Raw genomic sequence first — 72089 nt, forward strand, 5'->3', positions numbered from 1 at the left:
TCTTTATTGCATCGTTAATTTCATATTTTTAATTGCTTTCAAGAATTTTAAATTTATCTTATTAAAATTAATAATTTTTATTATTTCAAAGCTCTTAGCCTTAATGATTAAATAATCATAATTATACGTTAAAGCCTACTATAATGAGATTTGTTGTTTGATGGACTTATTGTGTCACGAACTATCGTGAGATGTGTTTTTTGTTGGGGTTATGGGGGTTGTTTGAGATCTCAAATCAAGATACTATGTTATATATAATACAAACCTTAATGCAAATGGTAAAACTACTTTATATTGTGTTTGGATGAGACAATTTAAGAGAGTAATTAATTTATTTGAAGATTTTTAAATTTTTTGTAGTAAAATGACATGTTTGGATAAAAAAAAATTAAACGAAAAATGAAATTAAGAAATTTTAAGAAGGTGTTTCAAATAATTAAACTATTAGAATTTGAAATTCACTCAAAACTGAAAGTCGAGCTAAGTCGGTCATGACCGAAGGCTTTGTTAAGTATGTCATGGCTAAAGTTCGAGCATAGTCGGTCCGGATTGAATATCAAACTGAGTCGGACTTGAATGAAGGTCGAAATGAGTCTATCTAGATTGAAGACGTCTCAAATCGAAAGTCAAACTAACTTAACTCAAGCTCAAGAATAGAATTGATTTTATCTTAAAAAAGAATTTAAATTACTTTATCCAAACATAAAAATTGAAATCTTAAATATTTTAATTGCTTCACTATTTCAAAAATAAAAAGAATTTAATTTCATGCAATTCAATTATTATATAATTCAATTTCTTATAAAAATATTACTATCATATATGAGAATGGTATTGATAATCATAATGTTGATGGTGATTTTATGATAATTTTACTAATAATAGTAATAATTATAATAATAAACAATAATTATTTATATTCAAAATAATGATTTTAATTATTAAATAATGTTGTTTTAATGTATCACAAAGTGACCTATAATTCTACTCTTTATCAACCTCTCTCGCGCACAACACATATACATTTTTTGCATGCTAATAGCTTTGCATAGTACAAGGATTGCAATAAATTATTTTCTCTAATTTCAACCTAGTAGCATTGGATTTTCATATGCTTTGGTACAATGAGTAGATGGTATATTTATCTTATTTTCTTTTATTGAGTTTTGACACCATTTAAACAAGTTCTATGTAACTAGGTTAAAAAAAAATAAAAGAAATAAAAAAAATAAAACTCCTGTATTATACCTTAATTAAATGCTATGCTTTTTTTGTTAAGAAATCTTTTTATAAACAAGTTTTTGACCTAATTTTTTTTTCTTTAAAACAACTCAATAATTTAATCATATTGTTTTTATGGTTATGAGGTCGAGTCATTTTCAAAATCTTCACAATTTTGTCTTTATGGTCGTTCGTTTACATTTCTTCATTCTCTCTATGCTCTCCGCCCGGAGAGGTACCTGTCAAAAGTACTCAAATGCTTAAGTCAATAATAAATGAATAGTAATTAGTAATATTTTACTCTCAACTCAATCACACTCTATTACCATTAATCACGACTTACCTTAACCTTCATGAGATGAGGTTTCGTACCGCTCAATTGAGCCAGGCGTCATTTTTTTCATCTGCAAGGTAATTAGGACAAGAAATATACCTAACATACCTAATCTCATTCCCTGACAAGAAATATACCTAACATTATTATGATGTAATGTTTTTCCCTTGGAAACATCGTGTACTATTAAGATCTTTTTTGAACCTAAAGCAAATAAGAAACTAACACTTTGTAATTTATATTATAATGTTCTATTGCATACTGCACAATAGTTAGTTGAGGTTGAGCTACCTTAACCAAAAATAATTGTAGTTATTGTGGGAAGAATTGACACGCAAACAATTTTGGAGAAGCATAATAATAACATGAGATATTGGAAAAAAAATGGAGTAAAAAATGTGAGTAAGCAAATTTATTTATACATTACTGTATATCACCTAGCACTATAATCATTTTTCAGAAGAGTATTTGTTACATTACTACATAGATATGTATTTGGTTATCTCTATTTCATCAATATGACATCAATGTATATAGTTAATGTAATTCATAAGTAATTATAATAATCTAAAAATCAACAAATATTTGGATTAATGTACTTAAATTTATTTAAGTAAAAGCTCATAAATAACATATTTTATGAAATATGTTAATTACATTTAATTAATTAAATATATTAATTATGTTTCATTCATACCGTATTTATTTATTATCGTGAGAAGTTAATTTGAGTGTAAAAAATGTCTTTAAGACACAATTTATTTTATCTTAGTGAAAACTAACACTTAGAAAAATTGAAAGTATTTAAAGACTTTTTAAAATTTTTTATAAAATATATTCTCGACAGAACAATGTATATTTGTTTCATTTCTTTTGGTTTTTTATTTTTATTTTTTTGCGTTGGAACTTATCAATTTTTTACGCACTCCTTCTAATAAATCAAAAGTTTCTTTTTTTTTTTTATCAACCATTTAATAAATCGATATTTGTGTTGATATTGGATTAGCGTCAGTTAATAAAGTATGTTTTATGTTGAACGTTAATAGAAACTAAGCCAATTTTACTGGAATGTAAAAGGTTAAATTATAAAGAAGTTAAAGAAATATAAAATTATATTTCAATTTTTTAATAAATAATTATTTTAGTAACAGTGAAAGGTTAATATCTACTTAACATACGTTATTAAAATTAATAAGTTAGTTTTAACTTAATTGATATTAATTAAATAAATATTCAAATAAATAATTTAATGTTGATTTAGCATACATTAACTAAAAAGAGTTAAAAATAAATATCGTTAATCTTAACTTAGGAGACATTAATTTTATTTACGCTTAATATTATTATTGGTCCCTAATTTTATTAACTTTATTTTAGTCTTTTGGCTAACCACGTTTGAATTGTTAACGATTCAATGTTCAGATGAGCAATTAGTGAATAACATGCCACTTATTGGTTGACGTGGACACTTTAAGGCATAGTGAGGTGAATTTATGTTTTTTTGAAACTTATTTTCTGATATTTAATTCCTCCACTTAATATTAGGATTTTTATCAAATTGATGGCCACCGTGACATCCATACCCACCTCCATCTGCACTTCTCTTGCCATCACTCGTGCAATCAGAAAAAAAAAAACAATAATCAGATATAGAACATAACTCTCAGTCCCAGAGACAATCCCAAAATGTAGTTGTCACAACTGGAATCGCGACGGGACGACGATCCAAAAAAGAAAAAAACGGTTTTGGAAAAGAGATTTGGAGTCGTCACCTTAGTTTATTATGGAAAACTATGGAAAAACCATAAAATGACAAGGCATGGTCTGTGAAAACCAGATTTTAGGTTTGGGAGTCGGTTATGTGTAGGGAAGGTATTAGTACCCTACATCGTTTGCCCGAAGGCAATACCTTTAATTAAACACGCGAATGTGACATGGTTTTCAAAATGTTTAACTATCCTCAAAAAAGACATTATAAAGAAACAAAATATATTTTTTAGTTTTTTAGGAAATTGTTGAGAGAATTTGTTTAAAAAAGATTTGGATTTTTGGGAAGTGAGTCTGACAAGGACTAGTTTTGCTCCTACGTATCTCCACTTTGAATGGAGAATCAAGGATCACGTAGTTCTGGCTAAAAGATTGTTTGTTGTTTGAAAATATGGATGTTTTATATTTTTGGTATTTTTATGTAAGAAAGAGAAAAAAAATTTTAGCACAAGGACGATGCGAGCGACCACACATGTGCTTAACCTCAAACATTTTTTGATAGTTTTTATAAAAGAAAGGGAAAAGGTTTTTAGCACAACGACGATGCGAGCGATCACACATGTATTTATACGCTTTTGTCACTCTAACCTCTCTTTTGTCACACAAGCTAAGATAAGTACGGGCTTCTACGGTGAGGTTTGCATGCACTTATATATTATAAATTGGTTCTGATACCATATTATAAAACCGGCTTTTAAGGTAAGGTTTGCACCCACTTATATATTATAAATTAGCCTTATCTCTAGTCAATGTGAGACTTTCAACACACTCCCTTCATGTCGAGGTATAGACATCTCGAGCGTGAGATTAAAACTAATGGGTTGTCCAATAACGATCCAATAACGGATGAAACAGAATGACACATAGATCTCACTAGGATAGCCGTGATATTATAATCCACCAATACACTTTAATTATTTAATTCACTACATTTTTACATTGAAAAAATAACATTGGTGGAATTCAGTGAAAGTAACATTGAAAAAACCTTTAGAAAGAGATACAACAGGAGTTTCTAGGAGATCGTTCATCCTACACTTTGATAGAATCCAATGCATTACTAATGGTATGATCACACTTGGATACAACAAGAGATTGAAATCCATGTTGAAGTGTTGAATGCCAAACTTTATCAATGTCATTCATTGTGTAGTTGCACTCATGTTCACTCCATCCTTCTAAATAATGTACTATTCCTGCTATGCGCCATGCGCTCATTACCCTTCTTGGTAACCAATCCTGCAATATATGTAAGATGTTTGAAATTTTATCATTTGAGATTCTAACCAAAACATTCAGCCCCCATGTACAACTTGAAGAATGAAAATGTTATGTGAACAAACCTCACAAGAATGGACATTTTCAAGGGAACTAGGAATTAGCATTGCTGGGGTGAAATGGTAGGAGCAATCCTTGCGATATCTCTTTGGTGGGAATTGTGAGTATGGAATAAACAATGTTCCTTTGGGTGCATGCAATTGTTCCTTTTCACTCAATTCATCTCCAACTAACCATATCTATATAAATAAAACAAATATCAGAGACTAAACAAAATTTTGTTTATCACAGTTCAATCATCATCTTTACACCTTATTCATTTTCACTCATTTTATTACTTTCTTTGTTGTTAGGCTATTAAGTTTATTTATCATTACTCATATGATTGATATTGTTAAACTTATTCTATTATGTGCGAGACTTTATAGAATGCACTCCAACAATAACAAATGAAGAATGAGTAGAATTGATTTCATTCCTAGCTAATGCCTCAACCTTATAAAATCGTTTTTAGTAAAATATATTATGACAATGAAAATTGGAAAAATTTATAACACATTAATACCTTTTGGGTGCAGCTTTGCTCAANGATCAAATTAGTCAAATTAGTTTCAGACCTATTGAACAAATTCTTTAGCCTCACATAGTCATCCTTATGCATTGTAGCAACCTGAAATATAGTAATCATGCANGTGAGATCAAAATTAAGAGAGTTTAAAGTTAAATAAATTAACATATATATAAATTAAATCTANACAATTAATTACAAATGTGAACCTTGATTCCTTGNTGACACAATTTGANAGCAAGAGTACAAGCAACCTTGGTGAGTTTACCCCTAAGCAATACTTGTGTTGTTCCTTTAGGAATACTGTTAAGAACAACAGCAACTGCAAGACTGCTTCCATCAACAACCTTAACTTTTAGCTTAGGATGTTTGCTAACATATAACCCTCCATAGATGTTAAGGTCCTCTCCTTGATTCATCAGACCTAGGCTCAACACTTTCACACCCTTTTTGTCTGCATCTAATATTGCTTTCTCTATCATTCTGTTGATACTCAACTTTTGCGATTGTAAAGAGTACTACAAAGAAATAACAGTCATATAATGTTATTTTACACATTACTATATAACTATCTTAAATATTCTGACATATTTACCTGAAAATTGTACTTGGGTATAGCCCAAGTTTGCAACTTGAGTTTGTCCAAACGATTTTCCTCGAGAATGAATGTTCGAGCACATATCCATGTTAGGATCATGGAGAAAGCTGTGAGAGGCCAGATGAAGAAAAGGTACCATTTGGGTTGGTAGGGTTTGGAGGCTAAGGAAGAAAATCCAAGTCTTAGATGATAGATCGATTTAGGTGTTGTGAGGTGTGTTAAGTGCACAACATCTGGGGTTTCTTCTTCTCTTTTCAATGCTGAATCATGTAATTCATCAGAATTTTTGTCTATGGTGCCATAGATGTAGTCATAAAATGGCATAAAAAGAGAGTAATTTGTCCTAAATTGAGTATGGTGCAAGGAGTGAAACCTGTCAGATATATACAATATAAAGTAAATTCAGTTACTTAGAAAATTTATGTATAGTTTTGATTAAAAGTAATAAATACTTACGATGGGGTGTAGATGAAGTACTTGAGAGGAGGGAAGATACTAAAGAGCCACTTTGGAACAATCTCAAAGTTGCAGTGACCCATATTATTCATAAAATCAATGTAAGTCACGTATCCAAATAAGGTGATCATAGACAGTGTGTTAGTGAAGACTGAGGTTAACATTGGAATTGCAAAGAGAACGAAATATGATACGTGTTCAGCAAATGGATGANTCACAGCTGCACCAAGACAACACAAAGATTAGATATCAAGAAAATAAAATATATAAAGAGGAATACGTAATGTAAATTATTTAATTTCTATGGAATAAAAGTTATATACCAATAATGTTTAATTTCTATGGAATAAAATTACTAAAAGAAGAAAATGGAAAACGTACAAGTAATAGGTTCTGTGACAATGGAAGAATGGTGATGAGAATGGTATCTAGAATACAGAAAATGGTGATGAAGTGCTCTGTGCAACCAATAATAAAGAAACTCGACTGGTCCTGCATGAAGCAGCATTGCCATAATCACTCCATCTGTTCTCCATAATGGAAGACGTGATGCACCAGAGAACATACAGTTTGCCAAGTAGTAAAGTAGCCCATTGAACAGAATTTGGTCATCCCTACAACATGAAAATAAAGGTGGGATGTGTGAGGTTGTTTTCATTTAACATAAACTTTTTCTACTATTGTGTGATGATGTAAATGAGGTGAAGGACAAAAAAAACTTATAATATAATATTGTATTAGATGGAAGAAACTAACCAATTGGCCTCTCTGTCAACTTGATCAAATTCAATTCCTTTATGAACAATTCTTGAATTGCCTTTGGCAGTTCGATGTCGAGAGAGAGTAATCCAAATTTGATTATGAAGCATACGCCATAACAAAAATGGTAGTATGAGAAAGGCTGTTAAGTCCCTTTCACTTTCATCCTTCACCAACATACCATACCAACTTCTGATCACAAAAGGAGCCAATACCAGGTACTGCAAAATCATACACATCATGTAATTATGGTAGACAAAGCAAATATATAGTAAAGATAAGAATACCTTAATGTTAAATTATGTCAACATTAAAAAATAAATTAATTATATTTAAATTTTCTAAAGATGGTATGCATTTTTTGACTTAATTATAATTTTAAAAGTGGCACGAGATATACTTTAGATAAATATGATTAGAAAAATAACTTAAAACCCTATACAAAGAATATTATTTTGAAAGAAAAAAGAAAAACAAAAATGACGATTGTTTTGGAGTGGAGGTAATATTGATAATAAAGAAATTCATTGAAATCTACAAATCCATGAAAAAGAGTGTAAGAGAAATTATAGCTATAGTATCATAAATAGTTTTGTTGTCATTTCTCTCCCATATTTAAATCTAGATGTTGACTTGACATCCACACACTTTCCTTTATGGCAAATTGTCAAATAAAATAGATCATTAGAAACACCTACTAAATGAAGGATAATTCCAATAAACCCTTTGAAGAAGCGAAAAGTTGTTTTAAGAACTTCTTTTTATAAGGTATATTAAATACTTTTAAATATAAATTTAAATAGATTAATAAAATTATGATATATTTTCTTTTATAAAAAAATTATTAAAAATAATTGTTAAAATATTAATATTATTGAAAAAGCTAAGTTGAAAAAAAAAATAATAATAAAGATGATTGTTATTAATGGATTGCTATATATCGTGTGTGGCATACAAAATATAAAAAATAATTCTATTAGTTTTAGAAATACAAAGACTGATAGGAAACAAACTTTTTGGATTAAAATAAATAAAGGGTGATTCGCAACAATGTAAAATCTTTAGTCTAGAATATGTATATTAATATTTTCTTTTTACTACATATCAGTTGATAATTATTTTGTTGAAAACGTAAAAATAATATTAATTCTGAAATAAAAAGTGTGATATATATATATATATATATATATATATATATATATATATATATATATATATATAAACACATATCACGTTCTTTTTTATTATAGATAGTTTTTATTTATTTTATAGATTTTCTTTACTTATTTAATTTAAATTTTTAAATTTAAAAGGAAAACTATTAAATAAAAAATGATTTAAATTTAAAAATATATTACTTGAACTGTAAAATTAGTGAAAAGTTGAACACAAAAAAAAAATTCTCGTTATATAATAGTATATATATATATATATAATATTAATGTAAAATGATTGAAGTAATCTAAGTGAGTATTTATTTATTTAATTTTTATTGTCGATAAAAAGCTAAGTTTAATAGTTTTTTATGTTTCAAATTTTGTCAAATAGTATTTAATATATTCTCTCAATTGCTTTTCGTAGTTTTTATTTAATTTAAAAGAGTTAATGAGACTCTTTCGGTTAAATATAAACCAGTACTATATTGTTTATCGTAATTCTTATTTACATGGTCATTTATATTATCAAGTTATTATATTTTAAATAGTATCAACATCAATTTAATATAAAATATTATATACGATAATTAAGAAACCTAAAATTAGGATTATTAAATGAAAAAATGATATATGAATACTTACCTTGTAATTATTATCAGTTCAAAATTTTATCTTATTTTCTGAGGATTGGAGCATCCTATTGTTCTATGTATATTACTATTTTATGGTGATAAAAAAACAGTATATATTAAGTTTGCTGAAAATAAGGGAAAGACAGAGAATTAACCTTGAAATTTCCGAGAGGTTTCCATGGCCACTCTGAGAGGATTCCAGGTGTTGAAGCCATAGTTGTTGGAAACAGAAACTATGATGTTTGAGAAGAAGAAGAATGTTTTGTTGACACCAAACGGTGGATTGAAGAATGGTGGATGGGTTGCTATTTATTGGCATCACTTAGACAAAGCATCAGGTTTTGCATTTAACACCTGACAGTGTGTACTCGCATCACATGGGCAACTGCAAACTCACTGTTTAAATTCTTAATATATAAAAATAAATAAATAAATTTATTGTTCATGTTAGATTTTAGGAGTACGTATATAAAGATTGATTTTATATGGGTTAAATATGTTTTTAGTTCCTATATTTGGATGGTTTTAGTTCATTTTTAAATTATGGTATAATTTAGTTTTTTAACTTTAGAAAATTCTGGTTTTAATTTTTTTTTACCAAATTTTTTTAATTTTATTTGTTGTTTCAAACACGTTTTATTATAGCATTTGGATTGTTTACATTGTTTGACACATTTTTACTTCAATGTTAACTGAGAAATGTGCTTGAAACAACAAATAAAGTTAAAAAATTTGATAAAAATGATTAAAACCAGAGTTTTCTAAAATTGAAGGACTAAATTATACCATAATTTGAAAATGGACTAAAACCAAAAGTCTTATGTTTAAATAATTGTAATGAAACTTTATGTTTTCCACTTGTTCACTGTTTACCTTATTGGAAATGTGATATTTCTTAAGTAGTATTTTAAATTATTTAATTCACATGTTATAAATATTATCCAAAATTTGATAGATGACAAATCTTTAAAAATATTAACGTTAATTTAATGAAAATAACCACATTAATTATTTTTAAATCCTTTTAAAAAGTAAAAACTCAATTAGTAAAAAAGTATATAAAAACTACAACAAATCAAAGATTTAAATATTAAAATTAAATAACTGACTAAGTAGTCTAATTAATAAAGTTTTTTTTATACTTAAATTTTGTTCACAATTTCTAACTTGAGTATATATAATATGATATAATATATTCTCTAATGTCAATATACTTTCAATTATTTTCTATTATTGAACCAAATTTGACTACTTATTTGATAGAATTTTTTCTTGATTTTATAGTTTTTTTTTTTTATAAATATTCATGCTACTACTCGCCTTGGATATATTTATTAAGAAATATTGAAAAGATAATAAAAATTAGATATAAAAATACAGTAAATTATACAAGGGCATTTTTAATTAGAATTAATGATTCCTTTAATTCTTTAATCAATATCATGTTAAAAGTATGTATTAAAACAGTATATTAAAAAGTCGTTTGTTACCACTATTCAAATTTTGTAAATCTTTTAAGAGAACTTAATTTTTATACGTAACCAAATGTGATGGTTAGTTGAATTCAGTCAATGCATAAATAAGTTTGCAGTTTTCATTTATTGGCCTCACCAAACTTTGGTATGGATGGAAAAGAGATGAATACAGTAATTTAATTAGAGGTATTTTTGTATGTTATTTTTTTTATATAATATTTTAAGTATGGGGAGGTTGGTTAATGGAATTAAAGTAGATCACTTTTTGTTCTTTAAATAATTTAATGATTCTGACGTTTCTGATTTACAATTTAATTCCATTTCTCTCTAAATTTCAAATTGTATATAGTTCATTTCAATATAAAATATAGTTTGAATTAGATTCAGTTGGTACTGCGTTAAGATATAAAACAATCAGAACTGAAAAAATATTAAGTATCTTATATAAGTTATTACATAATTAACTGTAATAAAATTCTTTAAATATAAATTATAAACAATAAACACAATGGACTTGATAAATATATTTATTTTCGCTTAATACATATTTGAGTTTTTATATTTCTTACTTTAAATAAAGTTTTTTTCGGTGTTTAAAGTGGTCTTTTAATTTGTAAAATGTTTATTTTAGTTTTTTTCCTGCGTTTAAATCATCAAGGATGTAATGTTCATCTCAGTCAATATTGAATGAGAAGACAATTTTAAATATAGATGGTAAGTTAAGGACAACTAACATAACAATAATAAGTTAAAAATTACAATTAGGGTTCGAAAGGGTTTTGCAATTACGATTCAATTTAGGTTGAAGAATCTAACGATTTGGGGGTTTTTCGGGTTTTCGTCTTCCCCTTGATTCGACTTTGCAAAGGATCATTCTTCTTCTCCTTTGCTTTGGTCCTAGTTTGGGTTTTACATAGAGAAGGAGAGACGTGTTCTGAAAGTATAAGGCGACCTTCTTCTTTGCGATGGCGGGGCTTGTGGTGGTGTGTCGTGACTTGGGGAAGAGTTTTCTGATTCTTCTCTATAGGTTGATGGCGTGAAGCTTGGAGTTTTTGTTTCTTGCATTTTTGTCTTGCGACATTGGGGTTTTTCGTTTGCGAATTGAGTTCTTGTTTGTTCTCTGTAGCATCTTGGGATTTTTCTACTTTTCCTTATGGCTCGCGATTTGGGAATTACAGTCCTGATTTGTAATTTTTTTGGGATTTATATTCTTCGCGTTTCTAGACTCTTGTTGGTTGTTGGTGATGGTTGTGAGAATCAGGGCTATGAAGGTGTTGATGCGTTGCAGCCAGGGGAGGCTCGCGATGACCATCGACGACATTGGACTTTAGTAGGTTTGGACTGTGCTAATTAGGCCTACAAGGTTAAATTGTTGTTAAATTGCAATTAGGGTTCAAAGGGGATTTGCAATTAGGTTTCAATTTACCATTGTCATGTTAGTGATCCTTAACATACTAGTTATACCCAAAACTGACAACTCATTCAATATTGGCTGAGAGAGGCATTATGTCGTTAGCGATTTAAATGTCGTGAGGGAAAATTATCAAAATGAACAAATTTTATGAGTTAGAAGACCACTTTGAATACCGACAAAACTTGAAGACCTCTTTGAACAAAAGTAACAAACATATGAACCAAAATAGGTACTGAACTATTATATTTTTAAGTAATATTTTTAGTTTAGAAAATAATAAAAGTTTTAAAAATAGATAAATTAAAAAATCGTTAAATTTAAAAAGATATGGATAAAAAAATATTTTAACTTAAAAATACAATTACTTTAAAAAAATAAAATTAAGAAATGAATGTTTAGATAAAAAAATGGCTACATATAATAATATAGAATATTATAATAATACTAATACTAATAATAATAATAATAATATTATTATTATTATTATTATTAATTATTATTATTATTATTATTATTATTATTATTATTATTATTATTATTATTGTTGTTGTTGTTGGTTAATAAAAGAACATCATTTATTGCTTTTTCATATTTTTCTCTCAATTGCATATAAAGTTTGTCATACGATTTTTTCTCGGGTGCATGTAGCACAAACCCAAATATAATCTTTTACAAAATATGTATAAGTGAGAAAAGAGATCAAGATTATTTTTGTGAAAATAATTCCGCCACACTCACTCATATTTTGCCTATCTGGATGTGATAATAAATTAATTGGAGTGTAATGAAAATAAAAAATAGTAAACAGTGAAGTTGATGGAATTGAAAAACAAGTATATTTAAGTAAAAAGTTCAGTGTTATTTATAATTTGATTTAATCAAATTGAAAGATTAATTTTGTAACATCCAATCTTATTTTATTTTTATAATATTTATATGCCTCGGTTTTATTGAAACCGAAGCATATAAAAGTGCAGTGGCATTTTCGTAGTTTTAAAGCACCCGAAGTGGAATACGTCTACCACCTCAGTTCGCTCAGAAGCCGAAGCATATAGTATGCCACGTATCCTCCTGCTATCCTACAAACAAGCTCAAATTCAGATTGACAGAGATACTACCTCGGGTATCTGCAGAACCGAGGCAGAAAGATCAGGCTATCGCCTCGGGCTGGCGCCAACCGAGTCCAATAGATTCAAAATTGCCTCTGTATTTTTAATTTTTTACTTTTTTAATAGTATAGGCATCGGTCATTCTTTGAACCGAGGCAGCATAGCCTCATATCAGCACTAACCCTTCCAAAGCTTTCCATTTCTCTTCTCGCAAACTCTCGTCTCTCACTATGTTCTCCAACCCTTTCGAAACAGGGCCGTCACCATCACCACTACTCTGTCGTTCAGTCGCCACCACGCCTCTGGTGTTCTCGCGCAAGAAGAAACCTCCCATTCCCGCAACAGCGTCGCTGCCTCCCGCAACAGTATCATTGCCTCGTCGCCAAGCCTCGCCTTTTTTCACTTTTTTCACTTCAAGATTCAGACGCGCTTTCGTTACGTCACTCTCTCTTTTCCTCCTCGTGGGTTCATCTCTCTATGCTCAAATGGTAACCCTAGGGTTCTTCCAATCTTTGGTGGGTTTTGCACAAAATTCGATTTTTTTTATTCTCTACCAAGTGGGCATGATGGGGAACAACGACGCAGTTCACCTCTTCGCCTCCCGGAAAATGTTCTGGCGGTCGACGTCGTGGTCATCTTCCCGGACTGTCGAAGGTCCTCACAGAGAGAATCGGTTAAGGGTTTAGCAGATTTGGGCAGCGCAGAAGGTCCTCACAAAGAGAACCGGCGATTCCCTTCGCCACCACTTACGCCTCGGTCGCAGCAGAATTGTAAGGCGCGGTCTTGCTTGCCACCGCTGCAGCCACTGTCTATCGCTCGGCGGAGTCTTGATGAGTGGTCGAAGGCGGGCTCCGACGACATCGGCGAGTGGCCGCAACCGCCCACCATCTTGGGAGGGAGAGGTAATGGTAGCAATGGTGAAAGGTTGAAACTTGATTTGTCTTCCATAATTGTTTCACTGTGTTGAATCGTGTGAGGTTTGTGTGTCCTGTATAATTTATGGTTTATTTTGTGTACAGGACTTTGTGGTTGCAGGATAGTCCCTCCGAGGACATTACTAGTATCTTGTATGATGTGATTGACTACTTTGAGGATGTTTAGGAAAAAGGTGGGAGGGTGTTTGTGCACTGTTGTCAAGGGGTGTCTGGGTCTACATCTCTGGTGATTGCTTACCTTATGTGGAGGGAGGGACAAAGTTTTGATGATGAAGGTTGCAAGAGGGATTGGTGATCCGAATATGGGGTTCACTTGCTTGTTGATGATGCATTTCAGTTTATTGTACACATTCCTTTGGCAATATATGTTTGGATTGGTAAGACCTGTGAGGCCATCATGGAGAGGGACGCCAGAGGGCGGTTGGCCAGATTGAAAAAATTTTTTAAAAAAAGAAGTTACTGCCTCGGTTACCTAAAAACCGAGGCATAATCGTCTCCTTTTTGACTTGGTTCGTAACCAAGGCATAAAACCTACCTCTTTTACCTCGTCTATATATGCCTCGGTTGTAGAACCAGTGCTTATAAGCCAAAGCAACTGGTGTCATTTCCTCTTTCTGCACTAGTGGTTGTAAGTCATTTATAATTCTAATTCATTTTCTATGTTATTGAATGATCTAAATGTTTAACTATTTAGTTTGTCATTTTAGTGTAATAAGCAGCTAGATTCATAGGAATGTGACTACTATGTGATGTCTTGGATTAAGACCGTCATTTGAGTTGTCATTACAGATGACTGGATTGAGGAAATGATTCTTACCTCCAATACATTACAAATCAAATTCATCTTTGAACATATGCAAACATAATGAATCTTTCTTCATTTTGCAGAGCTTGGAGAATACATCTCCTATACCAGAGGATGTAATTAAGAAGATAAGACAAGAGTAGGTAGCTTATCTTCTCCAAAGATGGACCTAGGAAGATTTGCTATTGTTGTTGAACATTTACATTTAGTTTAACTTTAACTTTTGATAGTTTAGGTTTTTATTGTTTTCTAGTACTTTATTAAATTCAAACGCATAACATATATTATATTATGCTAGTCTTCGTTTTTAAAAATGTAAATCTTTGGTCCCTAAGTTATAAAAAATATATCAAATGAGTCATTTTTTGACTTAAAATATTGTTTTTGGTTGTTTCTTAACAACTGCTACGTCTTTAGATTGCTCTGATTTGTTTCTTAATAATAACAGCACTCTAGATTGCTCTTTGTACTTTGACCATGAACATCAAAAAATGACTCATTTGATACATTTTTTAAAACTTAGGAACCAAAGGTTTACATTTTTAAAAGCGGGGACTAAACTGAACATCCGCTCATAACTTAGGGCCAAAAAGAGGTTTAAACCTAAATTAATTTTAAAAAAATATCCAGTAAACGTCTGTTATGGTACTGTCTGATTTTTATTGACGTCTGTCAGTACACAAACAGACGTCTAATTGATTATAGTGGTTAAATTCATTCCAGGGACTTAGACGTCGGTTGTCTCACAGTCATACATTTATATAAACGTCTCACCTATACTGCTTGACATCTATATAAACGTTAGTCTGACATCTGACTCTGATACCCGATATTTCATTGATTTCATCCAATAAGACGTTAATGAGTGGTCAGACATTAAAAACCCTTAATAACATACTTTAAAAATATTTTCTACACTAATAAATCTTAAAAATCAATTCATCAATCTTTCTAAATGATAAAATTACCCTACCCAAGTGCATTAATAATCTAATCAAGCATTAATATATCACTTTAGTATCACAGTCAATATTTATAAGATATGTATGGTTCTTTAGCTGCACATTTTACAAAAAGCACATCTTTGTCAAAAAAGATATAAAATAAAACACAAAATATCTTTGTCTTATTGAAGTGATGTCAAACTTTAGAAGATTGTGGGATCAATTGAGTGGTTGATTGATGGGGGGCATTAAATTTTCCATTGTGAAAAACAGATGGAGTGATTATGACGAGTGCTTTTCATCATCATTTTCTATGCACTGTGCTACTTCTCTTCTGACTCGTGTTAATTTCACTTCAAGTATTTTTATTATTCACCTCTCACTTCTCATTACTATATTTACTCTTTTTGATCTCTAATTCAATTCAAACTAGTTAATTTGGATCCTAGCAGTCACATTATAGAATTAATAAGTTAAAAAAATCTATAAATATCTTCGTTTAGTGACTAATTTTAGGAGAGAGAGCTTTCACCTTCAAACTTTGTAGTCATGCAAAGTTTTCAATGCTTTTTAGTATTAATAATGACTAAGAAAGACGTAATTGTTGTCTAACATCTATTCACACATAGTGAAGGTGATATATTATGACTCAGAAAAAAAAACTCGTTCACGAATTCTGATCTTTGAAAGTGTTAAAATAATAAACATAAAATTTATATATTTTATCAAAAAGTCTAACAACAATAAGAATATTTAATATAATTATAATTATAAAAGAAATTGTATATATTTAATAAATTATTCTTTATTATTTCGAATTCTTGAACTCGTTAAGAAGGGAGTCAAAGTTAAAATTTTTAGCTATTTATTTTTTAATGAAATAATTATATTTTCTATAAGAAACTTATCTTGTATTTTTTTTAATGTTGTTTTGGTAATCATTAGTAAAAAAGAAATCTTTCTATTCAAGTAAAATGAATTTCTTACTCTTTTACAAAATATTGACATAATTTAAAGATGGTTGATAAATTCTTCAAAGATGATTAAGAGCATCAACAAACAAAAATTTTAAACTAATTTTCTCTTGGATATATGATATTTGCAACTTAGTAACAAAATTTTCTCTTTTGCTCAATTATATTTTGAATACGCAATAGAGAAGTAACTTCATCGATGATATTATTTATTTTGAAGCATGTAACATTTTAAATAAGTACTTTAAAATACTATTTAGGAATTATCATAAGTCCAATAAGATAGAAAAGTTAACCAAACAGAAAACATAAAGTATTATTAAGATATTTAAACATAACTATAAAAATTCAATTTTATATACAAAAAATCTTAATCTAAAATTATATACAAAATATCTTCTAATACGACCAAAATAAAAACATATATGGATTATAATATTTATACATCAACGTCATTTTCACCTAAGATTTGCTTCACAAACACATCATCTTCCTTCACTCACACCCATTAGATGATCATCGCACAAGAACAACCAAACTAAGAACACACAAATATGGTAAGCTAGTGATAAAAGAATCAATCATAGTATATTAACATCTCATGCATACATCATAATTCACACAAAGTAATTCAAACATTTTAATTATGCTAAAGAACTAGATTGAACTATCCGGATATAGTATGAATGTCGAGCTATGGTCGGTTATGCACTTGCGGTGGTCTCTACTGCTCTGTGGAGTCCTTGCCTATGGATTTCACCCTATCACATACACAAGGTTAGTTTGTATTGCATCTTAGGCCATATTGGAAACACTTAAACTAAGACCTCCTGCTACTCTCACTCTCACCACATGTATCACTCCTCCTAATTGAGAATGAATGATCATTAGAGTGTTATAAAAACTCCCAAGACTAAGCTCCCCACATTTATACTAATAACACTTGATACCGCACTTAGAATTTCTCCTTAGAAACTCTTAATCCGTCACAATTTGAAACATACATAAACCTTTTTCATACCACTGATAACATTCTATAAAACATACCCAAACATATCAAATATACACATCAATGCTCAGAAGAAACCACAAAAGCCAAAAGGATAGAAAACAAACTTGAAAGACCATGCAGATTGGCGTTAAGCGGTACATCCCTACTGTTGAGCACTGTTCTCTTCGTACTCTTGGTGCCTGAACGCCACCCCTTGCTACTGGGCGCCAAACCTCTCACATTTCTGGTGCCCAGGCCCTACTAAAAGCCATTGAGCATAATACTAAAACACTCTTTAACCCTATTTTCTGACCTTTAATGCTCTCCATACATATTCAAATAGTTTATATGATGTCCTAGACATGAGAACACTATAGGAACATGTTTCTAGCTTAACATGGATACCCTACCTTAAATTTAACTACTCTAACCCTCCCAAACTCACTTCTACCTATTCTCATGCAAATTTTAACACATTAAGGGTCCAAACAAGTCGGAAATGGTCTAACACCAGACCCCAAACTCTTTACTTCATCGTAGACCTATTGCAATAGAATTTCACTACCTATTCCAAGAACCACCCTATTGACTCATACCCTTTTCCATGATTTCATCTATTTCATATACTTCTTTTCCATTACTTTTGTGTTCACTCTCGTTCTTAATTGCATAATTATTGATTACTCATGTGATGATCTTTGATTATTGGGAAATAATTTATAACATTGATTATGATATAACAACTAATAGAATTTTGCATCTAGACATATAGTTTTATCAATTAGTCATTTAACACATTTGAGTTTAATGCGAATCTTTAGTAAAAATATCTAAGAGATTAGAGTTCTTATTGGTGAGGTTTAGACTTTTTTTCTAAGGAATTAGACATATATTCTTTGTTGTTTCCATATTGAATTGGGCCATGAAATCCAACCCCATTGAAGTCTCTACCGCATAATTAATTTCATATTTTTAATTGCTTTCAAGAATTTTAAATTTATCTTATTAAAATTAATCATTTTCATTATTTCAAAGTTCTTAACCTTAATAAGTAAATAATCATAATTTCACTAAACACATATAAGTCTCTTGGAAAAACGATATATTGATTTGTCACTTTATTACTTGTACGATTTGATACATTTGTCAATACCTTAATGATTCTTAACATAGTATTAAAGTTATAGGTTAAAGTCTACACTAACAGGATTTGTTGTTTGATGAGCTTATTATGCCACTAGCTATCGTGGGATTTGTTTTTTTTTTTTTTTGACAAAGGAGGTTGTTTGAGATCTCATATCAAGATACTATGTTAACGCAAACCTTAATATTATAATACAAACCTTAATGTAAATAGTAAAATTACTTTATGTTGTGTTTGGTTAAGGCAATTTAAGAGAGTAATTAATTTATTTGAAGAATTTTAATTTTTTTGTAGTAAAATGAAATGTTTTGAAATTGAGGAATTTTAAGAAGGCATTTCAAATATTTAAAATATTAGAATTTGAAATTCACTCAAAATCGAAGGTCGAGCTTAACCGGCTCGACCAAAAGTGTAGTCAAGTATATCCTGACTAGAGGTTGAGCATAATCGATCTGGACCGAATGTCAAATTAAATCGGTTTTGGATGAAGCTTAAACTGAGTCTGCCTATATTGAAATCATCCCGATTGAACTAAAAAATAATGTTGATTTTCACTTAAAAGAAAAATTAAATTGTTTTATCCAAACACATAAATTAAAATCTAAATTATTTTAATTACTTCTTCTAAATAAACTACTTCAGGAATAAAAATAAATAAAAAAAATTAATTGTATGTAATTCAATTATTATATAGTTTAATTTCTTAAAATGGTTGAATTATTATATAGTTGAATTTCTTATAAAACTATTGATAATGACTATCATATATGACAATGATCAGGATAATCATAATTTGATGGTGATGTTATGAAAATTTTACTAATAATAGTAATAATTATAATAACAAACAACAATTATTTATATTCAGAATAATGAATTTTAATTATTAAATAATGTTGTTTTAACGTATTACAAAGCGACCTACAATTCCACCTCTTTGTCATCATCTCTCACTCACATCACATAAATTTTTTGCATGCTAATACGTAGTACAAGGATCGGAATAAATTATTTCCTCTAATTTCAACCTAGGTAGCATTGATTTTTCATATGCTTAGTACAATGATTAGATGGCATATTTATGTTATTTTCTTTTATTGAGTTTTCACACCATTTAAACAAGTTCTATGTAACTCTAGGTTATATATATATATATATATATATATATATATATATATATATATATATATATATATATATATATATATAAAACACCTATTATAACTTAATTAAAAGCTATGTTTTTTTTAAGAACTTTTTTTTATAAAGAAGCTTTTGACCAATTTTTTTTCTTTAAAACAACTCATAATAATTGAACCAAAAATATCCTGAGTTGCATTGAAAGGGTACATGCTACTGTTTTTAGGAAAGGGTACAAATATGAGTAGTTGCTTGATGTGATGTTTTTCCCTTTCATTGAAAACATCATGTACTATTAACATATTTTGTTGCAACTTGAAAGCGAACAAGAATCTAACACCATTGCACTTTATGACCACACGTTATTATGTTCTACTGCATACTGCACAATAGTTAGTTGAGGTTGAGCTACCCTTAGCCAAAAATCATTATTGCATTATTAGTTAGAGTTATTGTGGGAAGACTTGACACGCAAACAAAATTGGAGAAGTACAATACTAACATGAGGCATTGAAAAAAGCACAATAAAAAATGTGACTGAGCAAAATTATTTATACATTTAGTGTATATCATCGGGCACTTTTAGCTCATGTTAGGACAGGACTCGTTTTTAGACCAGCATATGTAAGTAACATATTTTAAGCACTTGTTGTATAAGTTGTATGAACACTTTTTTTTTCTTATTAGTATAAAAATAACGTATAGCGTCACACGTTTATCTCTCAACTATTATTGAATAATTAAACATTAAAAATAATTGAGGACATTTTTATAATAAAATTCAATTAAAATATCATATTTAAACTTGTCGAATGTTAATTGATTACAAGACCTTAGATATGGAGAAATTCAATGTCTTATTAGGTAAATTTCGCAAAAATACTTGGTGCGAAAGAGAAAATGCACTTACATATGACTTCGAATGTCTTAGCATAAGACATTATATATTACTGAATTCAATAAAAAATTGGACAGGAAGTTGAAAATTCATTCACCTTATCTTAGCGCGAGACTCTCTTCTCTGCTGAGACTTTTCTCGAATGAAACTTGATAACCAACACATGTAATCTTTATTTCATTTTTATACAAATGCATGTTAATTAACTATTTTAGATATGATTTTTGCTTATTTTGACCGATTGTTTTGGTATTCTTCTTCATAGGCGCAATATGTTTTCTCTCTCACTGGCAAGAACACCTTAGTTTGATGAACCCACCTTCAAGAAGGTTAATTTTTGTTAAACTTGTTGAATTTGTTTGTTGTATATACCCTTTGCTTGTTGTTCATACACACTACAAGTTATATATCCAAACTTTAGGATAAAATTGAGAGTATATTCAAAAGAATTCCAAATAATTTGAAAATTTGTTCAAAGCACAAAAATATCATTAAAAACTTCTAAAATAAATTTAGATCAAACTTTAAATCTAGATATGTGAAATACTTTTACAAAGTTTAGAAAAAACAAAAAGAATTGATGAAAAATAGAAAACAACATATTTTTAAATGTTTGATACGAATATATATATATATATATATATATATATATATATATATATATATATATATATATATATATATATATATATATATATATTTGACATTAATCAGATAAGATGATCTATATTTCATATTAATTCTTAATAACTAATATTTAATACTCGTTAATATTATTTTTAATTCGTTATAAATCATTATTTCTTATATTTAATAACTAAAAGATTAAAATTAAAAAAAATATATATCAAAAGACTCATCAAAATCGTAATAAAACACCATGCCCTAGCCATTCTCGAGAAAATGTTGAAGCCAACATTGCGCATGCATGAGCCAAACTCTACGAGCAAGACACGCTAGCCCGAGGTGTCAGGCCTTATGCCAAACAGTTCTCTTGTTGCCCGAGGTGTCAGCCATACCATGGTCTTTTTTTTTTTAAAATATATTTTGACATCAATTTTTTGACACCATTTTGACACTGCACACGTGTCAAAATGTGGTTGGACGATTTCAAATTAAAAAAAAAAACTTTGGTTTTTTTTCTTCCAAATATGTCCTTGTTTCAGCTTTTTTAATTTGAAATCGTCCAATCATGTTTTGACACGTGTGCAGTGTCAAAATAATGTCAAAAATTGGTGTTAAAATATCATTTTCCTTTTTTTTTAACACTTATGGGGTTTTTTCCAACATTTCTAGCGGTTTTGATATATAGAAAATTCAATTCCTATGATTAAAAACTCGCTGGAAAAAGTACTGTCGCTAACTATTACTAGCGATTTTTTCCTTAACCGTGACTATTTCTGGGAGTTTTGGAAAACCGTTGATATTAGTAGATATTTTTACAAAACCGTTGGTATTAGTAGATATTTTTACAAAACCGTTGGTATTAGTAGATATTTTTTCCTTAACCGTATTACGAGGTTTTTATAAAACTGCCAGTATTTACAAAAGATTAGTAAAAATCACCAAAACGAACTAGGGTTTTGCAGAAATAGTTAAAACCTATAACGTTGATACTAATAGGACTTTAAAAAGCTGAGTATAATGTATCGATACGCATAATATGGAATCATCATATTGGTAAGAACAACACAGTTGAAAGAAAAGACCTTTATGCATCATGTAAATTCATGAAGTAAAGGAAAGTGGCAAGCAATCAAGTGGATGGTTGATAAGGATATGAAATTTTGAAACCATGTTTTGATAAACAAAGAAATCTAACATGACTGAATATACAAACCAACAATTATGCAAAACATGAAATTCAAGCCCTAAAACAGAAACTCGGATATTGGATTAGGCATTCCGAAAAAAAAAATATTTACTAGATTGAGGAATCTCTAATACACTTCTGGAATGGAAAATCTGAAATGTATTTTTGGATTTGAGAGATTATTCCGGATTAATCAATCTTGTAATTATTTGTATTTTTCAGAATGGATAATCTAAAATTCATTTATGGATAGATTATGGGTTGATAATTTTGGAAATCACACCTAACCACTCACTAATACATCCACCTAGTCGTACCAGAGAAGCAAAAACCCTACCTAAGAACTACAAAAATCATATTACAAAGTAATACCTCTTGAATTAAAGAAACTATGGGATCTGGGTTATTAGCTTCCTTCTCGACAAAAGAAAATAAAAAAGAAAAATAAAAAATAAAAAATCGAAGGAAGGAGAAGATGAAGTGAAGCGATGAGTTATAGTGGAGAAGGTCATGCGAGAAGGAAGGGGACGTACATTTTGTTTTTTAATTCTTCTTTTTTTTTTAATATTTGTTCATAAGAGTAAAGAGAATTTAAAAAATAAGGGGTGTATGAAGAAAATAAAGGATGCAAGAAAAAATGGTCCAAATTTTGTTAGTCTATAACCCATATGAAATAAAAATAGGGGCTTCTCCATACCTCCAAGCTTTCTGCTTACACCACCAAACTTTCTGAGTGCCTAAACTACCCTTTTGATAAGGGTATTTTTGTAACATAAAGATGAAACTTAAAAGTTTTGATGATTTCGCAAAGTTAAGTCTCAAGTGTTCAAGTTGCAAGAAGACTTTCATGAAGATTTCTTTTGTGTTAAAGCTTTTATAATTTGGTAGTTTTTGTCAGAAAATGACAAGCTTGCTACAACACAAGCTCGTCTAAAAAAAACCTCAATTTTAAAGTTTAACTAAATAAGATGAAATGAAGAAGTCTCTGTGTATGTAAAGTTATCTCTAGACAAATATAACACCTAACAAACCATTCAATTTAGAAACATTTAGGTCAAGGATAGAAAAAAACTTCACAAATCATTCAATTTAGAAAAACTTAGGTCAAGAAAAACACTTAGCAAACCAGCCAGTTCATAAACACTTAGGCCAAGGATAGAAAACGAACATCAAATACACTAGGACAGAAAGCCTCAAGTTAGAAAACCAAACACTAAAAAACAACATTAAAAACCAAACACTAGGAAAGAAAACCCCAAAATCAACCCTAGGATAGAATACCCTAGAAAAACACTAGGCTAGAAAACCATAAATCAAAAGGAGTAAATAAAATCACAGAAAATAGAAAAGAAAAAAAAAGGTCTAAAACATTAGGACAAAACGACAAAACAAGAAAAACAAATTCGTCATCTAAGGAAAATAGACGAATGTAAAAAAAAACTAGGCTAAGGAACTCAAAAGAAAAGCATAAGAAGAAAACTTAACCACCAACTGAAGAAAAACAAATTAGGATGAAAACACACTTAGAGCTAAAACCTTAAACACGCATACCTAGAACCAAAATCCCCAACATAGAAAAACTTAGACAAACACTTGGTTTCTTATGAAATAGTAAAACATCTAGGTCAGAAGACCCAAACACACGACTAAACAATGTTATGCTTAAAGTGACTAAGAGAGTTAAAACTAAACGCTTGATGCTTATTATACCTGAAAAAGGTATTAAGTAAAGTTCTAGGAAACAGAATAGGTCAAGTCAATGTCTCTAACAAAACATTTTAAAATACATAAAAATAAGATGCAAAAGAAAGCTTAAACAAGCTAAATGTTATCCGTTTATAAAGAGAGAAAAAAATAAAAGAAATGTTTACTTGACTAAACGACAACATGAACTTAATCAATACCTTATATAGACGAAATATCTATCCACTCTTCGTATCATTAAGTGAAAAGAGTTTAATTGCAAAATACAATTCATCTTGTTTAATAATTATTTATTTAGATATTTAATATTAAATAATGATAGTGTCCGCTCTTCTAGAATTACTTTAATGTAAATAATGATCAGAATTACATAAATTTAAATTTGTTAATTAAAACTTAGTTTAATTTGTTGTTATCCGTTATAATCTACCAACATTTTATAACTATTTTCATTTTAATTTTATCACAAAGTTAATATGCACTTTAAATTAACTTTTTACATCATGTTAATTATTTATAAAATTACATATACAAGTGAGTATAAATCTCAACTCTCATTATAATGAATCATGAAACTATAATGAGAAAAACAAGAAAAATACAGGGAAATTTCATCTCATTACCATGAGAAATTAAGAAACATGAACTTTCAAAAGACTATATTTATGCATTATTTAAACATATATAATTACCGTAATAATATATATTGTTTGAGTATGTTTAATAGTTTTATATCATTTAAAAATTGAGATCAAGATCGATATTTTTTTTTTAACTTTTAAAAATAAAATCGTAACAAAAGTTAAATGTCTAAAACAGATAATATTATGTTGATATTATTTGAGAGGCTCCATATCATATCACATATAATTTGATATTATTAATACATTAATTGCATCTTGGAAACACCATATATAAGCTATTTAATTAATTGAGTGATACATATGTATTAATTGAGAATGGTATATTATGGTAATTGATTAAGAATTGAAGAAAAGGAATTAATATTGAATGGCCTAAAGCCATGTCCAAGACTTGCTTGCCATATTTTCTCAACGCTAAACGTCAAATTTCCACATTCGTGAACGTTCCAACCTTCTAGGGCATGCACTATTCCGGCCACGCGCCACGCGCTCATCACTCTCCTCGGCAGCCAGTTCTGTTGTACATGCAAATTCGTCATTGTCAAATTCATTTTGCCAACAAAAATTGCATAAAACCATGATAGAAAAATATTCAATTGACAAACTTCTTATGATAAGAAATGAAAATGATTAATATCCATTATATGTACAAGAAAAACGGTAATAGAAGAGGAAGTCCCACATCATCCACCAGAAATAAGGTCAATTTATAATTTAGAAACTGGTTTTGTCAAGTTGAATTAGGTTTAAATCCACTTTATTAACATGGTATCAGAGTCAGGCTAGAACCTATCATAGTGAGATTTGTGTGGACATATTGTTGCATTCACTATCGGATTACTATCGGAGCATCCATTCATGCCTAGTCTCACACTCTAAATGTATATACTTCGACGTGAGGGAAATGTGTTGGAAGTCTCACATAATCGACTAGAGATAAGATCAATTTATACTATATAAGTAAGTGCAAAGCTCATCTTACAAATCAGTTTTGTGGAGTTGAGTTAGGCTTAAGTCCACTTCTTAACACTTGTAATGCACACATTTAATATATATACCTTTATCTATTTTTTTAGAAATTATAAAATGATGTAGTGATAAAATTAGAAGAAAGATAGAAAAGTGTGAGTTTATCTTTTGAAATGTTAAGAAATAGACTTTAAACTTAATTCAATCTCACAAAACTAATCTTTAAGATAGATTTGTATCTATTTATATACTATAAATAAGTTTTATCTCTAGTCAATATGAGACTTTCAACATGAAATAGCATAACATTTGACGATAAAGAAAAAGAAAAACTTAACACAGTAATTCATTTATAGTTTTTTTTTAATGTTTTTCTTTCTCTCAAACGAAAATTGCATCGTATCATAATTACCTCACAAGAATCCACATTGACCAATGAAGGTGGAGCTATCATGGCTGGTGTGCTGTGATAGTAGCAGTCTTTACGAAGTTTCTTTGGAGGGAATTGGGAAATAGGAATGAACAATGATTCTTTTGCTGCTTTCTTTTGTTCTGCTTCATTACATTGTTCTCCGACAAGCCAAATCTCCAAATACAAATCAAAACCATGATTTCAATAATATCCTTTTCTTCATTTTTTTCATTCAAATTAGTTGAATTCAACATTTTAACATCATCTACGTGTCATTATGTGATTGGTCCAAAATTATTCAATAATTAATAATAGTAATTATAAAATCAACATAGACCAATCACATAATAACATGTAGATAATGTTAAAATATTATCAAAAAATATTATCAAAATATCATTATTCTTCAAATTATCAAGTTGAAAGAAAAACATTGTTAGAGGGATTTACTTTTGCAGTGTAGGATCCTGGGAAAACCAAGTTCTTTTTGCACTCATCGGAGAGTCTTAATTCAAGATCATCATATTCATCTTTGTACATAGTTGTAACCTGAAAAGTATGATTCCAAATTCAATTATGCAAGGAGACTTCTATATCAAAATTTAATTCCAATATTTATTGAATATATTAATTAATTCGTGAAATTATGTCTACACTTTGTCTAACAGCCCTTGTTTTTGTTGAATTCTGTATATAACATTTATTAAAATCATTTTCAATCTAAAATCTTATAATATTTTTTGCAAGTCTTTCTTTTTTTATGTATAGGTCATCTTATTTAATCTCGTTCAACTTAGCTCCAGAATCTTCACTTTGATAAAAAAGAAATTTATATATTACATGAATATATATCTTTAAATTAAGTGAAATTTAAAACCCAACTTAAAAATATAAACGAAAACATTATTTAAATTTACAGACAAAAAATTTAGAATTAATATATATAAATAAAATTTTATCGAAATTAGACTCTAAAAAGCTTAAACTATATGTATTCATTCTTTCTGGTAGATTTTGAAACTTATTTATTTAAGATTTTAAGCATATAAAATTTTAAGAGAATGCATAATAATTTTATGGGTTTCCCACAATGGTGTAGATTTTAAATAATAAAATTACAAAAATAGTCCCTATTAAAATTAGGGTTTTTTTTTTGTTGTCATCTATTTTTAACCTATCTGTGTACATATGCCTAATAACAAAAATTGACTTAATTAGCAAGTTTTAATTACTTATAATCATGCTTAATTATAAGTATTGCACATTTTAAATAAAACTAAACATACCTTTGTACCCTTTTCACATAAAGCAGTAGCAATGGCATATGAAACCTTATTAGGTTTTCCACAAAGAAGCACTTCACTTGCTTCATTAGGAATGCTATTAAGAACAATGGCCACAACTAAGCTACTGCCATCCACAATCTTTATCTTAAGCTCAGGAAACCTTTTGATATAAAGTTCACCATATTTATTCAGTGATTCTCCCTGTAAAACCATTCAAAAAATAATTTATTTAACCATAATATTATGAACATAGAAAAATTAAATCATGTTATTTTTAAATGAAAATAAACAATTTATATACATGAAAGATAAATAAAATATATTAATGCATCTAATAAGTTCATTTTTATTACACACAAAAGAATAAAGGATTACTCCTTACACCATTCCACATTGTTTTCTGCACCACCACATACCAAAGATACCCTTCTCTAACGGATTTCGAAACATGTTAAAATTTCCAAAAATTCTTTAAACGGCTTTCGAAATCCGTTTTCGAAATTTTTTTCAAAAATTTCAACAAATTTTGACATTTGTTGAAGGCTTGAAAAATCATTTAACGGATGTCGAAATTCGTTGAAGAATTTTTTTCTTCAACAGATTTCAACATTTGTTAAAGAAAATAAGTGGAAGTGTAGGATTTTTTTTAAAATATAAATAATAGTTTTGAAATTTTTTAAAATGTAGTGATGCATGGAGCAACGTTGGGTGATGTATGGAGTAACCCCTCAAAGGGAGGGAAGAATGTAACATCTCCCAATATTTTGGATTGTGTTATTAACAAGATAATTTTCTTACTATTGCTTATTGTACCCCCTGATTACTATATGCACTATATCCTGCTGCGAAGAAGAGAGAAAATGCAGAAATAAAAAATTTTCTGAAAAGTTTTTTTTGGAAGTATTTCATGTGTTCTGAAAAATTCTTTCCAGAACATATTTCATGTAAGAGTGTTCTAAAAATCTCATTACGAAAGAGATTATATGCTTTATGAAAAGTTTGTTCTATAAATCCCCATTCCACAATGTACTTCCTACGCTTTGGAAATACTAATCCATAAATTTTATTCTAAAAGTTTTGTTTTGAAAATTTCATTAAATGTTTTCGAAATGTAATTTGGAATTCACGTTTTAAGGAGAGTAAAATGGTCATTCTGAAAAGTTGAGGGGTGTGAAAGAAATGGTGGTGGTGCAGAAAGTAAAGGCCTATTTTTCTTCAAGATTTGTCAATAGTGGACCCTTGGGCGAGTCCAATTGCGAAACCTTGGCCCATAAAATGTTTTGAATAAAAATTCAAAATGGTTTTTAATTTTTTTATACACGTAGGGGTCTAATTTTGATTCCTAAACTCAATGGATTAGCAAAATTACCTTTATTTAATAAATATTTGGATCTTAATTGAATAAAAAGAAATATAAGAAACAAAGTAAATTGTAAAATAAAGTTAAAAAAAATAAAGTTACTTGCCTGATTTGAAAGACCTAGACTTAGAACCTTTGCATTGCTCGACTCTGCTTGAAGTATTGCATCTTGTATAAGTTTGTTAAGAGTTTCACTTTGCCATTTGAAAAGGTACTGTAAAGAGTGTGAATATTATTTATAGGAAACATTTTTTGAAATTGGAAGAAAAATATATAAAAAAATATTCTTTGACACATCTAAAATTTTTACATTCATTTGACACTGTTCTTTTTTACTTTTATTTTTTTTTCTTGAAAAAATACAAAAGTTTATACTTTTATGATTATTTTATTTTTTACTCTGTGTCAAATGAATGTAAAAGTATATCATGATATCATTACACGAATATATATTAATGTAAGTGGAAACTTACTTGGACATGGAATCTAGGTATAACCCATGATTGCAAATTGAGCATTTTAAAAGCATTCCTCTCGATGACAAAGGTTTGGGCATAAAACAAAGTGACAAGAACAGAGGAAAGAGTGAAAGGCCACATCAAATAAAGGTACCATGTTGAAGATTGTGGTTTTGAGGCTAAGGAAGCAAATCCCAACCTCAGATGAAAAATGGATTCTGGTGTTGTGAGATGTGTCAGATGAACAACATCAGGTGAAATTTCTTCTCTCTTCAATGATGTTTCATATGTGCTGTCTGTGCTCTTGTCCATGGTACCATACATGTAATCATAAATTGGCATGAACAGTGAGTAATTTGTCCTAAACTGGGTATGATGCAGTGAGTGAAACCTGTCAAAAACAAACTTTACTTCAATAATAGTAATTAGTAATTTTTAGGATTATAATAATAATTAATATTAAAAGTCTCTAGATCAATTTATAATATATAAGTAAATATAACCTTTTTTTACAAATCGATTTTGTAGAATCGTTAAAAACCACTTTCAAATAATTAGTTTAATCCATAATAATAATTAGTTAAAGTAATAATATAGATTAATTTAGATTCTAATTCAGTAATAAAATTTATTTTAGAATCAACTATTTTCAGTCTACAAAGTGGTACTTAACTTAATTAATATAATTATTAATTATTTTTTTATTTAAATTTAATTACTATTTAATAACTTTTATGTAGAAATATTTGATTTCATCTATTTATCTTCACAATATGTAACATTAAAAAGAAATATGTGAAATTTTTGTTAGTATCGAAGTTATTGATTTATTTTGATGAGTGACTTAGAACACAGACTAACACAACATAATAACATCATAACCATAACAATAATTATTTAATTCATCATATAAAATATATCATATGAAGAAACTTATCCTTAAAAAGATTTATAAAAATAATCCACACAGGAGTTTAAATATCACATTAAAGTAGATGATAAAATTAAGAATTATTATAAAAAAAAAATATTTTAAAGTTTTGAATTAAAAATAATGTGAATTCATATATGAATTAGACTAAAACAACTTTTGTATATTCTTTCCTAATCAATAAAAAAAAAAAAAAAAACATCCATCCTCATCTATTATCACCATTTTCTAACAAAAAAACTCAGCAATTATGAAACTCAATAAGAATAATTAATATTGTTTTGAAGTGACATAAATTTCTACTATGAGAAATCATAGTTGGTTGTTTGAATCATAGTTGATGAACTACAATTGGCTTCACTACAAAGGTGACACATTAATGAATTAAATAACCGAAATCAATGTAATTCAATCATATGAATAGGAAACTAACATATGAACAAACGATAATGATTAATTTAATGCAATCCTTGTACGTAATATAAGTAAACCTAAGAACTAATAACCACTTTTAAACATTGAAACCAACCAAAGTGAGACACGTAGAAACATGTTATCATATTTGAGTACATGTTTTTGATTCGCAATTAGGTAAAACAGACGTTTGATTATGTTCCACGTGTATCATTTGTTGTTGAATGTCAGTGTTTGTAAATAGTAGAATTAAGAGGACTGCATTGCATTAAATTATTTCCCTAATTTCAACCTAGTTAGAATTGATTTTTCATATGCTTAGTACAATATGATTAAATGCAATATGAAGTAGTTGTTCCTTATGTGTCACCTTTGTACTGAAGCCACATTTTGTGGAATGTTAGTTAGTTATACATTACTTGGATCACTATATAATCCATATAGCTTTAATTATGTACAACAAAAAATAATAATGCTTTGACTTTTCAAGATAAAATATATATATATATATATATATATATATATATATATATATATATATAAATCGTGACATAATAACCTATCTTATATTATTTTATTTAGATTGATAACCAAATCTTACCTTAAAATAGAACATATATGATGTAATAACCTTTCCTATTTTCATTATATCTATAACAAAATTTTACCTTGCAATAGTTTCATGACAAATACGTATTATTTTCAAATCATTTAACTTTTTTTTTTTCACTAAGCTAGTAAATTAAATAAATAAAAATTCATTTAATTCTTTCACGGATTTTTTTTTCCCACACCACCATTATTGATGCAAACATATGAAAGCAACACTCACCCACATTTGTCACTTCTATTGAGCTGTCGAGCTTTGTAATGAAAAATTTGTAATGAAAATGTGAATGAAGGATATAGGTTCATATAATAAATTGTGGAAATAATTATTTTCATAATATACTCCTGAATTTTTTTTTTTTTATATGTGGAATAAGGTTATTCAAAGAAGGTTATAGTTAAGTAAAATAATCATTTGATATTCTGTTAGATGCACGTAAATTAGGTAAAGCTTAAGCAAAAAGTAAAAATATAATTAATGTTACTTTAAACCTATAAAAGTTAAAAACCAATGTTTTAAAAATTTAACCGTAAAGAAAGTAGTATATACTTAAAATATTTCATTAATAATTCTGTAAAATCAAATTATATTATTACATGTAATAATATAAAAGCAAAGTACACCTTTTTTGTTCATAATTCCAGAAAATGTCACACAACCCTCTATTTTAAAATATTGATCGAAAAAGTGACATAAAAAAAAACTAAATTAAATGAAAGTTCACTATAATGTGTGTTGAAAGTCCTACATTGACTAAAAATAAAATTCTAATATATAGGTAGAATGTAAACCTCACATTTTAAAATATAATGTTAGAAGTCCCACAATGCTAGTTTAAAATGTGAAGTTTGCATTTCACTTATATATTATAAATTGGTCTTATCTCTAGTCGATACGAGACTTCCAACACATAATTATAATAAACATTAAAAGGTATAATATAATTTAAATTAATGATAAATAAAAGAGGTAGAAAAACTTACGATGGAGTGTACATGAGATACTTTAGGAAGGGAAGTGTTGAGAAAATGGAGTTTGGAATACACTCAAAATTGCAGTGACCCAAGTTGTTCATAAAGTCAATGTATGCAAGATAACCAGCATAGGATGCTATGGAAGCTGTTCTTGTGACGACAGTTGAATAGAGTGGAATGGCAAATAACAAAAAGTATGCTATGTGCTCTGCAAATGGATGGATCACAGCTGCCAAATTCATCAACAACTCAATTAATTAATTAATTAATTCTTTGAGATCTCAACTATATATATCTCTCACTAATTAAAGTCACATGCACTCTCTTCAAAACAACATATGAATAATTCATGTGGTCCTTCTCTCACAAAATAAAAACTGTTTCTTTGACAATAGTGCCTTGGAAAAGGACAATAATTCATCCATTATCTTTCTTTTTTTTTGTGCTCTAAATATAAATAATAAAATTTACTTAACAATTAACATTATGTTATAGAATGATTAAGCTTGTGTATTTTAGTGGAAACCATTAAATTAAGAGATTAAATTGATTTCAGTATGTTTTATGTGATTACGTAAAAAGCTTATAAAATAACAAATGTAAAAAGTTATTTGTATTAATGATCATTTTAAAAAGAAAAAACAGTGATTCAATACATTGATTAATTACCCATTTATGTTATAAAAATAAGGATATTTTCTTGTAGTTAACACAATAAAAGATTGATTTTTCAAGTAAAATTTGTATGTTTTTTATATGCATAAAAAAATAGAAAAATAATTATAAGAAGAAAATGGAAAACCTACAAGTAATAGGTTCTGTGACAATGGAAGAATGGTGATGAGAATGATATCTAGAATATAGAAAATGGTGATGAAGTGCTCTGTGCAACCAATAATACAGAAACTCCACTGGTCCTGCATGTAAAAGAGCAGTGATAACCACACCATCCAATCTCCACAAGGGCATCTGAGAAGCTTCTGGAATTAACATAGAACCTACGTAGAACAATATCCCATTGAACAAGATCTGGTCATCCCTGCAAAAATTTCATATTTTTAACGTTAAATTAAGCAATCTAGGAACTGTTGTATATATAAAGTTTGGTAATATATATTAGTCTTCAATTCTCAATTCTCATGAATAATACTTATGAACATGATCATAATCTTGATATATTGGTAATCCAAATGAAAGTCCGTATAAAGGAAAGACTCGTCGGTAGAGAGTGATATCAATTTTTTATGTGATTCCTTTTATAGATTCAACAATAATTTCACGTCATTTAAGAATTAACCGGTTGTTTCTCGATATATTTGACTAATCATTTTTTCGATATATCTAATAGTTTTACATCGCTTAAGAACTAACCAGTTACTTTCTCGATCGACTTGTTCGAACTCAATGCCCTTATCAACGATTCTGGTTTTGCCTTTGGCCGTTCTATGGCGGGAAAGTGTGATCCAAAGTTGGTCATGCAGCATCCTGACCAACATGTAGGGGAAGATGAGGAAGTAACCAAGGTCTCTCTTCTTTGGATCATTCACTATGAAGGAGTAAGTGCTGTGCACAATCCATGGTGTCAAAATCACCCACTGTCATCACCATCAATATATTATATTGTTAATTCACCATAACAACAATTCAAATGTCTATTTTACTTTATTATATAAATTTAAATGAGTTTAAGTTTTATATTAAATAAAAAATAAAACGATCTGAAGTAGACTTTAAATTTAACTCAATCTCACAAAAACAACTTGTAAAACGAGATTTGCACTAGTTATATACTATTAATTAACCTTATCTTATCTGCAGTCGATGTGGGACTTCCAACAAAAACATAATTATAGATTTATTATCTTTAAAGATTTTGAACTTGATATATATTATATCTTGTTAATATAAATATAAAGATCCATCAATATATATAAAAGTTGAAAATTTAGTCTAAAACTATGGAAGTTTTGGAAGCTTTCAAACCACATGCAACATTCAAGGATAAAATGGTATGAAGAAGAGAGGATGAAACAAGAGTTCATGTTTAGCTTATAGAGTAAGAATGAAGTATGAGAAAATAATGAAAAAATAAGCATGGAACCTTGAAACTCCCGAGAGGCTTCCATGGCCAATTGGTGAGTATGCCAGGTTTTGAAGCCATGTTTGGAATAGTTTAGGGTATAAGAAAACGAAGGATCACTGAAAATTTGTGTGTGATGTTCTTGGAAAGTGTTCATATTTATAGTGGCGGAAAAGGGAAAATGAGTGAGCTATATTGATGGCTTTGATGGCGAACGTGTAGGGTAGATATATAGATCAAAAAGTTTAGATAATTTTTGCTTTGAGAAGAGAATAATAAATGTCTCTAACTTTAGTTTTTCATATCTTTTAGCTGTATTGATGTTATAAAGTGTTGATTTTATGTTTCTAATTTCATCCAAATTTTAATTTTGTTATTTAAGTATCCGATGTGATGTATTTGGATGACTATATATGAATAACACAATTGAAAAAGATGTTTGAAAATTAGAATATTAGAATAAGACAAGAATTTAAAAAATTGAAGGCTAAAATTAAACAAGATTTTATATATCAAATGTATGTAATCAAGAATTTATGTTCATTTTTCTTCTTTTTTTTTCTATCGGAAAAAATAAATCAATTCTTAAATAAACAGTGTGACACAACTACAAGGAAAACTAAAATATTAAAATTGCTTAATTATATGCATGAACTAATAGAAGTGTAATTAAGTACTTCTAATGTTTTAAGAATTATTTATTTTGTTTTTCGAAATAAGAATTAGGGTTTACTTGAACTATTAGAGCTTTTCATATTTATTCTATTTGCTTTTTATAAATTGAAGAGAAAAATCACATGAAATTCACTTGTTTTACAATTGTTGTTATTATTTTTTCTTTTATACAATGTTTTCAAAATATTTTTAGAAAAATCTCATCAAAATATATATGTAAAGTTATAGAATAAATCTCACTGTGATTAAAAGAAAATATATTTAAAATTTGTCTTTATGTTTATCTGGAAGTCCGATTTTGTCGGGGGAGTTGAAGCTGCCTACAGTTTGGATCAGAGCAGAAAAATAAATTATGGAGACAGCAAAATTAATTTTGTAACTACTTCTTGCAGTGGAGTAAATGGGGCACAAAATTCATTTTCAATACATTATACTTCTAAAATAATCTTAAGGAAACAGAAAAAAAAAATTGAAAAAAATAAAAGAGGAAAGATATTTTCGTCATTAATTAACATGCTTTTTTTCTGGTTGTCATCAAGTTAATTATTAATGTAGCCTTTTATGTATGGATTTTTTCACCATTTAAAATTTATAGTCCAATATTTTTATCATTTTATAGGGCAAAGACCTTGTAAACAGTTTTTCATATGATTTTGTTTAAGGTAATTTTAATTTAGCAAATGGTAATTAGCTAGTTGCTTGTGCATATATTGTTGCAAAGCACTTTTTCTTTACATAGAATAAAGTATCATAAGAAAATACACTACCCTTCAGAATTAGAACTAATTATTAACAGAAAATTTCGATTTAAAAACTTGAGCAAATTTAAAAAAAAAATGCTTTTATTTCGTGTATTTTCCAATTTATAACTGAAACAAATTATAATAAATATATCTTACCAGTAAGGTAAACTTTAAATGTTCAATAAACTAATAAATATTAAAATTTACTAATTAAGATATGATATGATAACTAAATTGTTAGAGTATAGAAATTTGTTTTAAAATTAATAGTATAGTTAGAATAACGATATTAGGTTATTTTAATATTAAGCTTCTAAATTATAAATAAAATTTTTATAAATAAACTTCGTTACTTTAAAATACATTTTTTTTTTCTAAAAATCTTTTATTAAAACTCTTTCTCCATTCTGTTTAAGATATCTCACCAACCACTCATTCTTTTGAAAGAGATTGTAGGATTTCTTCTGGTGGTAAACTTTACAAGATCATTCAATTGGTTTTTCCAATAGAATAAATTGATTCTCTGTCCCTTTATTGGTCAATTGTTCTCTCTATTGTAGGTAGTTTTTAATCATCTTGCATGTAATGTTTGAACTTGATCTATAAATCTTTTGTTGGTCAATGTATTGAAAATCTAAATGTGAGTCCAAGTCTCACATTGAGTAAAAATGAGAAAGTGGAACAGCATATAAAAGTGAAGACCCATTAACCCATTAACTCATTGTCTTAAGGTTTTGGATAGAAAGTGATATCAAACCCTTATGTGGTTAGACTCAGATCTTATTTGTCTTATAGATGTTGTATCTCCCTAGTGAACCTCATCCTCTATAAACCTAACATAGTGGTTCTAGTATTCTGTCTTGATCATATTTGCATTGTTCGCAGGGGCAATTTGGGTTATCTATGCATCTAAGGGTACTTAGGGGTTCTTAATTGTTTTGGGTCATTTGCCAAGTAAGGAAAGTTAGTTATCTTGTTTTAAGTTTAAGATGCTTTGAAAGCTTGAACTGTATGTCTAGTTTGTCTCAGATTAGTTAAAGTTCTAATATTGATGGTTAAACCTATCGACTTTCTGTTGATTGAACTGGTTGCATGTGCATTGTAATTGTTTAATTGAGGGAATGAGAATTTGGCCATTAGACCAAGTCAGGAATACCAATTTGGTCATCTGAACATGTCCTTGTTCCTCTAAATCATAAAATAAAGTGTACTAGTTTCTGATGTGGCGCTCAACGTTGTTGGTATGGCAATGAGTGGCTATTTTACGAAATCTTTTACGTTGAGCATTGAAAAGGTATCGTTGAACGCCAAATTTCACTGTAGGTATGGAACCGTTTTAATTATAATTTGATGAGTGATAAATTGGAGTCATTGAGCGAGTCAATTTGCGACAAGAATAGCGTTTACCGTCATTATTGTCATTGACCACCAATTGATGTTTCATTCTTTTCGGTTTATTTTTTTGGGTTTTTTTTATATGGATTTATATCATTTTGATATTGCTGGTAAGTAAAATGGTTATGATTATGTAATTATATTTATATATGGCAATATAGATGTTTCTGTGTGTGGTTAGAGAATTTCATGGAGAAATGTTACGTCTAGGTGAATGGTTAGTGTGTGTTTTTGCACTAAGAAAGATCGGAAAGTAGATATCTTATGTACTACTAGCCATTCAATTCATATAGAGATGAATAGGATGGGGGAGATAATGACATGTGATCTTTATCCTAGAATTGTAGTCTTAAGTATGAAAGATTTACCTCATGAGTAATAGAGTGATAATCCTTGCGCTTATGATTTTACGGAGTATAAATACTAGTATAGAAGAACATTTACAATGAGGATCTATATAAAGCATGTATCAAGCTAATTGAGTCTAGAGTCAATTACTTCTATGTTTATGTGATTTATAGAATGTTATAAATGTTGAAATTAATGTGACGTGTTGAATTGGGTTATGAAATTTGTTTTTGAATATTAGCATATCCTGAATTCTTTTTTGTTTGTGTTATTTCTTTTTTGCAATGATCACTTGTTGGTGTGAACAGATGATGAATTAGGTGATGACATGTCTTTGATAGAATTCTAAGATGTTGTTGAGTGATCTCTTAGAGGTTTTAGTTGATGTTTTATTTGTAGAATTTATTTAAATTCTAGAGTCTTAAAATATTCCATGTTAGTATGGTTATTTACACCTAATATGTTTGTTATCTATTTATTATGTAGTATCGTAATTATAATATTTGGTTTAACAGTTCTTAGTATGTTACATAAATAATTAAATTTACTATTAAAGTAATATTTAATATTTATTTAATCTCTAAATACTATAATGAATAAGTAAAATAAATAATTAAATATTATAATTACTTAGAAGTAATGATAGGAAAATAATATTTGTGACATAAAATCATTTTTGCCCTAATTAATATTTATTATAAAAAATTATTATTTTCCTTTTACATGATAGAATTGTTATTTGTATTTGAGTTAAAATATTGAAATAACTTCTTAACTTTAAAAGGGAGGGATGCAACTTACAAATTTTTTTATTTTATAATGAGCCTCTAATTATATATTTAAAGAGTTGTCACTTTGAAAATAGTTTTATAAATATTTCTTTTAAAATGTTTGTTAAAAGTACCAATAGTAAATACATAAAAAATATAAATAATATTGTTATACTTTAGTATTCACATTATTTTATTTTATTGGAAATCTATTTGAGTTTTAGATAAAAAGAGAAAGTTGAAGTTCATAAAAAAAGTTAATAAATCCATTATTTTAATATTTAGGTAAGAGATGGTGTCTACCAAACAATATTTCCATAATACTCTTTTCAAAAATAAAAAATCTAATAGAAGATATTTACATATTTCTCAAAATGCATATATTTGTGAATCTTCAATTCCTCTGTTATATTAGAATAAATAGTTAATGTTGATGATTAACTCATAAATATAGAAAGGATACCGATGATTAAGAATGAAAAAGTGTTTTTAACAATTTTTTTTATATCTTTTTAACAACACATACTAATAGTTATGATTGATCCGTTTTAAATATATTTTTAAAACAAATTTAAATAGATTAATAAAATAATAACACGTATAATTAAAAAAAATTATTAAAATATTATTTTCTCATTAAAAATTATCTTTATTCGAGAAAGAGTGTATCAATATAGAACCGACTAGAACAACAAAATTTATCAAATAAACATTAAAAGATATCAAAATTTAACAGCATTATATCGTAGCAGTGCATGAATATATCCACTGAGGAAAAAGTACAGTGAATCCCTAAATGGTAAAGATCGTTGTGTGACATTGTTTTCTCGAAAAGCTATGATCACTGACAAGACAGTAAACAAGATTTAAATATGCTTCAGTTCAGGTTTCGTACAATATTTTATTTACTCTTGTCTCTTCAAAATTTATCATTCTCAAAAATTTAGAAGGTGGTGGTTGTAATTTATTCATCACCCTCTTCATTGGTCACTTCTAAATTAAAACTATATATATATATATATATATATATATATATATATATATATATTTTGTTGGAAAAATCTCACTATACATACTCATAACGTGATCCACACAAATAATTTTACTTTTCAATTTATTGTGGATTATTTTCATTAAACTTTGACAATCTTTAAATATACATAAATTGAACATTGGACCAATTACAAATAATAAAAACTGACAATAAAATATCAACTTACCTAAAAATAAAATCTTCTTATTCAATCATAAAATAATATTCTACCTTATAAACAGAAAATCATAACTACTTATTTTTATTTTATTTCTATCAAATCAAACCAAATATTATTATATCCAAAACTAATAAAATAATAAATCTCTAAAATTTAAGTTTATCCCAAAATATATATATATATATATATATATATATATATATATATAATATAATGAACAAAATTCAAAATCAAAATTAATATTAAGTCAAATATTAAAAATCCTTCTATGTTAACTTTAGAAAAAACATTTTTTTCTTTCTATCATTGGTTGTGTATTGAACTTAAAAGTTTTAGGTAATACTTTTTGTGAAAAATACAAACATAATCAAAGAAAGAAAGCTAGATTCTAATAATCAAAACATCATCATCAACCTCTTCAAACATTATAAAAACATTTTCATTTTCACTTGTATCTTTGATGACCTTTTCGAAGATCAACAAATACTACTAAAATCACAATATTTAATTTCCTTTTTAGTTCAAAATCAATTCAATTATATCCAGAAATTTCTCTTTTAATATTGAGATATATAAAATCTTGTGAAGGAAATTTATCCTTTGTATTTTAGTGATATAAAGAAGATTAGTTCATTTCAGATTTAAAATTTAATTGTTGATGTTCTTAATCATCTATATTTGAAAAAAAAAAATTATCTACTAATTTTGTCAAAAACATGAAAATTAAGGACTGATTATTTTCTTGATCACTTAATTTGTCTTATTTTAATTGTTCGTATTTATATAATAGAAAGATTATTTAGTACATTGAAGATTCTCAAAATCAAGATTGTGAAATAAAATGGAAGATGGAGAATTATAATATAATAATAATAATAATAATAATAATAATATATTAATTTTAATTATAAAGATAAAATAATAATCTTATTATTTTTTATTATTTCATCATATCTATCAAAAGTTTTATAAACTTTCTTCATTTTTAAATCCTTTAAAATAAACAATCTAAACGTAGTTTTAAATTTCTTCATTTCTTAAAATATTTATGAAAAAAAAAACTATTGAAACTGAATTTTCTTTTTAAGTTTGATTGATATTTGCACCCTAATGATATTGGACATTTACGTCTTACGGAATCTTGTTATTTGTTGGGAATAGACTTTAACATTGAAATCTTTTTTCTAAAAAAATGTATGATTTAATTGGTCCCAAACTAGTTACAGTGAATGTTGGTCCAATAATATTCTATTCATTTTGTTAATTTAGTTTTTAAATAACATAACTTCAAAAAAATATATTTAAAGATTAAATATGTTTTTAGTCTCTATATTTTAGTCTCTCTTTCAAATTAAGGTATAATTTAGTCTTTCAACTTTAGAAAACTCTGATTTTAATCCTTTATACCAAATTTTTTTAATTTTATTTACTGTTTCAAACGCGTTTCTCAGTTAACATTGAAGCAAAGATGTGTCAAACAGTGTAAACAATCCAAATGTTATAATCAAACGTGCTTGAAACAGCAAATAAAGTTTAAAAAAAATTGGTAAAAAAGACTAAAACCAGAATTTTATAAGGTTGAAGGACTAAATTGTACCTTATTTTGAAAAAGAGACTAAAACCAAAATCGTCGGGACTAAAAACATATTTAATTTTATATTTAATTAGCTATAGTTTTGGTAACAATTCAGAGTATGTTATCATGTTAAGGGAGGTTAGAAAGTTATTACACTGTAATAAGACAATTTCAAAAGATAAAAGTCTATCAAGACACTGTAAATAAGATATCTAAATAAAAATTTTAATACTTTTAAACCACCTATATTTATTACATATTGTGGAAAATATTTAATATAATTTAATAAATAAATAAATTATTTTATTATTACTCATATTTTTATGGACTATTGTTCTATAGATAAATTATAAATAAATGTTACTTATGAATTATAACTGTTTGAACTTTATTACAAAATACTATTTTATTTAGGCTTAATACGCTTTTAGTCTCTAGTTTGGGAGGGTTTGTTTAATATGGTCCTACCTTTTTTTTTTATAACAATTGATCCCACCTTTTGAAAAAATTGTTCAATTGAGTCCTTTTTGTTCATAGTGGTCCCATATTCAAGTTTAAATTGTTTATTATAATCCTTATTGTATACGATGATGACATGATTTTTAACATAAAATTATGTCAGGACTGTTAAAATAACATTTGGATAGGTGAATGCATGAAAGAACTTATTGACGTCGTAACCAGCACCGTTAGAAAATTGACGTCATAACCAAAAAGGAGTCAATTGAACAGTTTTTTCAAAAAGTGGGATCAATTGTTACTAAAAAAAAAGTACAGACCATATTGAACAAAACCTCCCAAACTAGGAACCAAAAGCGGTATTAAGCCTTTTATTTAATAAAATTTATTATAATTTATTTATAGGGTTAAATATGTTTTTCGTCCCCCAACTATTGGCCGTTTTTGTGTTTAGTCTTTCTTTCAAACTAATATACAATTTAGTCCTTCAACTTTAGAAAACTATGGTTTTAGTCTTTTTTACCAAATTTTTTAAACTTTATTTGCTGTTTTAAGCACATTACATTATATCATTTAGATTGTTTACACTATTTGACACATTTTTGCTTCAATGTTAACTGAGAAACGCGTTTGAAACAACAAATAAAGTTAAAAAAATTTAGTAAAAAGGACTAAATCCAGAGTTTTCAAAAGTTGAAGGACTAAATTGTACTATAGTTTGAAAGAGGGACTAAACACAAAAACGGCCAATAGTTAGGGAACGAAAAACATATTTAACCCTTATTTATATATCTCTTTTGTCTATAAATACTACTATTTGAACAAGGGAAAGACTCAACGAGTAGTATAAATATCAACAGTTGCTTATATAAAATTATTTTCGGTCTTTTATTTTATATTATATCATCGAAGAGAAATTCATATAAGATTTTGTTTTGTCCTTTGTATTAAGGGTAATTTTCTCTTTAAGGACAACTTTATATGTGTCTTAACCTAAACTTTTTGTAACCCTTCTTTCTAACATTTTTTTTTCATTTATATTTTTGTTCTATATTGTTATTATTTATTTGACTTAATGAATATTCTATTATTTATGCCTTTGACTTGTTCTAATAATTATTATTTTGATATTTTTGATTAATTCTTCTAACATTCTTAGAAAGAAAATGTTTTATCTTTATTTTTTCTAAACCCATATTATTATTCATTAAATGAAATCTCCATATATTATCAATCTAATGGTATAGTGAAAAAAAATGTTTTTTTTTTAACATGGTAAATGTTAAGATATTAATTCTAGCTTGTCAAATAAAATTCCTTATAAAAATTGTAATTAAGGTCATTATGAAATATGAAAAAAAAAACATATTTAAAATATTTTGAAGCAAGGGTGTCTTACAAATATTGATATACCTCGTATTAGAAACAAAAGTTTTAGTTATTTATTTTGAAGTGAAATTTCTTATAATATTATTATGAAATTTAGAATTTTTTTCTTATAAATTAACCAAAACTTTTTGTGACACCTCTAGTATTGTTTTATCATCTTGTGACAATATTATGTGTGGTTCTTCTTTTTATGACATTCAATATGTGAAACTTCTTAAGATAATTAAAGATTATATTAATGCAAATGGAATTTTGATTCTGGTGACAAAATCAACTATTGATATTATGTTTTTCTTTGGATGGAGATGTAATATCATGAAAATATGTTAAACAAACTTTGTTTCATGATCTACCATGGAAGCTATATTATTGCTTTAGATATTGCTATGGTGAAGTAGAATTTTTCAAAAATTTTCTATATGATTTACCATGTTTAAATAAGTCTACTTCCTATTGCATTATGATAGTCAAGTTGTTGTATCTATAAAATTTATAGCAAAAATTTAATGAAAAAAAGTGCAATTTAACATATAAGACATATTAAAACCTTATTACTCATTATTTTTTTTCTTGACTTTGTCAAGTCAAAAAATATTATGTATCTACAAACCAAAACAATATTACGGATCTACATACTAAAAAGTTGATGCATCAACAAATACTTAATTCACCCAATGTAATGAAACTAAAGTCCATAACAACGAAGTCCTTGTTGATTAAAGTACACCAAATTATATGAATAAATGTTATCTCTCATTCTTATGGTGATGTGTACTATAAATTGTGGTAATAATAAGGTTAAAGTATGTGCATTATTATACTTATTTTTTAAATCAAACATTTTAATAAACTCAATGATAAATTTTGTAGGAGTGAGTCACAAATCACCTTTTAAGGGTTGACCAACTGAGTGTGATGGTGAGGTCACCATTATGAGACATGGACAAGTCTCTAGGTGACACTTATGAAACAAGATACTTGCACAAGATCATAAGGTGCAACCACTAATTAATACTTAAAATGAACATTGATATTGTATGAGTAAAAACCTCGTTACAAGGGATACATCTCAAGACAACTAAGTCTCTACATTTTCTCAAGTGGAATTTTTTAAACACTAGGTGTAAGACTCAAAATGTTGTTTATGTTGAAATACAATATTTTGTTTTTAAAAGATGATATATTTTCTTTTGTTTATTTATTATTTGCAAAACACTTGTTATTTTCTTGTTCAGAAGTGAAGTAAACACTTGTAAGATTAATTCAATAGAGTTAGATCATCTAGTCAGTTAGACTAGTTAATACCAAGACTGATTATACACACTCTAACTAGTGGGTTAGTAGTAGTAAATCGAGAGTGGTCAAACTCATTGTAATTGTTTTGAAAGATTAGTAGAATCCTTTAGGAGTTCCTAAAGGAGAAATGGACGTAGCTCAATTTGAAATGAATCAGTATAAAAACTAGTGTGTCTTATTGTTTTTGTCTTTCAAAGATTTTTCCTAAATATTATTTTATAAATTTAAGTATTTAACTATTGCAGATCGTCTCATTCTTGCAAAGAAAATTAAACACTATTTTACGACAAATTTTAAAATTCTATTCAAAGTCTCATTTCTAAAGTTTTCATGTATTACAAAAATAACACTAAAGCAAGTCGATTTTTACTCCATTTCTTTACTATCATCCCTCCCTTGTTATTAGGGATGGCAAAAAAATTTGTGTCTGCAGATATATGTGGATAAAATTCGCGACAGATTGTTGGTACCCGCGTGTATTTATTACCTGTAGGTTGTGGATATTTTAATACCCGTTTCTAAACGGGTTGGGTGCGAGTATTATATTATCTGTACATGCAGATATCTACTACCCGCAAAAAATAAAAATAAAAATTTAATTTATATTTTATTAAGTTAAATTTAATTAAAATTAACATTAATTTATATTTTATAAGGTTAAATTTAATTAAAATTAAATATTAATTTATATTTAATTTAATTTATATTATATACTTTTTTGTAATTTTATTTAAACTTTATTTTAATATTTTATAAAAATATATTTTTTAAAGTATTTGCAGGTATTCTTGGATATCCACGTGTATATGTAAGTTTTAAAATATCTATAGATATTTTTAAGCGGATATCCGTGCAGGTAGCGGGTGGATATTCTTTTGCCGGAATGGGTTGAAGATAAGCATTATCCATATCCGATCTGGTGTCGTCCCTACTTGTTATGTTTTTGTGCTTTTTTTTTCACTTTTTTCTTGTTATATATCTAATTACTTTCTATTATAATGAAATACCTTGGGAAAAAAATTGAAAAATTAAAAATTACAAAATAAAGACAATTCAGAATTATGAATTAAAAATTTTAAAACTAGTACCAAATTTAAAAATTAATTTACGATAGTTTTTTTTTTTTATATTGAAACCAAACCAAATTATATCACATATAACTTATACATTTAATTCAAATTTATTTCCAATAACCAAATCAAACTACACCACACATTCCTAAAAAAATATAAACGAGTTTTAGAAATCCTACATTGGATTAATTGGATTAATGAATTTAAAATTTAATTCAATAAATTAATGATATTATGATCTAATCTGACTATTCAAATAAGTTTTATATCTAAAAATAAATAAGTTGTGCTATTTTTAACAAAAATCTAATAGTATTTTTTTCTCGTGCTTTCGTCGTGTGTTGAAGGAAATATTAATTTATTATCTCATGGACACCTATATAATATATATGCTACTTTTTTTATTGGACTTCCCTATTTTGTATTTAAATCGTACAACAAATATTATTTATCTACAAGGTAAATAAATAGACAATGTTTTACACTTAAAACAATGAAAATAAAATTATTTTTATGGGGATCACAGTTAAAATATTCTTACCTTATAAGCTCAAAAGATAATGATCTTATTAGAAAAACAATTGATAAATATTTTTTTAATAAGAAAAAAAAAAAAGGAGTAGAAACTTGCTTATTTAAAAGAATTAAAATAAAGTTCAACCTTTTCCCTGATTAAATGAATTAATTAAACTTTTACATTAAATAATTACTAGACAATTTTTAAGAAAGACTAAATTTACGAGAATTAAAATAAAAGTTAAACTTTTACATAATCAATTAAATTAAATAAATTTATATGTAAAAAAATTAAATAATTACTAAAAGAATGTAATGAAATAACATGATATATATGAAATAGTATATTTTTTTTAAGAAAAAAAATAAATGAAATGAATGTAACCTCCCCCCATCAACTGTACCTGAAACTCATCAATGGAGTTTGTTTCATTGCCAAATTGTTTGAACTTGCTTTTGAGCTACGTAATGACGATGCATTCTATAACTCTCTGAGGACCACATCACACTACAAATTTCTCTCTTGCATTCATTGAACATGCTAAGTACCTCAAACTCTCAACTTCTACCATCAACACATACCTAGCTGAGCTGTAACCTTTCTTAAACATTCTAACATTTTTTTCTTTACAAACAACATAACCTATTAGCTACCATTTATTAATTAGCTTTTTCATTATTAAAAACTATATTCTAATTCAATTTTATAAAATTATTTAAATTTACACTCATTTATATATTTTAAATTAATTTTATCTCTAATTCACATAAATCTTTTATCATCTATTTTATTTTTTCAAGTTAAATCATCCATAGAATCTAATAAACGTGATGGGATTGTACATATATTTTCTTAAATGTTTATCTTTTGTATATCATAGAAATTAGTTATATATATATATATATATATATATATATATATATGTATGTATATATATATATGTATGTATGTATATGTATATGTATGTATGTATATGTATATGTATATGTATGTATGTTTCTTTAAAAGTACGTTCATTTAACCTCTTTTTGTTTTAACCTTCTTTTTGTTTATTTGTGTAAAAATGATTCAAGGGTTTTTCATTAATATAGTTGTATATAAAAAAAAAAACATTCTATTGTCAATAGAACCTAACTCTAAAATTTCATCAAAATTATTTTGAGAACTTTGAAGAATTACTTAAGTTCTTTAAAATGTATTGTAATAAAAAAAAAGCAAAAACTTAGAGGATAAGAAACATGTTTGTTTTTTGTTTTTTTTTGTATATATAATGTGTTACACTTATGTAACTAGATGATATTAGCTTGTCCAAGTGTAACACTTAACACTCTTATTTACCATGGTGATATCCATAAATAGGATCATCACCCACCAAAGAGCTTAAACATAGGAGAAAAATACATTGATTATATAATGTTTCTCTTGTTCTTCATTAATAATATTGAGCTAACTCTTTGACTTGCTCTTGCACTTGAAGAGGTTGAAATCCATGTTGAAGAGTTGAATGCCAAACTTTGTCTATGTCATTCATAGTATGACCACATTCATGTTCATTCCATCCTTCAAGAGAGTGTACTATTCCTGCTATACGCCATGCACTCATTACCCTTCTTGCCAACCAATCCTACAATTCAAACATAAGTTTTTTTAACAAATTAGGGTAAAATAAATCAAATGAAGAACATGATTATTAGAACTAACCTCACAAGAATGGATATTTTGAACTGAAGGAGGAGCTAGCATTGCTGGGGTGGAATGGTAGAAGCAATCCTTGCGATATTTCTTTGGTGGAAATGGTGTGTATGGAATGAACAATGTTCCTTTTGGTGCCTTTAGCTGTTCTTCTTCAGTCAATTCATCTCCTACCAACCAAATCTATCGAAAGAAAAAATGAAGATGAAAACAAAAAAAGATTAATATATTTCAATTCCAAAAAACTCTAAGAAATACTTATAATGAAATAAGTTATTTTTCTCGTAACAAAAATCATTTTCTAAATATATTAAGCATTTTTTATACCAAATTTTATTTAAATCTTTTTCCCTTTTCATAAATGAGGAAGCAGAAGAAGATAATAATAAAAAAAATACGAAATTACTAAAATTTCCTAGCAAACTTTTACATTTTATTTGTTAAACTTGTTTAAGTAGAATTTAATATAAGTTTACTCCTTTTCTTTTTCACTTTTATCTTCTTTTTTTCCCTCTTTTTCCACTATTTTCTTAAAAAGAAAAATTCAAATCCTAATTAAGAAAATTTTAGGGTGAATTCTAAATGTGAAGCTAAGAAAATTTTGTCATGTATTTTACCTTCTGTGTGCTACTTTTGGAAAAGGTCAAATTAGTTTCAGAGCCTTTGATTGACTTCTTAAGCCTCACATAATCATCTTCATGCAATGTAGCAACCTGAAATATAACAGACGGGTTAAAAGTACATGCCATTTTAGATGGATATATAGTAAGAAATTGGTTCTAATAAAATAAAGATAAAATTTATATTTTTATTCTTTATAAAATTTTTCATGTTTATATTTGAAAAAACAAAAATACAGTTTTTTTTTCTAATTTAAAATAAATCATTGTCTCCAAATGATTTAGACAACATTTTACAAAAACATGAAAACTATTTAAATATACAGTACACATTTAAAACAGTTAAAAAAAACAAAAGTTGACTAAAATTGAGTTTAAATAATTTTAGAGAAATTCAAGCATTTTGTAACCATTTAGAAAAAAAAAATTTACCTGAATACTTTGTTGACACAATGAGAAGACAAGAGCATAAGCAACCTTAGTAAGTTTTCCTCTAAGTAACACTTGAGTTGTTCCTTTGGGAATGGTGTTAAGAACAAGAGCAACTACAAGACTGCTTCCATCGACAACCTTAACTTTTAACTTTGGATGTCTGCTAACAAATAATCCTCCATAGATGTTAAGCTCTTCTTCTTGATTTCTTAGACCTAAACTCAACACTTTTATGCCTTTTCTGTCTGCATCAAGTATTGCTTCTTCTATCATTGTGTTGATACCCACTTTTTGTGATTGCATGAAGTACTACACAAAAAAATAAAATAATATATTTCAATTTTATTTTTAGCATGCTTTGAAAGATCAATAATAAACAAAATAATGAAAAGAAAAGGATGACCACATGCAATAATGCTAAAGCTTTAATGAAATCACTTATCCTTACATAATGATACAAAATAAATATTTTAAAAGTCAACAATGTAGACAATAACTTCACAGAGTATGGGTTTTATGATCATATATTCTCAAAACAAAAAAAGAAAAAAAGAACGTTTTATTTATTTTTGTCTGCAAAATAGATATGTGAGAACTTATATACCTAAAACAAATTATATATGTGTTAGTAAACTCCCATAAATATTCTATAAATTTATTATGACATAACATCTCACAAAAAATCTCAGGACAAAGTTTGAATATGATAATATTTCCACAGCATGGGCCAACTTTGGGGGCTGTCAAACAGCAAATAATGTCTATGAATTTAATTAATGTTAAGGGGAACACCGCAACCATATAAAATAAGAAAAAAATAATAAATAATTTTTAATCAGAGTAAAATATAAGTACATCTTGATTTTTAGTATACTTATTTCTCTTTTATATATCTTATCATATCATATATCATATATCATATATCATACATATCATGCATCATACATCATACATCATACATTATATATTATATACTGTGAAGATCTTTAAATTTAAATATAATCTTATAAGTTAATTTTGTAAAACTAAATTTAAAATTCACTTTTAAAATAAAATCATTTAATTAGATTTAAAATTTATTTTCTAAGATAATATCAAATTCAAAATCTATTATAACAAGAATTATTATTTATTTAGATTTACAATATATCAAGTAATTAAATTATTATAAAATCGTTCATATTAACTAGAAGATTCCAAATGTTTAGTATAATTAAAATTCTTTGTTGATAAAAAAAGAAAACATATCAATTAAAGATAAATTTACAGTATCTCAAATTCTATTTCTTAAGATATTCTATACATTTATTACTTTTATTCTGTTTCTAGAAGTATATTTAGAATGGATAAATCATTTTAGTATATATGAATTACTTTTCTTTGAATTAAAAACAATTATAGCAAATACTTTTGTCTAGTAGCTCAACAAACAAGAATATCACTACAAAACCTAATTTGTACAATTTGTACAGTAAGATTTGCACTTGCTTATATATATTTAATTGACTTTATTTTTAATTGATATACTTAATTGAACTTATTTCTAATTGATGTGAAACTGAAACACAGAGAATAAAAATACAGAGAAACTTACTTGGAGAGTGTACTTGGGAATTGACCAAGTTTGCAACTTGAGTTTGTGAAAACGATTTCCCTCGACAATGAATGTTCTACCATAGATCCATGTGAGGATCATGGACCAAGCTGTGAGAGGCCACATCAAATTGAGGTACCATTTTGACGTGTAAGGCTTAGAAGCCAAGTAAGCAAATGCAAGTCTGATATGATAGATAGATTCAGGAGTTGTGAGATGCGTAAGGTGCACAACATCTGCAGTTTCTTCTTCTCGTTTTAATGCAGATTCGTGTAATGTATCAGAAGCTTTATCAGTGGTGCCATAGATGTAGTCGTAAAGTGGCATGAACAAGGAGTAGTTTGTTCTGAACTGGGTATGATGCAAAGAATGAAACCTGCAAAACATCGCACAAACAAAAGTCAAAATTTAGATTACATAAAGAAAAGTCAAAATTCATGTAAAAATGACATTAAAAGTACTTACGATGAGGTGTAGATGAGATATTTGAGAGGAGGAAAGATGGCAAAGAGCCATTTTGGGACAACCTCAAAGTTTGAGTGACCCATGTTATTCATGAAGTCAATGTAAGTGACATACAAGACCATGGCCCCCACAGAAGCTGTGTTTGTGAATACTAGGGTTAACATCGGCATTGAAAACAGAAGAAAATATGATATATGTTCTGCAAATGGATGAATCACAGCTGCAAGAACACAACATCCAGTTAGACATAGAATCAATTGACTCATCAAATTCAATAATTAGCATGAAACTACATATATCATTGTCAAACCCTAAGAGACCAAACTACATATATCATTGTCAAAAGGAAATGAAGTTATGACAAATGCCAGTTTCAAGATAAAAAAAATGGATTGTTTTTTTTATTATTATTAAAAAAATATGTAAAAATAAGATTATTATTTTTAGTAATATAATAAAAAAAATCATTTTTGAAATTCCTTGAACATGCATGACCTACTAAAGGTATGATATACAGGTGAGTGAATTACTTTGTATATGAGATAAACCATAATAAAGTGAATCCAAACCTCTAAGAATCTGACAACACAGACAGACAGCACTGACATTTGGCAATAAATGTCTGAATCGAAACGAGAAAAGGTTGTTGGGCAGCATTGAATTTTGTAAGAAAGAACAATTAATGAGATGAATGACTCACAAGTTATAGGTTCTGTGACAATGGAAGAATGGTGATGAGAATGATATCTGGAATATAGAAAATGGTGATGAAGTGCTCTGTGTAACCAATAATACAGAAACTCCACTGGTCCTGCATGAATCAGCATTGCCATAACCATTCCATCTGTTCTCCATAATGGAAGATGAGAAGCACCACGTAATGTGTAGCAGGCCAAGTAGTATAGTAATCCATTCAACAATATTTGATCATCCCTGAAATATACAATCATGTCATTATCTTATAACTTAACCTTACAGTAAAATAATAAACTATGGTTTTATCATTTTTATGTATAGATTTCAAGAACAACAATATATATAGTTTAGATGATGTTTACTTTTCAAAAATTATTTTATATTAAAATACAGAATTTTTTATATATAGACATGAATTTTTCTTAAAAATTTATTACAAAATTTTGTAAAAAAAAAAAACAATTTCTTATTATTTTTTTAAATTTTAATTGACAAATAATTTCTTCATAAACAATTATCTCTTACAAAATTATAAAATTTGTAAGCATTTCTTACAAAACTTTATGTGAATAATGTTTTGTACAGAATATTTAATTATTATTCTTAACAAAATTTACAAATATTTAAAAAAAATGGTTTTTTAAAAAAATGAACAGGAAATGTTTGTTTTTTTAGTAGTGATAATTTTCTTTTTAAGAGACATCCAATTCTAACCCAACATTTAAATACATTAAATTTATAGATTTAAACAACTTTTGTAATATTAATGGTAAAAAATAAAAATCTAAGTTTCAAATTTTTTATGTATAATCTTCTGACATTTTATCTACAGTTATAATATACTATTTTTTTTATTGTTGATAAAAAGAAACCTATAATAATAACAAGTTATCAAAATGTAATGCAATTATTGTTTTCTTTCTTATTATTTTCAACACATATTTTCTAATTCTTTTATGTGTGTAACGTGTCTAAATAATATCTGAAAAGAGTGTGTAACGTGTCATGAATAGAAAAGAAAAAGAAATGTGAAGATATATAGAGTCCTATAGTACAAGTAATTGTGAAAAAGAGAACTATGAGAAAATCAGATAATATATCTTTCGAGAATTATATGTTTTAGGAAGGAAAGAAAAATTAAGGACAAAATTTCCATTTTAAATAAATGATTTATGTTATTTAATATAGAAATAAATAATATATTAGAATAAATGTGATTTTTTAGCTTTTATTTATTTCCATAAATATACTATAACTATATTAAATTTAAAATAAAAATAAAAAATTGTCTTCCCTTTCTTTCTCAATAAAAACTAACTTTCTAACTTGTTAATATTTTTTGGAAGCACATCTTGATGGTGTCTCGAAGATCTTTGATTTGGTTTCCTAAATGTTGTTTTCAAAAGAAAAAAATGTAGAATATCCTTGCTTTCAACTGCTAGCATTAAAGTTTATGAATCTAAATAAAGAAAATAAATGTAGAAACTTAAATTTGATAAAAGAAAATGAGATTACACAAAATAAATTATGTTTGACTATTCCTTTGTTCAAAAATGGTTTAAATAAACTCAAGCTTGTTTGAAATATACTAATCAAAAGTATTTTTAAATATGTAAATACTTATGAAATCTGTAATGAACTATTCATATTATTTATTAATTTTTGAAATAATTAACATTGTTTTTTTGTTTCATGAATTTCCATATCTTTGAAGCATGTAACAAGTAATGTATTGTTGAAAATAATCAATATATATGACTAACAAATATTAAAATAATAATATTACATATTTTATTGTGTGACAAAGCATTTAAAAGAACTTAAATATGTTACCCTCATTCAACAAGATTAAGACATTTGAACCATAAAAGATGAACCACCTTGCTCTCCAAATATATATATATATATATATATATATATATATATATATATATATATATATATATATATATATATATATATATGACTCATCACATCTAGAAGATGATCCAAAAAGAAAAATTAATGAATGATGAAGTTGGAAAAATTATGAATGCTAAAGTTTGATAAAATATGAAGTTGGACTTTAATATTTCTCATAAATGGTCCCAACTGAAAACCTAGGTTCAAAAAGCAAGCTATTTGTTGCTTCTCATCGAAACCATTTTTTTTTAAATAAAAAGTTTATAAATTTAAAGTAGCTTATAAACAAATTAAATAAAAATTTAAAAAGTTTAAATACGAGATATTCTCTTGTGAAAGGAAATATATAAGCCATGACAATATCTGTACATGTTTGTAAAAGGATTAGAGCACTCTAAGTATTATTTTTTCTTTAACTCATTTATTTTTTATCGATCAAAGAAATATATAAGAGAATATTATAATTAATTTATTTATAAACTACCTTTTATTTATAAAAACCTAAAAATGTTGAGGAATTGAAAAGCCTATTCAAACATATACTAGATAAATCACTTCAGTTGTTTTTTATTATTAAAAGAAATTATAATAAAAGATATATATAAAAAAAATATAATCATACTCCAACCCATTTACAAAAGTAGTTGATAATTTTATTTTAATAGCATGATTCTATTTGTTTTGAATTTTTTCAAGTATTCTTGTAAAAAATTAGAACATGTAAAATATTTTTCTATGAATAATAAAAAAAAATAAAATAAAAAAACTAACCATTCTCTTTCTCTATCAACTTGTTCAAATTCAAGTCCTTTATCGAGAATTCTACCATTTCCTTTGGCTGTTCTGTAACGAGAGAGAGTGATCCATATCTGATTATGAAGCATTCGCCAAAGCAAAAATGGTAATATCAGAAAAGTGCTCACATCCCTTTCTTTCTCATCTTTCACCATCACTGAATAACTGCTGTGAACCACCCATGGAAGTAACACCACATACTGCAAAACAAATTAATGCAAATTTCAGAAATGCAATTATATCTATTTATGTAGAGTTTTTTTCTTTTTTTATATATATAAACTTCTAAAAATATTTATCATAGGAATTTTTTAAAAATATGTAGAAATATAAAAAAAAATAAACTCACTGAATAATTTAACATTTGCATATTAGTAAGCTTTTATATTATTATAAACAACTGTCATTATTATTGGTATATATTGAAGTTGTGATGTTGATTGTTAATAATTGGATGTGGCTAACTAATTATAATGCTAATTAATGAAGGGTATATACCAAATCTCTTTCCTTTTTTAGCAACACATTTGCATTCAAAATAGTAGCTAATTAGACTCACACTCTCTTTACTAATTATACTTTTTTAATATATATGATTAAGTTTCAGGAAATTTAGGTAGAAAGTTAGGAAAACATAAAACCAAACCCATAAAAAAAGAAAAAAAAAATTTCTATAGTTTAATTTTTAATTTATATATAGTTTTTTTTTTTAAAAAATCAAATAAATTAAAGAAGAAAGCAAAAGGGACTAGAGCCAAACCCTAGATTGTTAAGAAAAAATATATATTTTAAGATTGCACATAAAATTTTCCTAGATCTTAATTAGAATGAAAAAAAAACAATTTATAAAAAGAAATCAATCCTAAAAATATAATAAATGAGTTTCCCCCAAACAAAATAATAATAATAATCTCTGACTAGAAAGTACATTGAGAGACGAGTTAACTGTTTGGTTAATTATTTTAAGGAATCCAACAATTATTCATCACCTTTACAAAGTACATGTAATGTTTTGAATTTAATATTTATACTTAGTATTAAACATTCAACCACTTAATTCTACATCTACATTGTCATTCCATAAAGTGTCATGTTGAAACTAAACCAAAGGAGCAAGCTTGAACACATTCTAAGTTAAAAATTGGCTGTGTTTTCTTGGTTTTTCCCATAGTAATAGTTTTTCTTTATCCACAATAATTAATAATAAAATTAAAGAATTAGATATTAAGAATATATTTAGATAGGAGATTTAGAAGTTCAATCTCCATTCTCCAACCCTAATACTATATATAAAAATAAAATTATCTCCACTAACCAACCTGTGTTGTATTGTGATATAACTTATAATATCTTCAAATTCAAAACATTAAAAAAAAAATCAAAAGATACCATCCAAAAAATACATTATTTCCTCTAAGGTTTATAGACAACATAGATAAAACAATAGAGAACATAAAACATTTTATAAAATCTTAAAATAAAGATAAAATCATAATAAAACCTTTCATGCTTGCATTATACTTTCATAGAAACAATGATACATAGATAGCAGTGTAACATGATAATGAAAAGTACGTAGTGTGAGTGAAACTTGGATTTTCTTCACTAACTTCTACTGATTTTAACGTTTTAAAACATGTTAAAAACAACAAAAAAGACAAAATGAAAAATGAAACAGAAAACATGAACTCGATGTGGGTTTGTTTGTAGAACTAGAGAGATCAAAAGTAATGAGGAATGATGTGTGCAACCTTAAAGCTTCCGAGAGGCTTCCATGGCCAATCTGTGAGGATTCCAGGCATTGAAGCCATGCTTTTGTTCTAAGAACAAGACAACCAATGTTGTTCGAAGAAAAAGTGTGTTTTGTTAGGATGATATCACAAAGAAGTGTTTTTTCTATGGTTTGAAGCATTGCGAGTAACTTTATTTATAGACCTAACTCAGTTTCCCTTTGGAACAATTGATGCATTTAATTTACCAACGAAAACCGAACCCACAACTTATCATCACATGGGAAAAGCAGAACAAATAATGTTGCGTTTTCAAATGAAAAACCTCTCACCACTTTCCTACATTTATTTTTCAAACATAATCGTATTCAGATATCATCATTCATTCATACCAGGTAGATAAATTAGTGTTAAACAATGCTAATATATATATATATATATATATATATATATATATATATATATATATATATATATATATATATATATATATATATATATATATATAATTGATGATATCAGTTTTCAATGAAAATATTAATATTTTTATTCATATATAGTTTATTCTCAAATTAATTATTTTCACCATCTCAATCAAATTAATATGTTAGGTTGAAAAAATGAGGCTATTTGAATGAACTCATTTTTAAAAAAGTCATACTATTGCAATACGTGTCATTGAAACTTTAAATAGAATCATGTTGGGACAAAGGTGGTATTTTCAATAAATTTTATATGAATTTTGTCTTAATATAGTATTTTTTTTAAAACATAAATATAAAAAAAAGGCAAAGTCTAATTAATTAAAGTTTAATATCCCACCTATATTAACTTTGCTTAATTCTTTAATTCGAAAAATACCCATGTGTATTTCTAATAAATATGATTATGGGTAGTTTCAAAATCTATTTTTTTTTATACATAAAATTAAGTATTTTAATTAAGGTGAAGTTAGGTATTTGCCTTTGGATTAAGCAATTATAAGTTACTTTTTGGACTCTTAATTTGTTTTATTTTTCATGTTTTATGACCGACTTTTATTGCGACAATTAATGGAGGGAATAAATTTATTTTCGTTTGTTTTCATTTATTGGACTCACCAAACTTTTGGTGTGGGTTGGAGGGCGTAATTAAAAGTCCTTTATTTCGATGTCTATTGTTGTGTTGGTTTTCTTAATGCTTTTAGGGCTACGTCAGAAAAAGGCATACACCGATTCATTTCTTTGTTTCGTGTAGTTTATCCATCACTCTCCATGATCAGGGTTTTATCAAATTGCTGTGAGAATTCAGAGAAGTACAATTCACTGCTATAAATGTGCAATCACAAAATTTTCTTATTTTGATTTTTAATCGTAAAATACAAAGTTATTCATAACGGTATCATGACACACTTTTACATTCATTTGACACAAACTACAAGAGTAAAATAGTCATAAAAGTATAAACTTACTTTTTACTCTCTTCTTTCTTGAAAAACTACAAAACTTTATACTTTTTGGACCATTTTATCCTTGTATTTTGTGTCAAATGAATGTAAAAGTGTGTCATGGTATTTTTACTCATAAATTTTTGTATTGTTTCAAGAAAAAAGAGAGTAAAAAGTAAATAAAGATAATGTCAAATGAATGTAAAAAATTTATATGTGTCAAATAAAGATAATGATACTTTGACAACATTTTAATATCATCTACGTGTCATTACGTAATTGGTCTATGTTAGTGTTTATGATTATTATTATTAATTGTGGAGTAATTTTGGACCAATCACACAATGATACGTAAATGATATTAAAATGTTGTAAAAAAGTATTGTCAAAGTATCATTATCCGTCAAATAATCATTATTCTATAAAGTTTTACAGCTGAAAAAGCAACCAAGAAATCCAAACCCTAACTGTGAAAAATGCACGGATTTTCATTTTTTTTTATGCCTTTTGTTTTCTAGTATAGTGGGAGCAGATGCTTGTTCGTACCATTTTGTGAAGAACACGTCTCATGCAGTGAAAAATCTATTTCCTATTTCTATAGATATATTGTATGAGGAAACGTCTCGATAACTATAAATTAAAAGAGTATGTAGTTCAATGGGTGGACGAAAACAACAGTATATATACAGTTATTAGTGATAATAAAACCTCATTATAAGAAAAAAAATATTTAATATTACTAAAAAGATAAGATTAATAAGAAAATGTTTATGTTAATTATAGTCAAAATTGTTGAATTTACTTCAAGTAAAAGTAGATGCTAATTCATTAACGTTAACTTTGGAAAACCCATTTTAAGTACCATCAATTAAGTTGATACTAATTTACATGAATGAGAGATGTTGAATTTGTAGTGTTTTCAGCACCCATACTCGATCTACAATGACAGCTGATGATCAGCCTAAGAATGTGGATCACAAGCCATGTGTACAGGGCATGAAAAGGGACAAAAACTAACACTTTGTTTGCAAGTATGTTTTTTTTTATTTATAAATTAAATTATATTTATGTAAATCTTATTTAATACTAATATTTTTTGAATTATTAGTAATTCTTCCTCAATCGTCTATTATGGTTCTTTTGTGTTTATTATAAAAGAAACATAACACTTTGACAATTAAAAGTACATTAATATAGGGAGTTTTTTAGCATTGATTATTTATTTGTACACATAATTTAATTTTACTAAGTTCTATATCAGACATAAATTTTAATGTACATTTAACTTTTATAGAGTAATTGAAGCTTATTTGAGGTGACAGGAAATACATATTGTTTCTAGAAAGAAGTTATAGTTCATTGTGCCAACTGTAAGCAGTTAACCTTTTCTGCTATTAAAATGCAATTATAATGTTTATGATATTCTATGAATTTATATTGTAGTGTTCACGTCAACTAAGGAGCTTTGAGTACAAATAATATATGAAGGCACATGCAGAAAATCATATTCCTAAATATTGTTGACTTCTGGAATTTGGTAACGTTAAGATTTTATAACTAACATCTTAAGTTTTTATCATTATAAAGTTGACTCAAACTATTCACTCTATATATTTTTGGTGCTACGTCTCCAATGGAATAAGAGGTCCTAAAGGATGTTCGGAAGCAGTGAGTTTTGTTCCTTTTCAGTGTTTATAGAAGATGGTGTTAAGTATTTTTTAATTTTTGTGAAAATATATGTATTCATTTTTTGAAGAGGTGAAAAAGTATTATTTGATGTGTAAATAATAAGAAGTATAGTCTTTATTTTGTTCCTTTTATGTTATATGGACTCTTATTGTCTGAATTTTATGTGGATAGATAGCATATTTATAAAAAAAATGTGATTTTTTATATTAATTAATACTCGAACCGGTACAGAAAGTGAAAATATATACTGGTTAATGATCCAATCTTATATAAAGTGACAATTTTTAAATTGATTGAGATTTTAATCAGAATAAAAAGTTAAACTTTTTTATAATAATTAGTTAATGAATCTCGTATAAAAAGTCTAGATCATACATAAATTTATCCCTTTCCTAACGAAATTTTTATATCGACTATAGATCAGTATAAAAAGTGTACTTTTTATATTAATTCTAAAACTAGTAAAAAAATCGAATACTTTCTGGTATAAAAAACATTTTTTAATCAAGGCTTTTATATAATAGTATTAAATAATTATGATCTAAAGAATACATAACATTTAAAACCTGTGGTCTAAAATTATGAAATAAAATATTTCCTAAATATTGACTGAAAAATATGATTTATTGTTTTCATAAGATAACAATTTTCAAAATATTCATAGCTTTAGGAAAAAAATCATTGCCTTTGAGCAATGGCCACCATTACATATATACTTCGCTGCTGGAAAACCAAGGCCAAAATTGTTGCCTAAACATAATGCTATAGTTATTTTACTTTATGACTATTTTGAAGGTGTTGTCTAAATTAAAGAACAGTGTAGTTTAATTTTAGAAATTAGAGACCATATATTGTTATTGTATATGTTTTCAAATGTAATAATATATTATTTTGGTCTCAATGTTAGATACAATGTTTGCTTCTATTTATATATGTTGTGTGAAATAGAAAGTATATATATTTACATTAGTTTTTCATTTTCTCAAACAGATTGCCTCTAAAATAAACAATCTAATTAGAAAACAATTTTAATTAATATAAACAATTTTTAGAATTAAATTGGTTGGTTCACCAATTAATTCATTAACAATGCACCTCGGATCAAGCAATTTTGTTGGTGAATTTTTGTCCCAAACTAAAATGTTAAAAGGGATTATAAACATGGAAGTTAAAGGGATAAATACCATCTTGTGAAATATAAAATTAAAAACAATTAAATTTTATGTAACTAAAGTATTTAAATTTATGTAAGGTCATAGAATTTACAAAACTAACATAAATTACTTATTAAAACACAAAAAAAAGATTAAGTTTTTTGTCATATCACCATCATAATCCATGTTAGCAAAAAACTTAGTGTCATGTGAATTTCTTAAAATAAAATCATATAGCATCTCATATAAAGAAAATAAAATATGGACTTTGTTAGTCCACGTGGTGAGTTCTTCCAAACTTAAAAAATTTAAAATTAATCAAAACGAATAAATTTAAATAAAATATGAATTAAAATAAATATTCATTTAAAGTAAATACTTTTGGTCAAATCCAAATGAGATCATATCTAAGATGATTACTGTTCTCGTTGTGTGGTCTAGACACTCACTGACACCAACACAATTTCTTTCTAGACGTCCGGTCGTATCTCTCGTCCTTTCGTCTGCTTTCTGGTTGGTTATATATCTCGTCTCCTCTTTGTGGTCTGTCCGGTCAGGTACATGTCAAAGGTCTTCCGACGCTTAAGTTAGCACGGTATTCACTTTCTAGAGATAGAAAGAGAGTGACTAAACAAAAATAAATGCACAGTAAATGTAAACCCACCACTTCCTACCTTTGACCTCTATTTATAGTTTTTATCATAGGCCTGTGATTAGCGCAATCCTAATCACGACCCAATGCTAGCCCAATGTCACTAATCAAGTTTTTACCTTAATCATGCTTTAATGTCCTAACCTTATCTTCTAAGTCGGACGACCCTCCTTCAACAGTCACCCTCGTAGACTTAGACAGCGCGGACAAGGTTAGCATGATACCGAACATGGTGAACGGACGCCCTTCGGAACATCCGATTAAATTGGAACAATACAGACAAGGTTAGCATGTCATGGGTGGGCATCGTGTCACGCCGATCGTAGCAGGTACACGCGTCGCGCCAATCATATTAAAGTCTTTGGGTTTCTACGAATATATTTTGTCTTTTTATAAAATAAAAAAAAATAGAAAAAAAAATCAAATTGATTTTTTTTTTGGTAAAAAAATCTCATAAAAATATTAAAAAATGACAAAATTTAGTGATGAATTAATGTTGTAAAATAACTTTGTGTTGAGTCTATCTTTTATTTTACAACTCTTTTCATTTCTCTTCATTTATAGGGATAGTGTTTATGACATCTTTTACTTGTTAAATTTTCTTTGTCTTGCTGTTTATAGTTATGGTGGAAGGACATTTTACTTTCTCCAAATTTATTAGGTTGGTTGATGCAAATTACCAAATTATATGTGGAATTGAATTGATATTATTGCATTAATCTTAAAAAATTAAAAATATGTCTAATTTAAAAAAAAATGCCTTTCTTTTATAACATAGATTAACGACATTAATTTTTTTTTTTAATTTTTTTTGTAATTTCAATTACAATTTTTAATATAAGTTTATCCATTTTATTAACTATTTCAATGAAGTCTCTTAAAATAGATTTTTTGCCTTTGTACTATAAAACACCAACAATAGAAGAGTTTCATTAACTAACTTAAAGGTATTGTCATGTTAGGGCAAGAACATGACTCCTCTAAGCATCACCATATTTATTAAAATAAGAACCTTTTGAAGAATTGCTTCAAATCATGATTTAATCGTATGATTTAAAAGTTAACTAAATCAATTAAAAACACTCTTGACATGCGTATTAGGGTCGGCCAATCAAAAGTATTAGGTTAAAAAAGTACCTTAATTGGTACTATTTTCTTAAGTATTTTAAAGTAACATGGATAAATCATATGTATTTAAATTCCCATAATGCCAACTTGACATTGTAATTTAATCTAAGCGTAAATAATTTGAGATTTTATTTTTTTAGATTCAATAGTATTTTTCTCTATATATATTTGTAACAATAATTCAATATTTTTCTTATTTACTTTTTATTCAGTATGATTCCTATATTTTTAAAAGAAAAATTAGTATAGTCTCTCTCATTATATTAGTGCTAATATTGTTAAATGATGGATTGATATTTACTAATAGAGTTACTCACTTTTTACACCTTTATTGTCCAATTCCAAAATAATAATAATAATAATAATAATAATAATAATAATAATAATAATAATGATGATGATGATGATAATAATAATAATAACGTTAATTTAACGGAAATAATCACGTTAAGTCTTTTTGAAAAATATACGACTCGTTAAGTAAAAAATTGATAAAAGAAGAAGAATGAATTATTGATACTAACAAGAAAAAAAATACTATTAGTTTTTCTTTAATTCTTTTGATAATCAAACTATATTTACTTTTTCAAATTTTATATTTTATTATTTAATTTTTTTCTTTGTCCATTTCATAAATCCTATACTCATCCATACACATGCATAAAATATGGGTTTGATAAGAAATTTAACGGCACATATCTGCAAAAGTCCATCAGTCATACAATTTTAATACATTTTCTTAATGGCACTTGTTCACGGCAATATTCAGCGGATATGGACACGGACACGACACAACTAATAAAATAATTTAATTTAAATTAAAATTTAATTTAAAATAAGAAAAATAGAACTTTTGAACCCAATTCAATAATATAATATATAAATTTTAATTATATATATAACTGGTATGGTATCTAACTCAAGCGGTGAACTCGTAAATGGGCCAGTACTAAAGGTAAGCAGATGAAAAAGTTTCATAGGTATCATACTATAATTAGACCAGTGCTAAGTGAATTAGACAAACAAACAATTAAATACTGTTAACCAATTAGTTAAGATAGGTGTTGAGATAGTTACAACTGATTGACCGGTAATAAAAATATTAACCGTTTATAGGGCAGGCCTAAGGATAACCTCATTTTAATATTTATAAATATATGTTTGACACGAAAGTCAGGTAACGAATTCTGAGTACTTACTCTCTATTGAATATTATCACAATTATCATGCAAAGTTGCTAATTTGAGCGTCAAAATGCCTTTTACAGGTATCCTCTCACTCGAGTCAGACTAGAAGAATTTGAAGTAGGAGATTTAAAAGTCAAAGAATAGAAAAGACGACGACAGAAAGGTATATCTATTGGCCTTACATAATTTTATGTGGAAACAACAACCAATGATTTAATAAAAAAATATTATATTTTTTAAAAGTATGTAAAAGTTGCTCATGTTTATGTAATTTGAGTTTTCCTCTTATGATGTGAGAATAAAACCCACTTCTTCTTCAAGGTCACACAATGATTTTCGTTCTTCTTCCTCAAATTTTAATAACTAAAGAGAGTTAATTACCATGTCTCGTCTCTTTAATAACAAACAAAACCATTAAGATTGATGAACTAATGAAAAAAAGCTAATATTTCGAAGTATATTTTAAACCAGAGAAAAGTTCATTTAAATTATTACTGAATCTTAGGAATATAGTTCTCACAGTTTACAAAGAAAAGGTGATAAGGTGAGATAAATTGTAAATAGGTAATGGGAAAATCCCTTCAAATTGGTTACTCAATTTTAAGATTTAGAATTGTCATAACTCATACTTTTTAATATAGAATTTACACAGCTACTTCACAACACTTTATTTAATAAAAAATAGATTTAAAGGAGTAGAAGAGTAAAGACACGAAGAAAAAAAAGTAAGAAGATGAAATTATTTAAATTAAGAAAAAGAAAGTAAAGAGTAAACAAAATTGTGAATGATTTCATTGATATAATATATTTTAAAATAATATATTTAGAAAAGAAATAAATTAGTTTTATTATTATTAATTAATTCTAATTATAAAATTTAATGACATTTTTATTATTAATATTATTTATTATATAAATTTATTTTATTATTCAATATTTTTGTTTTTCATTATTATTGTAACATTAAAAAATTATTATATTATATAATATAATAATCAATTGTAATATAATAGTGGATTATTTTTAATGTATTAGTCTGTTATATGTCATAATCGAACATAACATAAATATATAATATAAATAACATAGTTTAGAAAAGAATACTTTACAAGTAATAAGGTATTTTAAATAATAAGATTCAATTAAAGTTAAAAGTTTAAGTATAAATAGAAGTTTATATAAACGAATTTTATTATCTAAAATTACATTATTTTTTTAAAATTATGTTTTTAAAGCTATTTAGCTTCTTTAAGAGTTTTGACTTCATTTTTATCTATTTGAAGATCACACAACATTTGAGGACTCTTTTAGGTAAGATCTTCTACTTTAACTGATCAGTTTCTACAAGAGAATAAGTTGATTTTTACTTTTTTCTTTGGTCTTTATGTTCTTACATGCATATGTGTGATCTTTGCTTACATGTGATGTTTGAGTCTTTCATGAGACTTTTTCTTGATCAATGGTTTTAAAGATGTGTCCTGATTGTGTTTATGTTGTTGTAAGAGTTGTATTCTATGTTGGTGGAGCTATATTAAGTCTCTTGAGCTTGTTGATCATCTTTAAGGTAAGGAAAATGTCGTAATGTGTGTGAGTTGGATATTGTAAATTAAAAATAATTTTCAGCAAAATCTGATTTGCGAAGCGATGAATTATAAGGCTATTTGTTGTGGTGGTGAATGAGAATAGGATTTGTTGTTGTGTTAAATGGTAGGGTGTGTTTAATTGCTAAATTAGGTGTTGAATTCTTTTTGAATGAGTCTTGTTTTAGTTATATGAGATTTTGATAAATTGAAGATTTTGTTGTTCTTGAAATCTGGTTATTTATTATGTTATTGTGTTGTTGAATTGGTTCAAGTTAGAGTGAGTTGATCTATTGAGTCTTTGACTATTTGAGCAACTTGGTATTCAATCTAATGTTTTAAACATGTTTTGAACCAATTATTAAGTTAGGAATACCAATTTGGTCAATTGAATAGGTCTCAAGTACAATCAGATCACGATTTTGAAAAGTGCATATTAATTTCTACTATAGTGTTGAATGTCAGCTTCACCATTGAACGAACCAAAATATGAAACTTAATTCACATTAGTTCGCTAAGTGAGACTAAATGCGAGAATGTTGGTGTTGAGCTCCACAATTCGTGTTGAGCGTGTGATTTTATGATTCTTGATGTTTTTAAATGGTTTATATAGATTCATTTCATGTTTAATTGGAATTGTGGGTGCTTTATGGATTGTAAATATAATGGTTGGTTGATATGTGATGTGAGAAGAAATTATTATTTTAATGGGTGCTTTATCATTATTATTAAAAAAAAATTATTTAGAATATGATTTTTTATGAGATAAAATAATTTGAATAATTTTTTGAAATCATTTATATAAATTTATAATTTAAATAAAAAAATTAAATGAACTTTTAAATTACTTATTTAAATTAAGAATTTAAAATATAAATATAGTATCTAATTAAAATAAAAAAATCATTTTTTTAAATCTTAAAATTCTATATCTAAAAAACTAAATAATCATAAAAAAGGATAAATATTTTGCATTCTATAAAATTACATGAAAACATATAAGGGTGATTTGGGATAAAAAAACGATTTAAATAATATCATGTACAAACTAAATTGGATGTGAAATTAGGGTTTGAGGAAGATTAAACTTTCAACCCTTTTATCATTAGAAAAAATGTAAAAGTTGTGAAGTGATTTCAAGTGACAATTTCATGTTAAAGGCTAATTGCGTGTGTTTTTCTCTAATGGTTACACCCGCCAACTCCTCTATTCCAAACTTCATGAATCATACAATTGGTATGGAAATTTTAGTTCGTTACACTGATTAGATTTAAATAATCTAAACAGGAATAATTAAGTTTGTGACTATAATCTAATTAGTTTACTTTGACCAACAATGTTACATATAAAATATATATTAAAACAATTTATTTCAAATGCTTTTAGTGTATAAGTATTTATTAGTTTATTATGTTTATTATTCTTAATATTATAATAAATTTACTTATTATTTTTAATTTTTTTGCCTATTTTTATGTAACTTCAATTTTATAAAGAAAAATAATTATTGTACTATTTTGTAGGTGAGTATTTTGTTTAATTAATTTACAAATCAAGTAACCATTTGAAGGAAATAAAAAAAAAATTAATTTAAAAATAAATTAAAATTGATTTAATTAATACTCATTAAATCAACTAATTTAAATATAATTATTTATTCAAATAAAAAAAAGTATATACATCTTTGAAAAAATAAATAGAAAACTAAAAAAAGAATAAAATTTAAATTTTTTAAAATAATTTTTATTGTATAATAGAACATAACCAGATTTATATGTCATTTCTTTTTTTATTTTATTCTATCTTGTATTCCCCCTTAAAAAATCAGTATTATTGGTAGTAACTAATTGCTCTTGATTTTTGAAGTGATTGGTCAGAAAGTACATGTGTTTTATTTTATGCCACAGCAGGCATGTCCTTCAACCATGGATCCAGTGGTTTCTCAATTGAGTAGATAATGAAACCAAATGAGTAGTAAATTCATCGTCATATTTTTATACGTTGTATATCTTTTTTTTTTTATTTACATTTATTTTCTCCTTGGAGCAATAAGTGTAAAAGAATTTTATTCTTTTAACAAACACTTTTTCTCATTCAAATGAATACTGAGATATTAGGTTGTCACAATTAGTGTCATAGATTAAGAACATTTTAATTATATTTATACTGAATGGACCAGACGGTCGAGAAATTGTATAAAAAAAACATTATCAGACAGTTTATAATAGACGAGCAGACGTAATCTTCGGTTTAAGACAAGATTAAGGTAAGATGTCATTAGAATCATGGGGTCGAGATTGGACTGTGATTAACATTCTGCTAATCATAAACTCATGGTAAAAACTATAAATACAAGTCAAAGTATGAGGTAGGTGATTTACATTTACTACACATTTATTACTGTCCTAGATTTACTGAGTCAATTATATACTAACTTAAATGTCGGATAACCTTTGACAAATACCCGACCGGACGGTATTTGAAGAAGACGAAAAAACATAGAGGTGGAACTGGACCGTCTAAAAGATAAATTGTGGAGGTGTCAGTGATAACTCTCGACCTCACAACAGAAACAACATCCATTTTTTTTCTATATTTAGTATTTGCAAAAGCAAAATTATGGGAGAAGTTCTTCTATCTAAGGGAAAAGAGAGGCAACAACACACAAATCCAAAACATCAGGGTAATAGATGCAATGTATAGGTCATAATAGTAGGGATATTGATATTTTAACAATACTTTTTAATAATTTTTTGATGATATGACATATGTCACCATTTTATTGGTATGTTTGAATTTACTTTTAAAAAATATTTAAAATAAACCAATAATAAACTATCATGAATTCATTATCAAAAAATTATAAAAAAAAAAATTGTTAAAAAGAATTTTTACTAAGAAGATAAATCCTCTCTGGAACGAAACAAGAGAAGCGCAGACATAAAAGGTCATAATAGGAAAGGTAGTGGTTGGGAGAATCCAAAATGTAAAAGAAAAAGGTGGATACTAAGACCCACCATGTAAAACAAAGGAGCACAAATAACCAAACATTAACGCAAATAGGTAGTGGGCACAATAACCTAGGATAAATATGTATTCTAGACGACTTTCTTCATGCATTTTTATAATTTTTTTTTATGGATTTGAAGAAAAAGTTCAATTGTTGGGATTTATGAAAAGAAATTTGAGTATAAATCTATGAAAGTTGATGAGGGATGATATAATGGATTTTATAAATTTGAAAAATGTTATAACTAGTAAAAAATATTATATATTTTTTATGATTATTATAATATATGAAAAAATTAATATAAATATAATTTTCAAAAGTATAAATTAAAATTAACAGTAATTTTTGAATTATATAATTTAGAAGTTAAAAGTAATTTTTTATTATGTAATTCAAAAGTTAAATAGTTTATGAATTTCGTAATTTAATAGTATTTTTTAAAAAGAAAATAATTTCTAGATTATAAGATTTGAAATTTAATTTTAAGTTTAAATTTTGTAATAGGATTATTTTGACAAAACGTAATTTTCACGTTATATAATTTAAAAAAATTATAAATTACACAATAAAATTAAAAAATAATTTTTAAATTATACTGTCAAAAAGAGATAAAATAAAATAAAAAACATATTTATGAGAGAACTAAGAAAAAATTATGAGTTCTTCCTCCTACACCTCCATAAGTTCATCTTGCACTTTAATATAATTATCTAAAAACTCCCCCTTATTTTCAAAATTTACTTTGCAAGTTTGCTACTGATTTTGTTACTTTTTTGTTCCTTGTTTTCTTCGGTGCTGGTTGGTGATCCCGGTCGTGGTATTAGTGGTAGTCCCGGTGGTGGTGTTGTGTCTTTGCGTGTTATAGTTGAGAAGCTGACAATTCGAGGTAAGATTTAAGTTTGAAACCCTTAACTGCACTTTGAAATTCAGTTAAGGACTCGTTGACGTTCGAACGTCGATTGAGACCTCGTCGTGTTTCAAACTACGGTAAGCTCTCAACCAGCGTTCGAACGTCAGTGAAGTCTTAACTGTATATCGAAGTGCAGTTAAGGCCTCAGAGCCCCATTTTACAACCACAACATGCATTAATTCATACGACCCGATTCAATTCATTTATTCAATTCAAACATTCTCATACATTCATATGCATACATTTGAACCCAACATGCATACGATATATCTAAGAATCCAAAATAGAGATGCATGAGGGAGACCTACCTTTAGGGCACGCAAAGAAGAGAAGAAGATGACGACAACGACAACAAATCCACCAAAGTATCAACACACCACCACCACATTCTTCCGCATCAAAGCAACAAACGCACTACGTTGAGGGAAAAAGCAGTGAAGGAGAAAGGATAAAGGGAAAGGATCGGGGAGGAGAAAAGGAGGAGGAGGGAGGTCATGTGCGAGAGACAAAAATGAAAACCGCGAGAGCGAAAAATGAAAGAGAAAAGGCGTGGAGGGAGAGTGAATTCGAAACTGAGAAAGAAAAAGTGAAAGTGAGACGTGGGTGGAGATGTAGGGTTTCTTGTAACTCTCACAATAATCTTTTCAGTTAAAGATTCTTATTGGTGTCAAATTGTGGAAAAGGTCAAAATGACCATTTTCATTAAAATGGGAGGTGCAGGATAAACTTGTTAGCAAAATGATGAAGATGAAGTTTTGATGATGCCCAAATCAAGTCAAGATTTATCAAGATTCATGAAGATCCTTTGAAGACTTATTTTTGTTATAAAAAGCTTTTGTAATAATTGTAGTTTAAATGTTTAGGACTTAGATTTGTAATAGGTTTTGATTCTTGTACCTTCATATTTTATATTTGCGGTTAAGAATCACAAATGCACGATTTTAATCGATTAAACCAAGTATTAATCGATCAAAACGTTAAAGGTGTTGAAAACTCAACTGGCAAGGGAATAATCGATTAATACCTTTTTTAATCGATTAGTTAATCGATTAATCCTTAGAATAATCGATTAAAACTAGCCATTAGAGTTTTCTAGTTTTTGAAAACTAGCCGTTGCACTCAATTTAATCGATTAACAATAATATTAATCGATTAAATGGCCAGTTACGAAGAATGGAAGAGTATTTGCTTGAGTCTATAAATATGCTCTCTTTATCCATCAACGGTAACTCTTCCCTTGTGCTTTAGAACTCATAAATCATTGTGAATTGTGTATTGTTGTTCGGCTTGAGAAACTCTCGTCTGTGGAGCTGGTGAAGTGCTGCTACGGTGACAGAGGAATAGCCGGTTCATCCTTGGTGCGTCTAAGGAGGTGTTTGGAAGAGGATCATCCTTCGTCAAGTATTTGGAGGAGGTGTTTCATCCTTTGTGAAGATTCAAAGGAGGTGCAGGTTCATCTCTTGTGGTATCAAGAGAGGTGGTTTCTAAACTCTTAAAAATTATTTCTTTGTGATTGTAATTTGTAATTGTTTTGTGCTTAGTGAACTGTTTATCTCGGTTTGAGATAAGTGACTGGACGTAGGATTGGTAAGATCCGAACCAATATAAAATTCATTTGTGCAAATTTCTCTCAACCTTACTCTTTTATTTATATTTATTATTTGCGTTGTAAGATAAATTGAGTAGAAATTAAAAGGCACACGTTTGAATTAAAATCCCTCTTGGTTTGTTATTCCACGCTAACCATTCCGCTGCAGCCGCTCTGACAAAACTTAGGGAGGTGCATGGGAAGACAAAGATGAGCCGAAAGAAACTATCCTATTACAGCGAGCATAAAGAATAGGGATGACAATGGGTCGGATCGGGAACGGATAATGCCTATCCGTAACCTGACCTGAGAAAACAAAATCCATTTGCTACCCAACCCGTTACCTGCACGGATATCTGCTTTAAAAATATCTTCGGGTATTTTAAAACTCGCGGATACCCGTGGATATCCGCTGATACCTGCAAATATTTAAAAAATATATATTTATATAAATTATTAAAATGAAATTTAAATAGAATTACAAAAAATATATAAAATATAATATAAAATTAAATTAAATATAAATTAGAATTAAATTTTAATTAAATTTAATTATGTAAAATATAAATTAATGTTAATTTTAATTAAATTTAACTTAAAAGAATATAAATTAAATTTTTATTTTTATTTTTTGCAGGTAATAGATATCCGCAGATACAGATAGTATAATATCCGCACCCAACTCATTTATAAACGAATATTAAAATATTCGTTAACCGCGAGTCGCGGATAGTAAATATTCACAAATATTAACTATCCGTTACAGATTTCATGCATCGATATTCGCAGACACAAATTTTTATGCCATCTCTAACAAAGAACCAATATGCAATATACACAACAATGAAAAAGGAGAAACTTTTAACCTCGAATTGAATTATGCCTATATGTTGATGTGACAATGCAAATGCCTCAAATCTTTTTATTATGATTTATAAGTGGTTCCTTTTTATCAAGATCCTAACTTTATTTGTAGATGTGAGATTTAAATTTAAATTTTAATATGATACATATACCACTGTACTTTTATTTTAAGCTAAGATTGTTAGGTTAACAAAAATATAATAATGTATATCATTTTTCTTACAATATTTGTTATATAAAAAATTGTTATATCTTAAAAATACATTTAATAATTCAAATAGTTTCTATTTTTGATGATTTTTCTGAAATAGATCATTCATTTTTTTTTTCTCAATTGTATCCTTTAAAAAAAAAATGGAGTAATTAAGAGGGTATCACGTGTCAGCTCATGATTTTTTTTTTGAATTTTTTAAATATATTTTAATTACTTTTTTATATTTGTGTTGTTTTCTTAATTTTTTTAAATAAAAAATTTGTCACGTGTTAAACTCTGATATTGTGTCACATGAAAACGACAATATGACATGGCACAAACAGTGTCACGTGTCACTTTTAGACATGTCATTACATTTGTCTCAATTTGATCCTTATATTTTTTTTGTCTCAATTTGGTCCTTGTATTTTTATTTTATTTCAATATAGTCATATTTTTTTTTTTAAAATGTAAATAATTTTGTTTCTCTCCAAATTCAAACCAAATTTAATTTGTATATAACTCTTTACAATTTATTTAATATAATTTGTATATACTTTGATAATTCAAACAAAATGAGATATGTATTGATACGGTATGAAAATGGAAACAAAGTGTATATTCATCCTCTATTCGTACCCAATTAAACTGTACTTAATTATTTACATGTCAGGTTTATTTTTCATATGTATTCACAATTGAACTTTGCTTACAAAAACAAAAGTAAATTACCATAATACCTCATTTATTTAGGTATTATTTTACTTGAATTTCTTTCGTTTTTTCTCCGTGGAAAATTATTATGAAATTCATGAAACTCACTTGTAATAAACATGAGATATCAAATATTAAGTGACATGTGAAGAGGAAAAAGAAAAAAGAAAGTTAGAAATGTTGAAAAGGGTTTTATATAAATAAGAATAGTGTAGTTCAATTTAGAAATTAAAAATGAAAATGGAGTATGAATTAGAGAAAAGGAAGGTGAAAGTAACATAGATTCCATTGGATTTGTAGTGTAATGTTGGGCCGATGTGTATGGAGCTTTGTGGATAATTTCTTCCTGTACCTCTATA

General features: G+C 27.1%; 3 protein-coding genes across 3 annotated transcripts; all 3 read right to left on the bottom strand.

The window, feature by feature from the left end:
• Positions 1-4179: 4179 nt before the first annotated feature.
• On the bottom strand, positions 4180-9045 carry LOC106773669 (protein ECERIFERUM 1-like). The gene is made up of 9 exons (XM_014660401.2): positions 8926-9045; positions 6979-7202; positions 6604-6836; positions 6223-6442; positions 5764-6139; positions 5378-5686; positions 5166-5270; positions 4666-4839; positions 4180-4561 (listed from the first exon to the last, which is right to left on the bottom strand). The coding sequence occupies exons 1-9, from the start codon at positions 8983-8985 to the stop codon at positions 4355-4357; spliced, it is 1908 nt and encodes a 635-aa protein (XP_014515887.1). The 5' UTR covers positions 8986-9045; the 3' UTR covers positions 4180-4354.
• A 15878-nt stretch (positions 9046-24923) lies between these two features.
• LOC106772995 (protein ECERIFERUM 1) lies at positions 24924-34409 on the bottom strand. Its single transcript, XM_014659654.2, has 10 exons — positions 34276-34409; positions 33546-33769; positions 32981-33213; positions 32184-32403; positions 29261-29636; positions 28894-29001; positions 27428-27628; positions 26592-26690; positions 26142-26315; positions 24924-25275 (listed from the first exon to the last, which is right to left on the bottom strand). The coding sequence occupies exons 1-10, from the start codon at positions 34333-34335 to the stop codon at positions 25084-25086; spliced, it is 1887 nt and encodes a 628-aa protein (XP_014515140.1). The 5' UTR covers positions 34336-34409; the 3' UTR covers positions 24924-25083.
• A 12522-nt stretch (positions 34410-46931) lies between these two features.
• LOC106772969 (protein ECERIFERUM 1) lies at positions 46932-55815 on the bottom strand. The gene is made up of 9 exons (XM_014659625.2): positions 55657-55815; positions 53882-54105; positions 51213-51445; positions 50513-50732; positions 50048-50423; positions 48454-48762; positions 48019-48114; positions 47411-47584; positions 46932-47333 (listed from the first exon to the last, which is right to left on the bottom strand). The coding sequence occupies exons 1-9, from the start codon at positions 55714-55716 to the stop codon at positions 47142-47144; spliced, it is 1884 nt and encodes a 627-aa protein (XP_014515111.1). The 5' UTR covers positions 55717-55815; the 3' UTR covers positions 46932-47141.
• Positions 55816-72089: the final 16274 nt, after the last annotated feature.

This window comes from Vigna radiata, chromosome 9, assembly GCF_000741045.1.
Source record: "Vigna radiata var. radiata cultivar VC1973A chromosome 9, Vradiata_ver6, whole genome shotgun sequence".
NCBI lineage: Eukaryota > Viridiplantae > Streptophyta > Magnoliopsida > Fabales > Fabaceae > Vigna > Vigna radiata.

Bases quoted from the DNA above. Each gene is read 5' to 3' on its own strand.
- LOC106772995 (XM_014659654.2), bottom strand. From the start codon at position 34,335: ATGGCTTCAAAACCTGGCATACTCACCAATTGGCCATGGAAGCCTCTC. The intron at 27,629-28,893 runs GCAAGTAACTTT...ATGGTTTTACAG, and splicing joins GTCTAGGTCTTTCAAATCAG to GGAGAATCACTGAATAAATA. The intron at 26,691-27,427 runs GTATGTTTAGTT...CATACTTTTCAG, and splicing joins TATGTGAAAAGGGTACAAAG to GTTACAACTATGTACAAAGA.
- LOC106772969 (XM_014659625.2), bottom strand. From the start codon at position 55,716: ATGGCTTCAATGCCTGGAATCCTCACAGATTGGCCATGGAAGCCTCTC. The intron at 50,424-50,512 runs GTAAGTACTTTT...GATGTTTTGCAG, and splicing joins TATCTCATCTACACCTCATC to GTTTCATTCTTTGCATCATA. The intron at 48,763-50,047 runs GTAAGTTTCTCT...TTTTTTGTGTAG, and splicing joins TTCCCAAGTACACTCTCCAA to TACTTCATGCAATCACAAAA.